Source organism: Globicephala melas, chromosome 1, assembly GCF_963455315.2.
Source record: "Globicephala melas chromosome 1, mGloMel1.2, whole genome shotgun sequence".
Lineage (NCBI taxonomy): Eukaryota > Metazoa > Chordata > Mammalia > Artiodactyla > Delphinidae > Globicephala > Globicephala melas.
Window position 1 is genome coordinate 161,775,567 of NC_083314.1, and position 70,957 is coordinate 161,846,523.

Below are 70,957 nucleotides of genomic sequence, written 5' to 3' on the forward strand. Positions count from 1 at the left end.
TTACCTATGAGAAAATCGGGCACAGAGAGGTTAATTAACTTACCCGATGTCACACGGTAACTTATAAATAAATTCACTGATGTGAGAACAAGCAGGAAATTAGAGTGGGCCAGAAGATGGAGACGAAGTCAGGAGCTAAGGTTGCCACTGGCTGGCCCTCAGTCTCCTCTGTCCGTCTCCGCTTCTCTCTGCCTCCTTTGTCCTCCGTTGTCCTGTCTGGCCCGACACAGCACCCCGTGCACCCCCCCACCCCCCCACCCCCCCACACATACAGGATTTTCCCGTTCAGGTGCCCACCATCGCCTAACTTGTTCCTAACTCACTGAATGAGGAATCTGATTGGAGAGTCAGCCAGTGGTGTTGTGGTAAACGTTTAGCAACTGACTCTGAGGAAAACGAAAGATCAACCCTAACGAGGATTTACTGGCTTACGTAACAGGACGGTGCTGGGGTCAAGACAGCTTCAGGGCTCAATGATGTGTCTCCGGCTCTCCACCGGGCTTTGTTCAGACTCAGCTTCATCCTCGGGCTCCTGCAGCAGCAGCAGCTCCAGCCTCACAGCCTCCAGCTAGTCCAGTGATCGAGGAGACCAAGAAGTCCCCTGCACACACATCTTCCCCAAGGGGGTCACTGTTTTGATTGCCTAGGACGGAGATGCAGGAACTCCCCCAGAGTTTATCAAGGCTGGCCCTGTGCTAGCCGCCTCGTGGGAGAGAAAGTGACTCAGCCATGAGCCACCACTGGGAACTCACTCCTCTGAGCCCTCATGGTCCTTGGCTGCGAGTGATGGACGCAGGAAGGGGCATTTCCCTTCTTCCCCGAGTCTTGGGGGAGGGCGGGGGAGGGGAGAGGAGCAGTGGAAAGGTGCCCCCCAGCCCCACCCTCGCACAGAGCACGCCACACACCGCCACCACCCGGCTGCAGGTACAGTTTATTCTTCACAACAGAGAAATACAAAGAGCAGAGGGTTTGGAATTCCTTTGTTTCTTGCCCCCTTTAGTGTCTTCCCCCACGTTTGACTTTTTTTGCTCCCCACCCCTTTCCTTCAATATAACGCACGCTTCGTTCCTGAAGCCCTGAGGGGCACCTGCCCTCACCTCCCTGCCACCACGATGCAGACTGAGAAGCCAACAGACTGTTTTCTCTTTTTTAATAAGGTAACTAGTTCTAAATATGGTGGCCTGGAGGTCCCATAGAAAAAAGCAAAGGGGTGTTAACAGTATGTATAACAGCGTATTTACAGGGTAGTAACATGCGGACAAAAAGCTACAATACTGAGTATCAGACGACGCCAGTCAAACAAAGGGGTGGGGGCGGGGCAGAGAACCCCGTGGGAAAAGAAACCCCAGGAGACGTTAAACTGGTAAATCAATGGCGAGTTAAGGCTTAAAAAGTGTATAAAAATAACACAGTTAATATTCAAAACGGAACTCCAGATACAGAATATATAGATGAGTTTCTGTCTAGTTTTCTTTTTTTTTTCCCCCAGGGGATGTAGGGGGGCTTCTCCGGGCTCTGTACATAGTTCCTATATACACGGACACGCATGGCTTTCAGATTGGGGTGTGTCTGTGGGAGCTGAGGGCAGGGTCTGTTCCCGGGACCCTCCTCCCCGAGGATCCCTTCCCTGCCCAGGGGCTTAGGGCCTGGGCTGGGGATTCCCCTCCATGGCAGGGAAGACAAGTAACCCCTCCTTGGGCACTGCCCCATCTGGAGGAAATTCTGGAGAGGGGGGTCCTTGCCCCAGGCCCACTCCCTCCCCCTGCCCACAGTCTGGGATGGTGGGAGAGGTAGCCAATAGGTTTCTTGGCCAGCACCGAGGTAGACTGGGGTGGTCTTCAGGGCAGCAGGGGTGCCAGGTCTTACCCAGCCCACCCCACCCCGTTTCCCTGGGCCTGCACCCAGCCCAGCCAACACTGCACCCTTTGGTCCTGTGGACCTCCCGGCCCCTCTCATTTCGTCTCCTGAAGACTGGGTAGCCCTGGTAGCTGCCACATCCCTCTGCTCAGTGATGCCCAGGGCGCAGCTCTGGAGGCTCGAGCTGGCACCCAGGGGCAAGCGGCTCACTCCAGCTGCCTCCTGCCCCTCCCACCTGGGGGCCCCCTTTGCAGTCCAGAAACCCAGGCTTGAGCCTTCCCCTCAAGACCTGAGGCCGTGGCAAGATAAGGTCCCACGCTGCCCTCTGGTTCTCTGTGTCCATCTGTCCGGTTCTTTTAATTTCTCGGTCTTAGCAGCACCAACTTCTTGGCCAATAAATATCTTTTTTGTTATTTCCAAAACAAACTTAAAAAAAAAAAAAAAAAGAACAGTGAAGCAAGTGAAGGGTGGGGAACAAAAGGAAAACCCAGCAGAGAGGTTCAAAGTGCTCTGAGATCGTCTTTGGATGCCACCAGAACAGTCCAGAATCTTGCAGTTGGCCTGGCCGCCCCCGGAGCTGGACCGGGCAGGGCTTCTGCGGCCCAGGCTTTCTGGAAGGTCAGGAAGGTCGTGAGAGAGCTCGGCTGTTCCTGGAGGGCCCCTGGAGGGAGTCGGGGCCTGGTGCTGCCTGGGTCTGTGTCTGCCAGTGGGCAGGGCGGGGCGGCGCCTTGCGTCGGCTCAGATGAGGGAAATTCGCACCGGGATGCCGGGGGACTCCGTCCTCTGGGGCGAGTGATGGCTCACCAGGTGCTCCACCACCGTGTGTTTGGACATGTGCTTCATCAGGTAGGTCTCCTGTGGGCGGGGTGAGATTCAGAACTTACAACCAACTGCTGGCAAGGGGTGCAGGGGGAGCTGCAGTTCCCACAAGCGGCCACTGGAGGGCTCCTTGGTAGGTGGGCCGGCTAGTGATGGACAGCCACAGCTTTGGGGGGTCAGACGGGCATCAGCATTGGTTCTAGGGATGCCGCATCTCTGCCAGCAGTGGGGGCTGGCTTATTTACCAGAGTCCGAGCCCACAGTGTGCTGACTAGAGAGCTGGCAGGCACCAGGCTCACCCCGCAGCAGTGCCCACCTAAAACTCCCTAGGGCCAGGCCAGCTGCTGTCTACCAACTGGCTGCAGTGGAGTCCTGTCCGATTGAGCATAGCTGCCCCCATATGGCTGGTTCTCCCAGTGGGGGCGAAGCGGTAGGCCTCAGTTGACCCTGGCTCTGCCATTTCTCAGCAGTGGAATGTTGGACAAGTCATCTTATCCCTCCAAGCCTCGGTTTCCTCCTCTGCAGGCAGGGATGGGGAAGGAACAACCTCAAAGGGTTGCTATGGTGATGTGAGTAAAGCTCTTAGCAGTTAGGGTTGAGGGGACCACTGCTTCCCTAGTCTCTACATTTCGTTCTAGGTGGTGATGGGAGCCCCGGCCTCTGCACCCCCATGCTCCATCCTCCTTTGGGAAGAAGTGGGGCCTGATCTGATTGGTGACTTTGAGAAGCTTAAACTGGGCATGCTCACCTCATCCCGTGAGCACTGCCACAGACTCTGCTAAGTCTGATCTGAAGCACCCAAGACTGGGTAGGCGAGGTGACCCAAGGCTCACCTGCAGGCCCACAGGCTTTCACACTAAGGTGGTGCTCTGGTTCCCACCTGCCACTCCTTGGCCTCATACCTCAGCTTGCTCAGAATCCAGCAGAGGAAGCCCTCAAATGTGGTGGCAAAGCGCTATCAAACAACAGCGAAGGGCAGCAATCAGCAAAATCCAAACTAGGAAACTATTCTTCAATGAGTAAATTGCAAAGAAAAAAAAAGGCAGTGGTGTTGAGGTGGGGTGGAGGACCAATAGTTTAAAGATATATTGACCCAGTGCAATGTAAGAATTTTATTTGGATCTTGATTAAAAAATAAAATTTGTAAGTAAATAAAATTATAAATTATGGCATCCATGAGACAAATGAAAATGTGAATACCGCCTGGGTACTTGACGATATTAAGGACTACGGTGAATCATTTTAAGGTATTATAAAGGTACTGTGGCTAAGTTCAAAAAAGCAGTCTTTATGTTTAAAGACACAAAGTGAAAAATTTTCAGATGGAACAATGTGATGTCAGTTTTACTTCAAAAAACAGGGATATGGATGAGGCAGGATAGACTGATGCCAGGCTCTGGGGGCTGATGGGAACACGAGGGTTCACTATTCTAAAATGTTTCTTTTATGTATTAAAGAGTTTAAAAGTCAATCCATTAATATGTTTTTTTTAAAAAAAGGTAATTATTCTTGTTCTGTGGGGCCTCAAGCCAGGTGAGATGTGACAGCCCCTTCCCCCCAGAGTTCAGATCCCCTCTAAGAACCATGGCTGTGACCGCTGGCGGCCCCTCCTCTAAGAGGGGACGCATATAGGAAGGTGCAATCCATGCGCCCCTCTCCAGCCAAAGTGAACTTTCAGAACTACCTTCCTGGACAGTCCCCTCCCCATGGGTTCCCACTCCACCAGGAAAAACATCCAGGCTCCCTAACAGGGACCGACAGCCTCGTGTGACCTAATTTTCCTTCAGTTCCTGGAACACACCGCGACTGTTCCACGTCGGGGGTGTTTGCATTCCCTGTTCCCCTGCACGGGAAGTCCTTCCCGCTCCACTCGTCCTCACCTGGCCAATTACCTTCAAGGCTTCCTCTAAATGATACTTCCTCATACACCTATCCCAACCCATCTCCCTTCCCCAACTCCATTTTGTCCTCCCTGCAGCTGCCTTTCAAAACATACGTTTCCCTTTTTTCCTTTACAGCAGTGGTTCTCAATCAGAGGCAATTCCCCCCCCCCTCCCCAGCCCAGGGACATTTGGCAAAGTCTGGAGGCATTTTCAGGGAGGGGTTGCTAGTGGGTAGAGGCCAAGGATGTTGCTAAACATCCTATAACGCACAGGACAGCACCCCCTCGGCAAAGATGTCAACACGGGCTGAGGTTGAGAAAGCCTGCTTAGAGCAGTTACCACGATTGGTCATTACATATCCACTTGTGTGGTTACTTGTTTAATGTCTGTCTCCAGCAGTGGACTCTAACCTGCCTGGGGGCAAAGAATATGTCTGTTTGATTCATCCTGATTCCCAAGTGCCTGGCACAAGTGTTCAGCAAACACTGGGTGAATAAATCATTGTGTTAGCTAAGGTCTGTCAGGCGCTGACTCTGCCAGCCAACAGCCCTAGAAGTTAAGAACTATTACCTCTTCCATTTTACAGATGAGGAAACTGAGGCTTGGTGATCAGTCTGGGTACACATGGGGGTCTGTTAACCAGAATATTTGGACACACATAGCCAGAAGGACACACAAAAGTGACTCACTTGGACTCCCTCTCTTGGGTGTGAAAGGCCCTTGTTTAGGAAAATTCCCATCCAGGGATGGAGGACTGGCACCTTTCTGGCCCTGTGTGGGCCTTTCCTGGGAGATGACGGTGGCTCTGGGCCAGGTCACTGTGCCCCCTTGTGGGCATGACGGGCGTTGCAGCTTCCCCAGTGGGGAAAGGTCCTTCTCCCTCTCTGGTTCTGGGGAGCAGGTTGCCAGCGCCTCCCCGCCCACCACCCCACACTGCCTGGAAGAAACCACGTCTCCAGAAGCCAGGCGAAAGGCTGCCTGGGGAGAGGTCGGCCTGAGGCAGCCGAAAACAGAAGTGGAAAGCAGAAGCCCTGGCTCTGCCACTCACTGTGATCTTGGGAAGTCACTGCCCTTCTCTCGGCCTCAGTTTCCTCGTCTGGAAAATGGGAGCGTCAGTACAGGTCTGAGGAGGCCGGGGAGAGGGAGAGCCTCCCGGGGGCCCCGCACTCACCGAGGTGTAGGCCCGCCCGCACATGCTGCAGCAGTAGGCCTTGGCATGCTTGATGGCATGGGCCGAGAGGTGGATCTGCAGGGAGGCGGAGTCCGAGTAGGCCCGGTAGCAGTTGGGACACTTGTAGGGCTTGTCCTTGTTGTGCTGGCGCTGGTGAGACTGCGGGGAGCACAGCAGGGGTCGGGAGCTGGCTGGACTCCCCCAGCCCCAACCCCTCCTTAGGCTCCCCTGGGGAGGAGGGGCTGTGCACCTGGCGGAGGCAGGCCGGCACTCACCTGGAGGTTGGAGAGCTGAGTGAAAGCCTTTTCGCAGCCAGGATGTGGGCACTTGTAGGGTCTGTCGCCTGTGTGGATTCTGCAACAGGCAGCCCAGTGAGGTGGCATCCCTGACAGGTCCCCCAGGCCAGCTCCAGCCCCCAAGCCCTCGGCTAGCCTGCACACCCCTCTGGCCCCCAAGTCTCCCAGGCTCGCCGCTCCACACACTCTCCCCAGAGTGAGCCCCAGGCAAGAGCTGGGTCTTCAAAGGCTACCCGCGTCCTTTCTTCTCTGGCCTCCCACAGCCATTCTGTGACCAGAGCCTCCACGCTCCCCACAGGGCCCTGCTGAACCCGGCCCTCCACCAGCACCCACTCAGCCCGCCCAGGCCCCCGGCTAATCATGGCAGTCTTGCTTTGACGGCATTCTGCCCCTCTTCTAAAAAGGCCACCTGCAGACCACCCACTGAAAAGGGCAGATTCACAGCTTTGCCAGGACCTTCGCTGCCCACCCTGCCTCTTTCTCTCAGGAGACATCACCCTCTAATTGGCCCCCTATTTCTATTTCCTGCCTCTTCCCCACATGGCTACCTGGTCACCCCAGCTACTGAGAGAATGCAGGACAGGGTGGCCCTGAAAGTCAGCCTCTGTGTCCTTCCTGTGAGCCCCTTTTTGTCCTCACACTGGCTCTACCATTTACTAGCTGGGTGACCTTGGTCAAATCACTGAGCCTCTGTTTCCTCATCTGCAAAATGGGTATAAAAATACAGTCCCTACTTCACTGGGCTTTGTGAAGATTCCATTAGATAATATGTGGAAGGGGCTTAGCCAAGTACTGGCACAGAGTCAGGGCTCCATCACCACTTGCCAGTATTACTATTATTCATTCATTTAACAATTGTTATATCAGGCACCCGTGTGCCAGGCACCACCCTGGGTGCTTGGAACATATCTGTGAACAAAACAGAAAAAACCCACTGCCTTGTGGAAACAATGAGCATGAAATAAGTAAGTAAAGTGCGTGTAGAAGGTAATAAGTGCTGTGAGAAGAAGCAGAGCAGGTGAGGGGGGTCGTGAGTGCATGGGGAGGGTACAATGTTAAATAGGGTGGTCGGGGTCCTCACTGAGAAGAGACTTGGGAGCAGTGACTTGCAGGCTGATGGCCGGGCTTTCTGCTGGCTGTTTCGGCTTGTGCTGGTCCAGCAGCCGGGTGAGGATGGAGGAGAACCGGGATGGGGTGTGGAAACGGGGCTGGGGAGCGAGGCGCACACACCGGGACGGGAGGCCCTCCCTGCTCTCCTAGGCTTGTCTTCAGTCACCTGCTCTGGCAAACCCTGTGCCAAGCAGGTAGGTAATGAAATGCAGACTGGACCTGAACCTCTTTTGCCTAAGCTGCCGATCAGCATTAGGTGGAGGGAGAATCCAGCTCTGACCACCCGGTCTGGCTCCTTCCCTAAAGCCACAGCCCGGGTTTGCTCCGCCCATCAACAGACTCGTCAGACAAACTAAGGTCCCCCAGGGCAGGCCCTGTGCTGGCCAGGCTGGAATAAAGAACACTCCCTGCCGTCAGTAAGCCCACGACCTTGACTGCCCACTGTGAACAGTGACAGTCTGAATTCCCTAGTGTGCCATTCGAAGCCCTTCACGTGTGGTTCGGCCTCACCTCCCTGCTCCTGCACCCTGCGTCCTGGTCAGAGGACCATTTCTCATCTGGCAACCACGGCTGATTGATGCTTCTGCCCGCCACCCCTGTGCCCTGGCTGCATCCTCAGCAACGAGGCCGCCCCTCCTCTGTCTCCTCTACTAGAGGGAGAACCCCAAAGGCAGAGACGGCTCATCTCAGGCTGCACAGAGACAGGCCAGGTGGAAATGGGCTGGCCCAGTTCTGAGGACCCCTATTCTACCTGCACATTTGGGGGTGTCACGTGTTTGGGGACATCATCCCAGGCTACTGCACCCCATCTCTACAACAGAAGGACCTGAAGGGTCATCTGGACCGGCTCCGCCTGCCGCCAGAATCCCTCCATTTCATCCCATCCTCATTCCCCTCCAGGGCTGTGGAACTCGGTGGCAGAGGGGACCGAGGGACCCCAGGACATGTGCTGATTTTGTTTTAAATTCCACAACGCCCACCCCAGAACCCTCGCCTCCCACTGCTGCCCAAGTCATGCCTCTTCCCTGCCCCAAGGCTCCAGGCCCACCACCTCCCTCCACGCCCCCCGCCCCAGCATTCCAAGTCCCTTCCTACCTTCCGTCTGGTATCCAGGCTGATCCTCTCCCAGGTACACTCTTCCCCCAGCTAATGCCTAGCTAAAACCCAGACTCCTGTTCTCAGTATAAAAGCCCCTTGATCGTGGCAGCCTTTCCTGACCCTCCAGACTAGACCTGGCCCCTGCAGCCCACCCCTGAGCAGAAGTCTATGTGTAGGCACGTATTTTGTCAATGTCTAGTCACTGTTTTCTAAGCTGCCTCCCTCCTTGAGAGCAAGATGCCCTTGGTCTCGTTCACCACCATCATCCCAGGGCCTGGCACAGGCTCAGCAGAGAGGACTTGGTACAAAGGAAGGTGAGTTCTTTCCTCCTGAAGTCACTTACTGACAATAGTAATATGTTCCACATAATCAACAACGCCCATTCCTCAAGGGTATTTCACAAGTGTTTGTTGACTGACCGATGGATGGTTCTACAGGGACATCAGGCCCTACCTCAGGACCTTGCTCCTCTGGCCTCCTCCCCAAGTGCCACAGCTGCCCAGCCTCCTTCTTGGACTCCCGGCCTCAGCCTCTCCCCTCCACCACAGCAGCAGCGCAGGGACCTGACCTTCTCATGGTCTCCCCTACTGTCTCCCCCTTCTCCAGGACAGAATCCAAATCCACACCCCCCAGCAAGTCTCTGAGCCTTTGCTCGTGCCGTTCCTCCTGCTGGGAACACCATTCCCATCTCTCATGAGACAGGACTATGGACCCTTCAATCCTTGACTCCGATTATCCTCCCCAACCTCCATTACATACCTCCCCCTTTCACGGAAGTTTTCACATCCACCAGCCTCCCGGTGCATGGTGGGAGTTCCTTTGGCCCAGAGCCAGCCTCTGACCACTGATCTGTCATGCATGGCAGCCAGCACTGGGCCTCAGAAGGGCTTCAGGGAGCAAAGTTTCCCCCTGATAACTGGCCCCTGAGCTCTTCACCGCTGAATTTCAAGTCAAGGCCAAGCCCTCAATCCCAACATCAGAGTCCTCTCTTTGCAGGGCATCTCCCCACTAGGCGGGCACGCAGGCCTGACTCCCACATCTGTAGTGATGGGGAGCTCCCCACCAATTCCAGGCGCAGGGAAGCTGAGCTGAAATCGGGGCTCCTGGGCTGCTCCTTCACCCCCACTGTCCCAGCCCCACCCTGGGGCCCCGAAGACTAGCCCTGCTCTCCTGCCTGGACCTCGCTCCCACCTGAGTTTCTTCTGCAGCCAACATCCCCAGCCCCCTCCCTCCTCCAAGGCGGGGCTGCTCCTCGGCGCTCTGGCTCACATCTCGCTTCTGCCTCCTCTTAGTGGTGTGGCCTTGGCCAAGCAACTGTGCCTCCCGAGCCCCAGTTTCCTCACCTCTAAAACGGGGATAATAATAAGGACTGTAAGGACTGTAACTTACTGAAAGGGCGTTCCTAAGACAGTTTCACAGTGTTAGTTTTGTTTTGGTTTGGTTTTTTTTGGCCGCAACGCACGGCTCGCGGGATCTTAATTTCCCGACCAGAGATCGAACCCGCACCCTCAGTAGTGAAAGCACGGAGTCCTAACCACTGGACCGCCAGAGAAGTCCCCCCAGTGTTAGTTTTTAATACACTCATGTCTCTTTAAGACAATTTATGAAAAACACAAAGGGGGAATTTATTCAATGTTTAAATAAAAGTATCGAGGATTCATTAGTTATCATTTATCCTTTATTTTCCAGGTAATAAGCAGCACGTTATATTGAATGGCTTCAGTCCCGCTGTGCTTTGTAACTAAAACGATACAGTGACAGTGGACCTTCCTCAAGATGCCTGCCTCTCCGTGGCACTTTTCAGATTTGTAAGGGCTTTATGGACACCTCACATGTAAATATCTTATGCAGGGCTGGGCACTTAGGAGCTCTCTGACAAGGAACAGTTGTTGCTAGGATGTTATCACCATCCCTATCATCACACTTGAGAAAACCTACCCCTGTCACAATTATCACCACACACGTACACAACATCGCACAGCCAGGAGAAGGAAAACACAGGCAAAAACCACTGAATAAACAAACAAATCCAGGGTCACTTTGTCTAACATACGTTCCCCAAACAGGTAAAACGTTGAGCCCTTTCTTATACCTTACTAACTCCTTCATAAAACAGGGTTATCCCCTGACTTCGGCCTCGTGATATCTACAGATGTGTGATCTTATCCAGATGCTAACTGCACGAGACTACTGCTGTACCTCTACCGTGAACAGACTCACTACAAATTCCTACTTTTCCCCTTAAATACATGTATTTATAATTTACAGGGCCGATCCTTCTGAAGTCTGGATTTCTGCAAGCACTTTGCAAGTCACCTGCTTTTCTTGTCTTGTTGCCTTCCGTTCACAGACAGAGGTCCCACCAAGATGCTCCAGAACTGCCAGCACCGTTCAACTACATGAACCGTCACGTGCTCCCAGGCACATCTGTCTCAACTCCCAGGCGGGATCCTGCTCAACCTGCTTCTAGCTCTATTTTTATTACTTGACCGGGGCTGGTTCTGTTTTGACATGACCTTCTTTTACCCCCTTTATTATTGGCAGAACGTTGAGAAGATGGATTTGATTATATGCCCTGTCTGGTTCTCTATCAAGGGGCAAAGAACGGGAGTCTCTGTGGAATGGGAGAAAAGCAACCTGGAATCTGGTTGCTTCTTTATGTTTGGCTTCTTTTGGTTTGTTTGTCTTAAGGATTCTGGGACTTGCGGGCACTAGGGACACCAGCTTCTTTGTCACTGGGTTAGGACACGCTGGTTTAATTATATACGCCACTGCAAAATGACTAATAATTTGTCTCTAAATGTTGAGAGGACCCTCTTATGTTGCTTGTTTGGTTTCCAACCGCTATGAACTCAAATCACTCAAAAGAAAAAAATAGAGGGAGAAAAAAATGGTGCCCTCAGGAACAGAGAGCAATCCCTGAACAAGGAACATTCTGACAAAACACTCTCCCCTTGGGCTTCCCTGGTGGCGCAGTGGTTAGGAATCCGCCTGCCAATGCAGGGGACACGGGTTCACGCCCTAGCCCGGAAAGATCCCACGTGCCTTGCAGCAACTAAGCCTGTGCACCACAACTACTGAGCACGCGTGCCACAACTACTGAAGCCTGCATGCCTAGACCCCGTGCTCCGCAACAAGAGAAGCCCCACTTGCTGCAACTAGAGAAAGCCCACGCACAGCAACGAAGATCCAACACAGCCAAAAATAATACATAAATTAAATAAATAAATTTAAAAACACTCTCCCCTCAAGGGCCTGTTAATTTTTTCTTGCTTCTTTGGTCATGGTCTTAAATAATATTTTCAAACAAATGTCTACTTTTGAAAACGCTGGGATTCTTACTTATTATTACTTGCTACTGTGTTTATTTCCTACCAGACTGACGCTCCTGTTCTGCCTACTCTACCAACTTTGTGCTATAGCCTTTCTCAAACCCAGGCCCCACCTTCAGAATAATAAAATAGCAAGGTAACTTTTACACCGAGATGTGCTTGGAGTTTCCAGCTGGCCACTGGGCAACACCAAAGATTTGCTCCCCCGCTTTATAAAAGCTCCCAGTGAGGGCATGTTTTGTATTCTCCACATCTGAATTAGCCAAACACTAGAATGAGAGCCGGCCTATGAAGCGTGTAGCAGAAGAAAGCTGGCGGATCAAAAGAAAAGAAGCTCAATCTCCCTGAGTTAATTTTATGTGTGTGTATATATGTAATTACATATAATTCACATAAATATAATATAGAGTAATATCATATATAATATATAATTGCATATAATATATATATGTGTACTTTTTACGATGGATGGAAAAAACCTAACAACTTGTTTTCATGTACAGAGACTAGTACCATTAATATCCACAGAGAAATGTCTTTAAAAAGATTTTTTTTCTAGATTTAACTATGCTTTTTAGTGCCAATCATAACACATGCTTTATGAGATCAATTAAAAGACCGTGACAATGTGTCAACACCCCTGCTGCCTATAATATGCTCTGAATCTGAACAACTGATCATACATTCTACCTTAATAGAGGCCTCTAGTCTCCATTCTGATACTGTTGGTTATATAATAAATGGCCCAGAGTCATTTAGTCTTCTCAACAGGTCTGGTTCCCTCCCTCACACTTGCCTCAAGGCCTGTGCTTCAGGTCAGAGATTGAGTCTTCTGAAAGAAACATCAAGAGCTGACGGCCTCAGTAGAGGACTGTACCAGTGCACCTGGCTCTTTACACTTTGGGAAGAGACATGGGGCACAAGCTTCCAAGATGACCCATCACCATGACCAGACACTGCGCAAGGCCAAAGCAGGAACCAAGTCTTTAGTCCAGAAGCAGACAACTTTGCAGAGCGGACTAACTTCCCCAAGACTGGGGAACAGGAATTATGACCTAGGACTGCATGAAAGTGATTTAATTGTGGTTAATGTTCTATTTTCTAACGGGCATGTGAGAAAACCTCCTTTTTTTTTTTTCTTTGATCTATCCCTAATCTTCAATTAAGGAGGCTATATTTGAACAAACTGGAATAGGATATTCCTTAAATGGTGTCTTGCTCCAGCTAACCCTTTAGAATTTGGGGGGGGGGCGGGCACGGCAGGAGGACTATACAGATTTTACATAGATATAAACTAATGAATTATCAAGGAAATTTTAAAATAATGGTCCTATTGAAAAAACACTATTGGTCTTGTCTACAAAACTACTCAGAACAATTGCTAAAAAATATTCAAAGTGCCTTTACTGAGACCTTTTCCTTTTTATGACCATTAGTTTCTGTAAATAGGTTCACTAAGAATCTGTCCTCCTTCCTAACAGGATATAATTGGGTAAATCAAATTTGTAACCATGACCATGCCAGAAATGTCACATTTAATGACAAATTTGATTTAATTAGGCATGACAAGCCTGATAGTAAGAAACAAGGCCTGTACTTTGTAAGTGGGAATGTAGCCTTCCCCAGGCTTCCAGGAAACTGAACTGAATCTACTCCATGGCTTGTGGAATCCTTACCTTTAAGGTTATGGGAAAAGTCATTCCCGCTAGCCCAGAAACACTGACAAACTTGGGATTCTCCAAAAAGACGGTACCCTTCCCGTTACAGGTTGTACAGGCACAACCTGACAAGAGGTGAATTGGATGGATCTTAGATAGTAACTTAGATAGATCTTAGATTAGATAATATGATAAGAAAAATTTTTTTCACACATACACAGATTAAAATTATGACCTGGGGGCTTTACAAAATCTCCTGACAGGAGTTAACTCTCAAACCCTGGGGTGGCATGCTCTAATTTTAGTAACCATACAACCAGGAGGACACTGTTTATTGAGCAGCACCTCATTACACACACCTATGTCCATAAAACTAGCCAAAAAATACATTCATGACAAGATCAGAAAATTTCTGAAACAAATCTACGTGGTCAAATCCACGCCTCAGGAGGCATGGGGACGAGAAAAGCAGACTGATGCCACCCTGCCCGCTATCCTGTCATTTGTTCCTTACTATCAAACCTACTGATCATGCCCCAAAGTCAGAGAAACAGACAAAACATCTTGCCCCCTGGGATAAAGCAAACAAAGACAATGGAGAGAAATGAATAAATAACACCACCACAAAACAAAACCCAAGGTCCCTGTGTCTAGCCTTAGTGCCCAATATAAAGAAAACCTTGAGCGCCTTCTGTGCGTTACAGACTCCACAGCAAAAACAATTTTATCCCTGCCAGTGCTGATACTGGCAGACACACAGCCGTGCTTATAGATACGAGAACCATCATGTGAGAAAACTGCTGTGTTTCTTCCCCTCTGAAGAGATGAACTGTAATTTGATAACCTTTACTTTATTTAAATACCTATGGTATTTTTATTTGGCGAGCCAGTCTTTCTGATGTCTGTACTCCCCTGCAAAAACCTCTTTCCTTAAAGCATGTCTATCTCTGAATCCCCCGTTCATGCTTTCGACTAGACTGTACACCCTAAGAGGGCAGGAATCTGTGTCTGTTTTGTTCAGTGCTGTATCCCCGGCACCTAGGGGCGCGTCTGGCATTCATATTTACAATTCACCTCTTGTACATACTTGTTAAATGGATGAATCATATGCCCTGTAAAAGCCAGTTCTATTTATTCCACAAATATTAAACATATGCCTCAATGTTTATTATGTGCCACACACTAGGGATGTGGACACGGAGGAGACCAAGCCCTCGCCTTCAAGAACCCTCAATATATTGGGGGTGGTGGGCAAATAACCAGGCAAGAAGAAGACACTCTATCCCTGCTGGGATGGGGAAGCCCAGGGCCTGTGGAACCAGCTCAGGGGGGCCAGGAAGGACTTCCTGGAGGAAGCTTTACTGAGACATAGATAGGAGAGGGCCAGAAAAACAGGATAAAGGAGGGGGAGGGTGTTTCAGGTAAAGGACACAGCACGTGCAAAGACCTTACAGGTGAGCAACAGTGGGAAGTGATGTCCACAAAGGCCATATCATAAAAGGCCTCGAATGACAAGCAAAACAGTTTGGTCTTGACCCTGAGGGCAACGGACACCTAGAGAAGGTCCTTGTCCCTCCTTGCACCAGGTCCATGCACCAGGTGCAGGTGCTGAGCTAAAACTGGCTGCATCGGGGCAGCACGAGGCTGGCCACTCACCTGGTATGCTGTTGGAGGTGGGAGAGCTGTCGGAAGGACTTATCACAGTAGGAGCAGTGGTAGGGCTTGACGCCCAGGTGGATGCGCAGGTGCTGGGCCAGGTAGGAGGCGTTGGCAAAGGATTTGGAGCAGTGCGGGCACTTGTGGGGCTTGGCCTCTGTGTGCGACTTGGAGTGGATCTGCATCTCAGACTTGGTGAAAAAGGTCAGCGGGCATACCTTACACCTGTGGGCAAGAGGCAGGTTCATACCAGGAAGATTCCCGCCCCCACCCCCAGCCCAGTGCCTGGACATCTCAGGGGAGACCTTCTACGTCAGAGAGACCTTGCACCAGGGACAGAACTCTCCTGGGAGGGTCCAGGGGGCACGGGCAGGCCCCCAGCCTGGGCACCCTCCAACCTGGAGGCCAAAGGTCCTCCCCCTGGAGACAGATTTACAGCAGGCTGGGGAGCAGGCTTACACCTCACAGGGAAGAGAGGCCAGTGACTCATGGTTCTGGGGGAGGGGCTCCAGCACTCCTGGTGAGAGGTTCTCCACCCTGGCTGTACTTCAGAATCTTCTGGGGAGCTTTCAAGAAAGCCTGACCTGGGGGCCTCCGCATGTCTCCCCCCAGCAAGTTAAATCGGAACTTCTGGGGGTGCGCCCCAGCACTGGCATTTTTGGAAAGTTCTCCAGATGATTCTAAACGTTGAGCGTTCAGAACACTGCTTGAAGAGTGTAGGAAACAGACTCTCTCGACATCCCAGGCTGTGGTGAGGGCGGCCCCAGACAGAGACCACCTCTGAAGGGTTGTGGGCGGGGTAAGCCAGGAGACCCCGCCCCTCTGGACCGTAGCCCTCACCCTCCGCCTCCGGGGCCCCTCTTTGCAGTGCCCCACTGATGGGCCCCTGCTGCAGCCCGAGGCACTGGCCTCTAACCCAAGCCCACCTGGATGCCCTCCCACCGAGACCCCCACCTGTACGTCTTGCCCTCCTTGGCAGTCTCGCCCGAGGCCAGGATGGGGTAGGGGACTACGAGGACAGGCGGCCCCCCTGGATTCTCCGCTTTGATCTTTTTTCGGCCGCGCTCGGACTTGGGGGGGCCAAGCAGGCCGTGGCCCTGGATTGTCTTGATGGAGTCCAGGAGGGGGGGGCTGGTGATCCCTGAGATGAGGGTGGGGGACGAGGCGATGAGGCGGCTCTGGCTGGTGGTGGTGGGTGTGGATGGGGTGCTGGTACCCGTGCCCGCACTCGACTCAGATGTGCTCACAGCCGGGGTCCGGGAGGAGAGCCCCAGACCTGCGAAGACACGGGGGTGGAGGCAGCTGCAGAGGCCGGCTCAGTCCCCACCACCCAGCTGTGTGACTCTGGCAGGTCACCAGCCTTTCTGAGCCTCCCCTTCCCTTTGTAAATTATTACTCAGGGGTACAAATGAGAACTGTGTATGTGTAAGATTCCTTAGATACCTAAGGACTAAACTGAGTCCTATTATCTGTAACGGGGGCACTTTGGAAATCACCCCCCCCAAAAAAACAAAAACAAAACTGAGGCGCAAAGATGTCCACTACTGTGTTATTTATAATAGCGAAAATTAGAGACAACTGAAGTATGCAATATTAGGGAAGGGCTTAATAAATTGTGATCAATCTCCTCTACTGAACATTAACTGCCCATTAAAAAGGAGATTATGTTTGTAAAAAAAGGAAAATCTTAAGCCACAGAAAAAGTTAAGTAGGAGATGGAGATGCACCAACATGTGATATGGATGGTAGAATTAGGAGTAATTTTAAAACAATTTTTTTGGCTTAACTGTACTTTCTAATTCTTTGACAACGAACTTTTTCCTTTTTTTAAAATTTCTGTAATAAAAGTTATTCTTTTAAAAACGAGGGGACTAGAAACATTTACAACATCAGGTAAAGTACACAAAAAGATGAAAATGATATCTATCACATGATTAAGACTATGCTTTTTAAAAAAAAGAAACCCAAAATTTGTGCATTGAAAAAGATAATATCCAGAGTTGGCAACAGTGTGTGTGTCATACATGCTGGGAGTGTACATTTATCCACCTTAATGGAGGGTGGTTTGGCAAGAGTTTATTAAAATTTCAAAGGTACAAAACTTTTGACGAAGCAATTCTCATTCTAGAAATCACCCATAGATATTTATTTGCACATGAGCACACAGATCTGCGTACTTGGACCTTCCATACAAAACTGTGATCAGACAAAACTGGACACAACCTGCTATTCTCAGCAGGGGCTATGTAAAGAGATGTGGTCCATCCTCAATACGGAGAACAGGGAAGCCATGAAAACAAGATAGATGTGCAGTGACGTAGAGAGAATGCCAAAACATGCTGCCAGGTGAAAAAGTAATCAACCACACACACAGTATGAACCCACCTATTTAAAAAAGCACGCATCCAAACTACACATGTATATACAGGTAATGTAGCTGTGTGTGAAAGCACAGGAATAGATCAGAGAAGAGACACACCAAAGTAAACTGTGTATAAATTGTGGTTCCCTGTGGGGAGGGAGAAGAATTTGTTGGTAAAAGGAGATATTCATACTTTATCTGCTTCCATATTATTTGAATTTTTTACCTGGTGAATTCATCCATTTTTTACATCTGTGATTAAAGGATAAAATAAAATAAATTATAGAGAAAACATATGAAAATGCTAACAACAGTAGGACGAGGGTTAATTTTTTTTTCTCCTTTTAGCTTGTCTGCAATTTCTAAATTTTCTATGATGACTACGAGTTACCTTTATAATAAAAAATGCACTAAATATGTTTACGATAGAATGGTGAGTAGGAAAAGAGAGTTCAAGTCATGGGTACAGCCCTACCACAAGCTCATCAGAACACGCCCAAATATTAAAAAACAAAACAAAAAAGATGGAAAAGGAAGGAAATGGACTAAAAGGCTCTCTAAGCTGCTGGGTTATGAGCTGGGGATTATGAGTGATTTTCTTTTTTCTTAGTTTCTCTTTTTTCCAAATTTCCCTTAATATGCTTATATTACTTTTTTAATATTACTTTTATAATGAAAAAATAAATTTAATAACATCATAATAAGGAGGGAATGTGCAGAGGGTGGCTGCGGCCTGGGGGGAGGCTCACGGGGCCCCATGGCTCTTGGGCATCTCCGAGAGGCAGGAGGGAGAGGGGGAGAGAGGCACAGGCATCTGGCTGGCGGTGGGGCCAGCCAGAGGAGGAACAACAGCCCAGATACAGTTGCCACTGGAGAAAGCCTGTCCACCAGGCTCTGAGGTGGGCACCAGGCAGCCCAGCCTCGTGACACATGTCCCCCCAGCCCCCAGCCTCAATCTATCCAAGACTGGGCTCACATCGTTCCCCCACCCCGCTCCCCCTCCTATGACTCCATCTCACTGGCAGTGACTGGGCGTCTCCCTTGCCCCCTCCCACTCTTCACCCCTACACCCAGCCCAGCACCAAGCCCTGTCCACTCTCCCTCCTCAACATACCTCACATCTGTCCCCTTCTCTCCATCCCTCTGCGGCTGCCTTGTCCAGGCCACCACCCTCTCCTGCAGCTCTCCCTGCCACCGAGCCAGTCTCCACCTTATAGCCAGCCCCAGCTTTCTCACCCAAATCTGAGCATTTCCCTTGCCTACTTAAAACCTTCCACGCTCCCACTGCCCGAGGGTGAAATCCAAGCTGCACAAGTGGCCCCCAGGGCCCTTCCCAGTCTGGTGCCTGCTTCTTTTCCAGCCTCAGCAGAACCAGTAGAGCAAAAGGGTTCACACATGGGCTCTGGAACCACACTGCCTGCCTCTGCCTCTTACTGGCTGTGAAACTGGGCCTCAGTTTGCTCATCTGTTCAATGGAAACGTTAGGGTGAACCACATGCAACTGTTTCTTTAAGTCAACCTAACAGTAGCCACCTCACAGAACGGCTGGGAGTAATAACACGGATACTGGTGAACATATACAGGTGCTCACCTGGAGTTAACTGCCGTATTATGACTGTTATCATCATCTTTTGATCTTCCCTACCCGGACACTGTCCTACTCTTGCTTTCTACTCGCTCTGCACATGTTATTTCCTCCTCCTGCTCCATGTCCCTAGTCAACCACCAACCCTTCCTTGCATAGGGACTCCTCCAAGGAAGTCTTCCCTCACCCCTCACCCCCCAAGTCTGGTTAGGGCTCTCCTGGATTCCTGAAATAGCTACGTGGATTTGGCTTCCTTGGTGATCCCCCGACGGGCAGTGACCCAACCTCCTCCCATCCAGGTGGCTTAGCTGGGCGCTACGTCAGGGTACAGGACGGAAGGAAGTCTGGAAGCTCCACCCCCGCCCCAGGCCCCGCCGGCCCGCCCCGCCCCGCCCAGCCGCAGGGTATCCTGGCCACGCCCCTCCCAGGTAGTCTCCGCCCAGTCCTCACCAGTACCCCCGACCCGGCCCCGCGGTACCTGTGACCGTGCTGGTGGCCGGCCGCGCGTGCAGCGCCACGTCAGGCTGCGGCACAGCCTGCGGGTGCAGCCCCGGCACCTGCTGCAGCTTGGGCAGCGACATGACGGCCTGGCTGCTGTCGGCCGGCGCCGGCGGCACGAGGAGCGGCTGCTGCGACGAGGCCGACGTGGGCGGCAGGTGAGGCGGCCGGATCTTCTCCGCCATCAGCTGCTCCTTGATCTTGTTAATCAGGACCAGGTTGTCCAGCTGCGGGCGGGAGAGGAGAGGTACTGAAGGGGCTTGGGCCGCCGGGCCACCCGCGAACCCCTCACCCCGCAGCCAAAGCCCGGGGCAAATCAAAGCAGCTCCGAGACGGGGAGGGTGGCGGGAGGGGCGACGCTCCGTCTTACCTGGCTGGGCATGGTTGGAGGAGGGGGCCAGAAGTAGGGGTTGTTAAATCGAGGCTCGGCCATCCTGCGGGGAGAGAGCGACTGTCACAGGGAAGAGGGCCCTCCCCACCTGCCAGGGGCGAGCCCCCATCAGCTACACCCACTCAATCTGGGCCAGTGTCTGGGATCCCTGCCCCCGTGGGACCCTCACCTCGCAGCGGAGCAGGCCTCCTACCAGGCCCAGAGAACCACATCTCCAGGCTGAAAAGTCTGGAATTCAGGTGTCCCACGGTGGGCCCCAGAGAGCAAAGGTCATATCCAAAACAGAGTACTCCCAGCTCCTCCCCCCCGCCCCCCCCATCCCACCCAGCTCCCATCACCGTGATGCCCGCAAACCAATCCCTATTCCCCCGCCCAAGGGCCCTGGGCTGCAGAGCCAACCCTATGGATTCCACACAGAAACCTGCTGTTCAGAGACAAACTGAGAGGTCCTAGGGCAACTTTGTAAATCGCCACAGAGCAGAGGCAACTGCCCCTCCCTGATCCCTGCCCTCTGACCCCTGGCCCCATTAAAACACAGAGGGCAACTTGGGTCATCAGATACAGCCTTTCTGAAGGGCAATTTGGCAGGATGATTTACGGGAACCCAGATGATTACAGTATTGCCTTTTGACCAAAGAAACCGTACCTCTGGAAAGTTATCCTCAAGAAACAAGCATGGTCAGAAACAAACATTTTCCCTACAAGGATGTGTCGGAACACTGTGCTTAAGGAGGGCGTTGAGGAGGCCTGAGGCTAGGGCAGTTTGGGGCTCTTCAGTAGAAGTATGTGAAAATCCATCTGGTGGCCCTCACCTCTGGCAAGTTCCTGTGCAGTTAAAAGGGCTTTTCAACCAGGGCAGTAAGAAGGGTGGGCCTTCAAAGCTATCTTTGTCTTCCATAGGGTTCAAGTCTTCCTGTGACCCTAGAGTAAGTCAAGAAGTGACTTATAGGGACCATGCTGGACAGAGGCATTCCATTAAGTCTTGCTCCCTATCAGATTTCTCTTTATTTATCTCTCTCTTACAGAAATTACTATAACTAAATACCTACTGGTATTGGTTGCTTAAATGCAACTGTTTCTTATGATAGGCAAGGCTGAAATGAAGTGCCTTTAACCTTTTTTCCTGGCCCTACAAGTGGGAGAAGCCCCTACTGGAATCGCAGGCAGAGGGTTTCAGGAAAAAGCCCTCAATAAGGATACAACCTAATCAGAACACTCAAGAGTATCCTCCTCTGGGTGGCTGGGGCAGCTCTAAAAGCCCTCCTTCTCCCGCCACCCACAGAGACCAAGCTGCCCTTCTCTCCACCCGTCCAACCCTGCCCATCCTTCACAACCCAATACCAGAAGCACTTCCTGCCTGGAGTTCTCCCTGACTGCTCCAGATCCCTGGAACTTCTCCTTTCAAAGAAGGACCTCAACACAATAAAAATAGTGAGAAGCCTGCCATTTACTAAGTACCCACCTTGTGCCAGGCATACTGACACCAAGAGGCAGGTACTCTTATCATCCCCTTTTTACTACTAAGGAAACTGCAGTTCAGAGAGGTGGAGTGACTTGGTCAAGGTCACACAGCAAGTAAGCAGAGAGCTGAGATTCCCATTCTCATCTGCCTGACTCCAAAGTCCAGCTCACCAGTCCCTTAGCTGTTCAGGGGGAACGACAAAGCATGCTGACTGTAGGATTGTGAATATGTCCTGTCTTAGGATGGCACAGCACCCACTGCCCATCCACCCAGCAGCCTCAGACCTGTCCCTCCCTTGCTGTTGTCCACTGGGGAAAACGTGAAGGGGTCTGAGCTCTAATGCCAGGGTGAGGAGGCTCCAGGGCTGAGGGGAAGACGAGCTGGGGAGCTGCCTCAGAGAGGCCTGGGAATTGAATACATCTGTCTCGTCCAGCTTGGCATCCCCGGCACCCAGGCCCAGAAGGTGATCAACAACATGAGTTGTGTGACAGAATGAATAAATGAAGAAATAAATAATCAGAATTATTTTAAAGACAGTCCCACACAGTTATCTAGCACTGCTGACAGTGTACAAAGCCCTCACTATCCAGCAGCATTCTCACCAGGGCCCCAGGAAGCAGGGAAAATCTTCACCCCCATTTCACAGAGGAAGAAGGTAGGGCACCAGGAGGGAAGCACTTGCTCCTGGCCACATGGATGGGGAAACAGGAGGGAGCGCTGTGCTGCAGTGTTGGGCATCGGCTCTCTGAGCCTCCGTTTTCCTCATCTGTAAAATGGGATTGAAACAGGCCACTCTGCTTCATTCCTGCCCTGGCCCAGGATTCTGCCCACTGTACCCGACTGTTCCTCAGACAGTTCTGGGGGAGCTGTCCTCTCCTCCCCTTCAGTTCAATGCCAAGTCAAGGCTTCCCCAAACTCCACCCTGGTCAGGGAGGTATGGGGTTCCATAGCCGGGATAGAGCATCCTCTCTGCCACTTATCAGGCCCCTGGTCAGCCAGGGACCACCCCTAACCCTGGTTGGGGAAGCAGGCACACAGAGGGGAAGGGTCTGCCCTGGGTCACGTAATCTAATCCACACAGCCTCTGCTTCATCTCTCTGTGGCCTTCTCTGGCTGGGCTTAAGTTACTTAATGATTTGCTCAGTGACCCAGGTACTGGTGTACATCTACCCTGTGTCAGTGCAGGGAAGGCGGGGGGGGGGGGGCAGGGGGGAGCGTCTGCTGAGCCCTTACTGAGTGTCAGGCACATTGCCAGGTGTGCATCAAGAGCATCTCACGTGAGCCCCCCAACAAGCCTTCTAGGTAGGTGTGCACCTGTGCAGCCCTGGGACTCGCGTGACAGGGTGGCCGGGGCCGGGCTAAGCCATGCAGACCTTGTGTTGAGGGAGAGATTTTAAGCAGGAGAGAGACTGGTCAGTGTCTGTTTAGGACAGATGGACAAGGCAGAAGGGCATCCAGGCAGAGGCAACAGTTTGAGCAGACATGGAGGTATGAAAGTACAAGGCAGGTTTGGGACAGTGGGCAGCCACCCACTGACACCAAAGAGAGCTGGAGAGTGGTGAGGGACAGGCCAGCCAGCAGGGCCTTGAATGCTGCTGGTGAGGAGGCCTCAGGCAGTGTGCAAGCCAGGGGGCCTGAAGCTTGGAGGACCGCGGTTGGAGGGAGGAGCCTGAGGACAGCGCCTGGGGCAGAGGAGCCAGGCTGGCTGGGCTGAGTGTCCCACCTACCCCATCCCCTGGAGGCTGGGGAGGCCATGCAGACTGGGCTTCATGCCCCAGACAGAAGCCAAGACTGTGCTTTGAGCCTCGAGACTCACAGCCCTGATCCTTGCAGTAGGGCGAGCAAGGTGTCATTTTGTTTTTCTTGCTCTAAAAGGTGAAAAAGGTTGGATGGGTCAATGAATGAAACACCTCCTAGAGCCGCCCACCCACCCATCTGCCCATCCATTCTTTCTGGATACATCCTCTGGGCCAAACGGGGGACCGGTGCTGGGGAACCGAAGGCAAAGAGAAGAGCCCTGCCCTCTGGGAGCCCTGAGCTAAGGAAGGAAGCAGACACGTGACCCGCAAGCTTCTGCAAAAAAAGAACTTTTGCCTGTGAGGCCTGCCACATGCCACCAGGGACCTCCATGCAGTCAAAGCCGAAGGGCTACCTTCCAGTCCCATCCTTCAGGGCCTCCCGGCCACCTGGGCCCTTTGAGAAGACCTGGGTGCCGTGAGCCCTGGGTTCCTCATCTTCTCAGTCTCTTTCCCAGCTCCCACCCCACACAGCCTGGGCTCCTCAGGGTGGGCGGGAGCTCCTCTCTTCCACTAGCCTCAGTCCTTGGGTGGCCCATCCACTCTAGGACTTTAAATACCAGCCAACCCCCCGGTCTCCACCCCCAGACCAGGCTGCCCCCTGGAGCTCCAGGCCCACCTTCCAGTTACCTCCCTGACCACTCACGGGCTGCTCAGACTCAGCAGGTCTGAGCTGGGCTTGGTCTTCCCCTAGGATATGTACTTCTCTAGCGATCCCCTCTGAGCGGGGCATCGCCATCTGCCCAGACGCTCCTGCCACGGACACTCATCCACAGCACGTCCCCTCCCTCCCCTCCCAGCTCAGATACACCAGCAGCCACGTCTTCGGGATTCCATTTCCAAACTCTCTCTCTAATCCATTCCATCATCTTCACAAGTCCTAGCTACTATCCGCTCACCTGGACCACGGAACAACCTGCTTTATTTGGAGCCCAGTGCACCCAGGTTCAAATCTTGGCTCCAAAACACCAGCTGTGTGATCTTGGGCAAGTCACTTGCTCTTGCCCCCCAAGTCAGGGATGAGCAGCCCAGAGCACAGGATGGAAAGAAAGGATCAGGGAGGACTTCCCAGCGGAGGTGATACGTGCTTTAGGTCTTAAAGGATGAGTGGGAGTTAGCCGGGCAAAGGAGGAGTGGGGAGCATTCCTGGCAAAAGCAGCAGCCTGCGTAAAGGCCCAGGGGTGAGAAGCAACACAGTGCATGAGGCGAGCTAAAGCGATCAGTGTAGACCGGGAGACAGGACATGAGGCTCGAGCCAACGGCCAGGGTCAGACCTAGAAAGGCGGTTCCAGAATCTGAGGCCTGGAGTCTGGACTTGAAGCAGTAGGTGACGGGACAGAATCTGTGGTTTAGAAAGGCCCCTCTGACTGCTGAGTGTAGGCAGGCCTGGAGAAGCCAGGAGAGGAGGCAGTGAGAGGGAACTGGTCGAAGGCCCCCAGGGAATGGAACGGAGCTGAGAGGCGGGGGCTACCCTGGGCCAGGGAAAAGGGTGACCAAGGAGGCCTGGCTATTTGGTTAGAGCTGGAGGCCAAGGAAGCATGCAGGTTGCCCTCCAAGGTGTGGCCCAGGAGGTCCTCTGGACACCGACGCAGACAGACAGAGTCACAGGAACATGCAGACAGACAGCACCAAACTCCGACAGGCCAGATCTGTGGTCCCAAACATGGACAGATGGGGACATGGCAACTCCCATGGGCAGGACCCCACAGCCACCAGGACAGAGTCACAGGTGGATGCTATTACAGGAGGGTGAGCGCACACAGCCCCCAGGCAGACCCGGAAGGAGGCAGTGAGGGGCACTCGGGGAAGTTGGGATGAACACAATTGCCTTATTCCCCCAAAGAACAAACCCCTCATTGACAGATTTCAACCTGGAATCACAGGCTCCTTACCTAGAGTGTCCTTTCCCACTTGGTGAACTTCTACTCATCCTTCAAGACCCAGCTCAAGTGTTCCCTCTTCTACGGAGCTTTCCCTGAACCCCCAGTCAGTCACTTCCTCTGTGTTCCCAACAGCACCTTGTATATGGGAATAACAATAACAATAACAATAATAAATGGCAGCTACCACTGGTTTCAGCACCTACTACTTGCCAGGCACTATGCTGAGTATGTTACACGCATCATGTCACTGAATTTTCCCAATGGCCCTGTGAGATGTACATTTAACAGAAGAGGAAACTGCAGCTCAGAGAGGTTGACCAACTTGCCCAAAGTCACACAGCTAGCAAGTGATGGAGTTAGGATGCCACCCAGATCTGGTGAAGCACTACAGGGCTGATCACACCCTGGTGCAGTCATGTTTCCCTGGGTGACTTGCCCACCAGACTGTGAGGTCTTCACAGGTAGAAGTGGTGCTCATTCACCTCTGCCATTCCAGCATCTAGTCCGAGGGGGTTTCAGAAACTCTTTGTAGAATGAAAAAGCACAATAATACCGACTACCTTTTCCCGAACACCTAAAATAGGCCAGGAATGGTGGTAGCAGGGCATTTTACAGCCATTATTTTATTGTTGCAATAGACCCATTATACATATGAGGAAACTGAGGTCCAGAAAGGTTAAGTAACTTGCCTGAGGTCACAGAACTGAGTCTGGATTGGAAACCAGGTCTATCCATCACCCTTTCCCAGGACGGTGGCCTCTGAGGCCAAGCTAGCAAGCTCCACCAAGGGGCAGAAGGGGCAGGGGCACTGAGGAAGGGGCACACCAGGTGCCAGGCCCTGCCACCTGGGGAGGTTCAGGCCTAGAAAAACAGACACAAAAGAAAATGGACAGCCCAAGGGGGAATGTGATTAACCTTGCCCGCTGCAGGACAGCAACTTTTGTCCCACCTACCCCATCCCCAGGCCAGCCCAGAGACATTAAAAAATGAGATCTGCCCAGACCCCATGGCCACAGGGGAACTAGCTCCCAACAAAGCAAATGGGAGAGAGCAGGACCCAAAACTGTCCGGATACTATGATTACAAGGAGGCAAAAATAAAAACCTGCGTCAGAAAAAGCTGCAGGGAACCACGCCCAGAGGGAGGCTGGGAGCGCTAGGGGAGGCGGCGGGGGCTGATCTGGTTTTTTGTCTTCGTTTCTCTAATTTCCAGCTACTCTGCAATGTTGTTGTTGCTTTTATAATGAAAACAATAAATTTATTCTTAAAAAAAGAGAAAGTCGTTGGTAGCCAGGGGGGCGGGGGTAACAGATGGAGGGTCTGGAGGCAGGGAGGAGCAGGGGGGATCAGGGTCAGGGATGGTGGGCACTCAACTGACCGTCGCATGCCACCCATCCTCCAGGCACACATGACCTGGTGGGTCATGGCAGATGTCCGCAAGGGCTGTCTGGCTGAGGTGAAATTCCATTGGCACTTTGAAGCCGGTCAGGGTTCCACAGGGATTATCTCCACACCTTCCCTGCCCTGGTCCAGGCCCCTTTCTGCTCTGGCCTCAGCTATTCCAAGAGCCTCCTCCCAGGGTCCCTCACCTCTACCCACACGACCCTCCTACTGCAGTCACTGTGATATTTCTAAAATACAAATCAGATCAAAACATTCCCCTACTGAAAACCTTTGATGGCTCCCTCCCTCCCTCCAGACAAGGTCTGGATTCCTTAGGCCTTCCATGCCTGGCCCTTGCCGACCTCTTTGTCCTCAGTGTTTATTTCTGCCTTCCACTCTGCCCAGCCAGACCGAGCACTCCCCCACTGCTCCACTTCCCTTCTCACTTCCTCACCTCTCCCTGGAACCCTCTGCCCTCCCCATTTCACTGGTTAACTACAACTTATTCCTCAGGCCCCAGTTTACAGGCCACTTCCTCCTGGAAGCCTTCCAGGACTGCTATGCTATGTTGGGTACCTCTCCTCTCTGCTCCCTTTGTGCCCTGCATGTTCATCATCAGACCCTTGGCAGTCCATTTTCTGCCTGTTTTCTCGTCCATGCTGTCTGTCAGGGCACAATCAAGGCTGAGTCATTTACCTTTAAGCCAAAAAGTACCTGATAAATGTTTGAATGAATGAATAGTCTAGGTAGAAGGAACTGAAAGTGTCATGGCCTAGATAGAGGAAAGTCCCCTCCCCCTCCTCTGAGTCCCCTCCTGCCACTCTGGCACTATGTTGTCCCCTGTGTTATATTCTTCCCTATTTTCTGTATCTAAGCCCTATCTTCTTAATTGATCTGAGAAGAGGCTGTGTGCTGTAGAGACTAGCAGACCAAAAAAGTTGTTAACAGCTAATAAACACAGAAAATGGTTCTGCTTCCCATTTTCTTCCCAATAAGAAAATGATAATACTCAATGCTGGTGAGGGTATGGTGAAATGGCACTCCCATGCATTATTTCTGGGAGTGTAAACTGGAACAAACATTTCCGAAAACAATCTGGCAATAACGTTGCATGAGCTCTGTAAAAATTTTCAGACTTCCTGGCCTAGCGATCCTATTCTTGGTCATCTGTCCCTAGGAAATACCCCAAATATAGACAAAGTTTTATGCACAAAGCTGTTTGCTTCAGTGGTTTTTTTACAGTAGCAAAAACCTGGAACAGCCAAAATTTTAAACAACAGGGAGATGGCTCTGTAAATCATGTTACACAGTGATAGTCTACAGTCGTTGATAATAGCCAATGTTTGCTGGCATTGCAATGACTCATTTAACATTCATATCAACCTTACACGGAACTGAGGCACAGAGAAATTAGGTAACTTGCCCAAAGTCAAGCAGTGTGTATACGATTTGAACTCAGAAAGTCGGGCTCCGGAGCCCATGTTTTCCACCCTGACACCACATCCATTAAAACGAGGGATTAAAACCACCCTGCAGTCATTTAGGAAACACTCATGATACAACATTAGTTGGGGGGGGGGTGGGGAAGGGAAGAGTTTTAAATTATTTGTATAGATAGAGCAATGACATCTATCTAAAAACCGGGTGCTGAGGGAAAAGACAGGAAGGAAACACCAAAATGCTAGCAGTGGTGTGTTTCGGGCTCGGGGTGGGGACAGAAATGGGGGTGGGTTTTGGTTTATTTCATTTCCCTATTCTCCGACTTTTCTGAAGCGTGGCTACATGACTTTTTAAGGAATATTTTTAATAAAACTAAAGGTTCGGCCAGCTTTGGCCAAGAAAGACACCCCAGCCTCTGCCTATGGCCCCACTAGGATCCTGGCCTCAGGCCCTGCAGGTTTACCCAGGAGGAGACAGGGGCTCAGAGAGAGTCAGGGGCTTGCTCAAAGTCCCACAGCGAGCCTCGAGCCCTACCCCAGACCCCAGCCAGGAGTGCAGTCAGAGGGGGACTCCCCTGCCTATCTGGGGACTTGGGGAGCCAAAGCCAAACAAAGGAAAGCCTGCCCACTCACTCACTCTCCTGCTTAAAATCCCTATTGGGTTGCCATAACTTTTGGGGTGTAGTTCAAACTCCCCAGGGTGGCCCAGGGCCTTTGCTAAGGAGGCCTTGCTGGCCACATGCATCTCTCCCTCCAGCCTCACTAAACGACCTGCAGGTTCCCAAAACAAGTTGCTCTCATGCCACCTTGCCTTTCTTTGCACAGGCTATGCCCTTCCACGTGGGGGACCATCATCCAGTTGGAACCTTGTCAGATGCCCATCGGCCATCAGAAGTCAGCTGAGGTGTCATTGCCTAGAGGAAACCTTCCTGATCGCCAGCCCCATCCTTGGCTATATTTGCAGCCTCTCCCCTGAGCTCCCACAGCCTCCTGGGCTCCCCTTAACCTAAGCACGCATCCCCCTACCCTAGAATAGCCTGATAACTTATCTGTCCAATCCCCCAGGTGTCAGTGAGGTCAGGGCTTGGTTACAACCCTATATCCAGACTCAGTGGCACAGCTCACCCAGCTCTTCCTTCAGGTCTCAGCTCTGACCCTGTGGCCCCCTGCATTCCCCCTACCCCACCTCTGTATCACGCCTCTAAACACTGCCTCCAGCCATGACCCTCAAGGACAGGGCCGCTGCTGCAGCCCCAGAGCCTAGTACCCTAGCTGCTTGATAAAGTTCACTGAGGGAACCCATGGGAGGAGGGGGTCTGTCCATGCGGGTCTTGAAGATGGGGAAGTCTGCCAGGAGAGCAAGAGGGGAGAGAGAGAGCAGAGGGGCATGTGTGCAAAGACATGGAAAGCTGCTAGCTTCCTAGGACAGAAAAGCTTTCTCACAAATGGCCCCTGCCCCAGGGAGGGGCAACAAGGTACTGCTGGGGTACGGCTGAGCTAGAGGCGGGGGCGCTCCTGGGAAGACGAGCTCATCCCACTGAGGGATGAACACAGACTGCATGAAGCTGGGACTTACTGATGGCAGGAAGGGGAGATGTCAAGAGAGAGATGCCAGGGAAGGGCAGGCCGGGTGGGAAAAAACGCACATGCAAAGGCCCCGAGGCAGGAAAGCATGTGGACTCGTGTTTGGTCTGGTGTGGGCCCAGTGCAGGAATTCACAGGGGAAGGAGGGAAAAGTTGCCGGGGCAGTTCATAAGGGGCCAGAGTTCCAGGAGAAGGTACTCGGATGAAAGGCCACGCGGGGCCACGTTCAGGGGTCCCTGAACCAGGAAAGGCCATGGTCAAGGTTTTCAACAGACAGGTCATCAGGGGCCCAGAAGGATGGCCTGGAAGGGACAAGCAGGAGATGGTCTAGGAGAGGGAAGCTGAGGTTTCCCACCTTCCCAGCGCTTTGAGACCCCATGTGCTCAGTTTTCCTCCCATGACCCCTCTGCCCTCCATGTGGCCCCAACTCCACACAGCCAGAGCCCTGAGTCCCAGCTGCTGCCCCCCACCCCACCCCCAGGACCCAGGCCAGCCTCGGAAACTTGTTCCTGGGAACTTCCTGTGAGGAACTAGGCTCCTGAGGGTCCTGGATCCAATTAGGCTGGCTTGCCACAGCCCTGCAGGGCTGCGAAGGGCCATTTTCATTGTGATGACGGGGCTGATCAGAGCAGGAGGGGGCTCCTGTGTGCACCGTGGTCAGTGGGAGCTGGGATGCTGTCCCTTCCCCTCCTTGCCCCTCCCCTCTCCTACCACCAGCTACTCGGAGACACCCAGGGAGGTGACCCTCTCTGGGAGCCCCAGTGCCCTCACCAGGGAACGGGCCATGACCGCCTTCTCAGGGCTGAGAGGACATTCTGCAGGCTTTGAACACATGCCTTTCTCTGCTTCCATTTCCCCTTGGGTCCCCCAGCTCCCATCCCCACAGGGAACTCCTGCCAGGGTGAAATGACAATGATAATACATCACTGAGCACTTCCTCCATATCAGGCACTATTAGGGGCCTTACAAGTATTTCTCACTCAGGCTCCTAACGACGACCCTGTGAGGTGGATGCTGTGAACAGTTCGAAATATTACACACATTCAGAAAGATGCCTGGAACAAAAATGAGCAGCTCAATGACTTATTACCAAGCACACGTCCAGGGGGCCCAAAAGCCCCCACCCGTGTCCCTTCTCGACTGCGGTCCTCGCATCCCCCAAAGGTCCCACCCTCCTGGCTTCCAGGGCAATCTCTCCCTTGCTTGGGGTCAGGAATGAGGCTCAGAGAAGATGTAACCTGCCCAAGGTCGTGCGGCTGGTGAGGGCAGAAGGAGTAAGGAGTTGGATGCCTCTGCCATCTGCTCGCTGTGCGACCTTTCGCAAGTCCATTTCCTCTCTGGGCCTTTGTTCCTTCCTCTATAAAACAAAGAGATTCAACTAAATCACAGCCTGGATTCTTGGACCCTCTGAGGGGCGATGTGGCCACTGACGGGTTAAAAGTAAAGATTCTGGAACAAGACAACCTGGGTCAAAGCCCCAGAGACTGTTACCAAACTGGGATGATAAAGGTATGGCCTCAGGGTCTTTGTGAGGATTTGATAAGTGAATACATAACAAGTCTTTAGAACAGTGCCTGGTACACAGTAAGGATTCAGTGTTGGTCGTTGCTGTTTTGTCATTAGGTTCTCCGAGGCACTCGGGAGACTTTCCCAACATTTCAAAGACCCACATGGAAATGTGACCAACCAGAGACATCACCTGGGCTGGGGGGCAGTGGATGCAGCAGCTCGGGGAGCCCTTCAGACCCCACAGGGGCTGCTTGGCAGACCCCTGGAGAGCCAAGTCTGGGATTACGCAAAGCAAGAGAGCCAGCTGCTGAACCCCAGCTGTGGCCTGGCTCCCAGGAGCTTTCTAGACAGGTCCTAGGGGTCCCAGGCCGGGAACCCCCAGCAGGTGGTCAGAGCCTGTCCTCACGCTGTATCTCAGGACCCCTGGGGTGGGCAGCCTGTGGGGCAGGGCAGACAGGGCTCAGGCCCGGGGTGGAGGCCAGCAGGTAGAGTGGGCCCTGAGCAGGACAAGGCAGCAAAGGGAAGGTTGGGCTGGTCAGAGAGAGGGATGGAGAGGGCCTGAGGTGGACATGTGGGTCGGGGTCGAGGCCAGGGAAGACCTACTACAGGCTCTGGCAGGCCAGGCCCACCTCCCCCAGGTCGCAGGGCTACCGCCTTCTCCATGTTCCTTGGTTTCCCACCTCGGGGCCTTTGCTCCAGCTGTTCCCTCTGCCTGGAATGCCCTCACCTGGAAAACTTCAAGCCAGTTCAGCTATCACTTCCTCCCAGGAGCCCCTCTCCCCCACACACACGATTATCGTCACTGGTTACAGTAAATCTAAAAGTACCACTTTCCTCATCATAGGAAAGTGGTTCCTTTCCAGCAGTTACCAGAGTCTGTAATCATATCATCATTTGTGTTTGTCTAATGTCTCCCCGACCAGGGCAGGAACGGTATGAGTTTTCCCCACCTCTGTCCCCAGCATGGAGCATGGGCCCTGGTATATGGTAAATGCTCAAGAAGTCCTGCCGGGTGAAGGTGGGAGGTCCAGGCAGGCTGCAGGCAGGTCCGGGCAGGGTGTGGGCACACACAGCTGCACGGGTGTGCAGGAGACACTGTGTGCAAGGCCAGAAAGTGAGGCTGGTGTAAGAGGCACCTCCGTGTAAAACACACACGTGCATGAGTATGCCTGTGTGCAGGTGATAAATATGGCATGTACAAGAGTGTGGAAGTACACGAGGGGCAAGCAGGCAGCTGTGTGTTGTTTCCTGGCAGGTGCACACAGGTATATGAACATATGTGTAAGCTGTGGGTGGCAGGAGTGCATAAACGTGCTTCTGTGTGACGTGTGTGTATCACGTGTGTGGACTTGTCTCCTGAACTCCTGGCTCCTATAGGCCCAGTTTGGGGCACCTCTGGTGGTGTTTCTGAAATAGCAGGGGAGCACCTCGAATTGGCAAAAGTGGGGCGAGGGGAGCAGGGTCAAAGGTGGAAGCGGAATGGCTGATAGTATGAATATGTGCAAGTGTGTATATTTGAGTGTGTCGGGGGGGGTGCCCGTCTCAGCCAGGTGTCCTCCCATTGAACCCCAGAACCTGAAATGGCTAAACTGTCCCCTCAAGGAACATGAAGCCTTTGCCCAAAGCTCAGAGAAGGACCCAAACGGTAGGGACCGCCCCCCAAGGATATCCTGCCACACAGATGATGCAGGGACAAGGGAGGACGCTTTGGGCCCCAGAGCCAAATCCCTTGGCCTTCCCCACACACCTTATCCATTCAACACACCACTCCGCCCCGTCCCCGAATCCTACCAGCCTCCAAAGCCCAGCGCCAGCCCTGGTTCCACGAAGCCAAACCCACAGCCCCCAACCCACTTCCACTCCACCCACCTCTCAATCCCACCCAAGTCCAGGTGGGGCGCTGGGCCCTCTGCAGCCCTGCACCTCGAGGAGTGTTACCCCCACTGTGAAGACGAGGAGGCCGATGCCAACAGAGGGAGCAGCTCCCCAACCAGGGCTGTCGTTGCCTTTGAATCCCAAGGCACATATTGTGGCAGCCTGTTGGCACCTGAGGAGAGGAAAGCCCATCAGGCAAAGCGTCGGGATGTGTGGACAAGGCCTACTCCTCTCCTTTCCCGCTGTAGTTTCCCCAATGGACAGAATGAGGTTTGGCTGGATGATCTGTGAGGTCCATCTCTCCTCAATTAGTGTGTGACTTTAGATCTCAAATGGTTCCCCACGAATTGGGTATACATGCGGCTGCATGGAAAGATAACTGTCCTCTTTCCCCTAGTACACCAAGCCTTTCCAATACCCTGGACAAGGGCCTAGCACGGTGCTACAGAGACAGGAGGAGCTCGGGATGCATGTACGCTCGGTGCCCGGTCACACATTCAACACCGAGCACCAAGGAGGCCTGCCCTCAGGGAGCTCACAACCCAGTGGGGAGAGAGAAGCTACTGAAGTCATCAAACTATAAGGTCCAAAGCACTGGGAAACCGTAACACTAACATCACTTCCCAAGTGTTATTCACAGGGGGAGGTGCAGCACTTCACACTATGTAAAGTAGACCTTTCCAGCAATGACAACTGTCTGACAAAGGGAGGCTAGGGGGCCTGTGAGGAGGGAACTCCCTGCCACTCTAGCGGAGATCAGAGGCCCTCTTGTCAAGGATGTGGGAAGGGAGTTCCCGCTCTGTGCAGGGATCAGGTGAGGCTGGGCTTCCCCTCACCAGCTGTGGGATTCTAAGGCAGAGTCCCAGGGTGCTGGGTTCAAATCGCACGATGTGCCTGTTGAGCTCTGTGAACTTGGGCAAGTTCCCTGATCTGTGCCTCCATTTCCTTGGCTGTAAAATGGGGGTAGTAACAATGAGGATTAAATATGTCAACATTTATAAAGCCTCTTGGAACACGGCCTGGCGCAGTGTAAGCGCTCTGGGCCACTAAATAAGTCAGGCAGTGAGAGCTCTTTGTAAAGGGTCTAAGTCCCAGATTGGATCAAGCACAGACTCCAGTGTCAAAGGTTCTGAGGCAGAAATCTTCTTAGATGCTAAGGTTCTGAGATTGAAAGAGACTAGGATTCTTAGATCCCATGATTTAACCATCTCATTACTTCCTGACAACAGCCCGGAGCCTCCCAGGGGAGGAGAGGGCAGAGCCTGGTGTCACTTCATCTCCCAGGGGCTGCCCCGCAGCCGGGGCGGCATCTCCTCACGTCCACCAAAGCCACAGCCACCCCGTCCTGGACCCACCTGCCCACTCGCCTGCGTGGGGTTTAAGCATGTGACAGCTGTGCGGACAGGCAAGGCTTAGTGCAAATAAACAAATACACGAGGAAGTTTCGGATACTGATGAGAGCTGCAAGGGCTGATGTGACCGAGAGTGACAGTGGGAAGCTATCACAGAGCAGGTGGCCAGGGAAGCCCCAGCTGAGCCGAAACCTGTAAAACAAAAAGGCGCCAGCCGTGCAAGCATTCCAGGTCGGGGGTGGATGTGCAAAGGCCCTGCCAACAGGCTTTGTAAATTCGAGGTGCAGAAAGAAGCTGGTGTGGCTGGAAGTGGTGAGACTGGGGGGTAGAGGGGAAGCTGAGGTGGAGGGGTGGGCAGGCCCAGACCATAAAGGGCCTTGTAGGCCCCTAAAGGACTTTGGATTCTTGTTCTTCAAAATGCCTAGGAAATATTAAAAGAGTTTCAGCAGGGGAATGACAAGGCTAAACAAGGCTTTCGGGGTCCCCAGGTCATGATCATTGGGCTCATTCTGAAACCAGCACGATGGTTTTCAAAATCAAGGCAGGGCCTGAGGTGGTAATCAACAATCCTTCTAATTCAGTTGGTGTACACTGAGCTCCTACTACATGCCTGGCCACGGCGGGGAGACATCACAGACACTCTTGTGTTCGTTCCCAACAAGCCATGAGAGAGTCATAGAGATTACCACATTTTAAAGATCAAGAAATCGAGGCTCAGAGAGGGGAAGAATGTGCCCAGAGTCACATGAGCCATACACCACACTGTACAAACCGTAAAGACAAATGGATCTTGGTCCCAGGACCCAGATTCACCATCATGGTAGTGGTATTTTCAAGCCCCTGCTTCTCCAAGAGACCTTCCCTGAGGACTCATGTAGGCACCCATGGATACTGCCCTAGCTAGTGCTTTCTGCAGCCTGTTAGCTTTGGAGCCCTGAAGGACTGTCCTTGTATTTCACATGGCTGTCCAACCTGGGCAGGTAAGCTAGGGACTGGCTGGCTGGACAGATGAACGTATGGATGGATGGATGGATGGGAGGGCAGATGGATGACTACTGAAATGACTAACCAATAAACTAATGAATGTACAATGAAAGAATAAAAGCATAATCTAGCAAACTAATGAATGAACTAATGGATGAAGGAAGGAAGGAAGGAAGGAAGGACTCTCACTTTACAGAGGCAGGGAAGTGTCTGCCCAGGGAAGGGCTGGGGCCAGGCTAGCTTCAGACCCAGTCCACACCTCACCAGCGGCCATCTTGCCCCCATCCCCCAGACCACAAACAGCCTATTCCTTAGCCCCCGGGACAAAGCCATGCCTCTGCCAGGTGCTGGCCATTATAGTGCCCGTGGCCCCATCACCATAACCACCAGCAAGCAGTGGAATCTGGTGGGAGGTAGAGTGCTTCACTCCCCCTCTGAGTGTCTCACAGACAAAAGGAGACAGGAGACAGGCTCCGCTCCTAGCTGGGACCCAAACTGCTGGGTGACTTCAAGCACGTGGCTGCCCCTCTCTGAGCCGAGATGACCTCTCAGGGCCTTTTCAGCTCTGACATTCTTTAAGGGGTGGGCTTCTAGATTTTTTACACAGTCACTGGGGTAAGCAGAAGAATTTGAAAGATCAAAAACTAGAAGTTGGGAAAGACACCTGTCCACAAGTACCAAAGTCCACCCAGGAAAACGCTCCCTGGACAAGGAGTCCGGAAGCTTGAGTTTAAGCCCTCCTCTATCACTGCTTAACCTCTCCAAGCCTCAGTTTCCTAAATTTTAAAATGGGGTTAAGTATCCCCCACCTTGACAATTTCACCTGAGTTTCTGGGAGAACCTGATGTGGTAACACTACACTGTGCAAACTGTAAAGTTCCCTTCACTCAGGCAGGATTATGATGGCGGTGGGCAGGGGTAGGAGTGAAGGTGGACATGCTGTCCCATTCCAGTCCAGTTCTGTCCAAAATGACTCTTCCAGGGGTCAGACCCCCAACAGAGAACAGTGGAGAGAGCCCAGATGTAAAAACCTGAAATCTGAGTCCCTGTCTCAGCTCTCCATCTAACTGGCAATGTGACTTTGGGACAATCACTTCCCCTCTCTAGACTTCAGTTTCTCCATCAGAAAAATGCCTGGCTTAGTACCCTCTGGCTCAGACATGCCAAGTTCTGCAGCCCTGAATCCCTAAGCCCCAGGCTTCAACCCCTGGCTCTGCCCGAAGTGAGCTCACCCTGCCCTGTGGAGTCACAGACCAGGAGTGACTGGAGGGGTCTCCCCTCCAGGAGACCTTGGGGAAGGGGTTAGACAGGCTCAGGGTCCTCCCAGGACAGACAAACTCTCCCAGAAGGGAAAGACCACACCCAACCAAGGCTGCCCAGGTGACTTGGACAGCGCCAGCCACCCCAGACCTCGTGGGCCTGGCCTTCAGAACACTTCTGTAGCCTCAAAGCCAGCAAGCCCTGACCTGTCCAGAGAAATACTTCAGGAACTTCACCCAAGTCCAAACTGCCTCCAACAGGGAGCCTCCAGGGCAGGGCAGGGGCGGCAGAGTGGGTAAGAGCACACCGCAGGGAAGAGGCTCAGACGACCACCACCGGACAACCTCTCCCGGCCCCTCCCCTCAGACAGGTCCCCCTGGGGCTGCCGGCCTGCACCCAGCCAAGAGCCAACCACCTGGGGGCATTTACCACCAGAAGCCACCTACCAGGGCCAGGAGGCCCACCAGGTCGGGGAAGGGGCTCTCCAACTGCCGAGCACACTTGCCCAAGGGCTCAGGGAGCTACCGCAGCACCCAGGGCAGGATTTCCGCCTACAATGGGGCCCCGGCCACCCATGAAGGAGACAGGCCCACCCCACCCCCAGCTCAGAGATCTGAGGGTTCCACACTGCTCCAGGGCTGGGTGGGGGAGAGCAGGATTACTTCCTCATGCCGAGGGTCTTAGTTGGAAAACCAGGGCCCACTCAGAGCCCCTATTGCCAACCCTCTCCTCCAAATCTGAGAATATAGTTCCTTACAATGCCGTTTTACGCGGCCTCTTCCAAAAGACATTTCCTAGTCCCCCGAAACCCCCGTCCCCAATCCTCCACATCCCCCCCGCAGCTCTGGGGAAATCGGCAGTTAACTTTTTCCCAAAAATCCCGCAGAGGCAGCTGGCTGGGGGGAGAAATGAGCCCCGAAATCCTTTCGCGGCATTTCACCGCCTTCCAAAAGAAAAAAAAAAAAAAAAAAAACTAAAAAAAGAGAGAAAACTTTCGGAGTTAACTTTAAATTCCCAACCCTCCCCCCAAAATCGCCCAGCGGCTTCCTTTTTTTTTTTTTTCTCTTTAAAGTGCAATTGCATTGTGTCTCACCTCCCCGAAAGGCTCGCGGCTCTCGCCAAAGAAAAGGAAAAAAGCCAACCCTTCGGGTGCCCCCTCTGCTTCCAGCCGCCTCTCCCACATTCTCAGACAGTTTTATTAAAATTTTCAGACAAAAGAAAAACAAAAATGGCAGCCTGGCTTATTTTTAAAACAGGACAGGGACGCCATATTCTGCAGATCTGCAAAAAAAGGGAGAAATCCGGCACTGGCCGCTCCACCCGGCCGGCTGCAAAGTGCGCGAACCGCGTCGTTTGCAATCCGTTTATTTGCATTAAGCCCCATGAATCATTGTTTACCGGAGAATTGCAGCAGGTTTGAATAGCCCGGCTTAAGAAAACACACACACGCGCGCGCACACACACACACACACACACGCACACGCACACTCGGAGAGCAGACCAGACACACCGCCGGAGACACTTCCTACCCCGCGCGCCGCTACCGCCGCCGCTCCGGGCCGGGCCCGAGGTGCAGGCGGCCCCGGGCCCTCTGAGCGCCCCGGCCCGCGCGGCCGGCCCCCCGCCCGCAACTCGGCGCAACTTTCCCGCGGGCGGGCGCCCGCCGCCGCCGAGCCCGCTCCCCGCGCTCCGGGCCCGCACGGACCTGGCTGTGCTGGCGGCGGCTCCGGGACGCGGCCGCAGCCCCGCGCCCGGCGGCCCGAGTAGGGCCGGGCTGGGGCTCCGGCTCCGGGCTCCGGCTCCGGCTCGGTGCGGAGCCGCGCGCAAACCTTCCGGGTCGCCTGCTGTTCACTTCTGGGTTCTGCAAGCGCCGAGGCGGCGGCGGCGGCGGCGGCGGCGGCGGGAGGCTGGGTCTGCAGCGCCGCGCGGCCCCCCGTGCGCTCGGCGAGCCCCCGCGCCAGGCGCCCGGCTCCGGGGGGGGCCGCGTCGGGCCCCCGCCTCTCCGGCTGCGCAGCCCGTCCGGCCCCGGGGGCTCCCGCGAGTGGGCAGCGCCGGGCGCGGGCGACGGCGCGGGAGAGGAGGGGGCCGGGCGGGGGGCGGGCCGCGCGCTGGGGGCCCCGCTTGGGCCCCGGGGCCTCGTCTCGCGCTCGCCGCCGCCGCCACCGCTGCCGCCTCTCAAAGTTGCGCGGCGCCCCCTGCCCGCGCCGCGCCGGAGGCAGAGCCACAAAGGAACTCCTCGCCCCCCTCCGCCCGCCCGAGCCGCGCGGGGAGGGCACCGGCGCCCGGCCCTAGGCCAGCCCCTTCCCCAGCACGGGGGCTCCCGGGGCCCCGGCTGCCGCGGCCATTGTCCCGCCCAGGCCCCCTCCCCGGCGACGGCGGACTGGGGACCTGGGCCTGGCGGGCCGCGGCCCCGACCAGGCCGAGCCCGCGCGGGGCCAGGCCGTGCCTGGGGGTCTCCCTCGCAGACGGCAGGCAGGAGGGGACCCCCAGGATGGGCTCCCACACCTGATAACCAACGATCGTGCTCAAAATCCAGGCTGAGATTTTTGTTTTTAAGTCGAGGACACGGGGATGGGGGGAGGGGGAGAAGTTTGTACAGGCCAGGCCACCCCCTCCCTCAGTAAGCTCCGGCGCTCCCTGGCCCTAGGCCCGAGCCCCCAAAGGGTGGGGCCGCCGGAGGTTGTCAGTGGCTGTCCTCGCCGAGTCTCTCAGAGGTGGCACCGGCTGTCCCCCAGCTCCAGACCTCAGAGCCATCTGTGTGTGACTCCTCCTCCCGCTTCACCCTCCCCAGCCAATCAGTCACCAAGTCCTCCGGATTCGGCCTCCCGGGCTGTGTCAGCTTCCAAACTTCACTTCTACCTGAGGAGGCGGCCAGTCCCTGGGTCCTTTCACCGGGCTCAGACCTCCTGTGACACTCACTCACTGCCAGCTGGCCTCTAGGCCACGATGAATCAAGGCTGGCCCTGCCCTCAGGAAGCACCCAGTCCCCCGGGGAAGGACACACACATAAGCAATCACCTGCCAGTGTTTGCCTTCCTCTGGGAAGCATTTCCCAATTCGTTAAGTAGTGATTTAAGGACCTCCTATCAGACGCTGTGCTGGTTGGCTGGAAACACAGCCATGAGCAAGTTGGACAAAATCCCTGCCCTCCTGGAGATTCCAGTCTAGCACAGGATGTCAGGGCTGAGCAACTGGAGGACAGCGCCCACGTGTACCATTTGTGTTCGAGCCCTAAGCACAGTGCCTGGCACCGAGCAGAGCACAATACATATGTGTAGTGGGAATTAGGTGGAATTATAAAGGGGAAGAGGATGTAGATGACACAGAGGAGGCCATTTTTTTTTCCCTCAGGAAGGTGGAGAAGCTCTTCAGAAATTAGTTCTGGGGTGAGCCGGGTTGGGAAGAAGGGAGGGGTTTCCAGTTTCCAGGAAAATGGGGGTGGTAAATAGCAACCCATTGTTGAGAAGTTCAGTGAAATGATAAATTAATAAATGGGAGAGGAGACAAATGTCTCATGCAGAAGAATTTGAAATAATTTCTGCAGATAGCCAAGGAGGTGGAGCATAACTGTCCGCTCTTTGGGGGTGGGCTGCATAGAGTGACTTCCTTCCAAAGTGTGCAGTATGAAAAAGGAGGGAAAGAGGAGTAACTTCACAGCAGAGAAACCTGACACCAGCTACCTCAGCCGGGTGACCAACGCCAACATCAACAGTCACAAGTCACATTGACAGTACGTACATTTGACAGTATGTGATGAAAATGACACTTTACCTCTCTGGTCTTCCTCCCAATAACCTATAATTTCAGTCTTGACATGAGAAAAACATCAGGCCAAATAGAACAGTAGGGCGTCCGAAAAAAATACCTAACTAGTACTCCTCAAAACTGTCATGGTCATCAAAAACTAGGAAAGTCTGAGAAACTGTCACAGCCCAGAGAAGCCTAAAGAGACATAACAACTAAATGTAATGTGGTATCCCAGACAGGATCCCAGAACAGAAAAAAGATGTTAGGCTAAAAACTAAGGAAATCTTAATAAACAATGGACTTTAGTTAACAGTAATAAATCAATAAAAGTTTTCATCAATAATTGCAACAAATTAAAAAAATATAACATACTAACATGTTACTAATAGGGAAAACTGAATGGGAGGGTGGGGGAACATATGGGAACTCTGTAATATCTTCTCAATTTTTTTATAAACCTAAAACTGTTCTAAAAAATAAAGTCTAGGGACTTCCCTAGTGGTCCAGTGGTTAAAAATCCATCTTGCAATGCAGGGGACGCCAGTTCGATCCCTGGTTGGGGAAATAAGATCCCACAGGCCACGAGGCAACTAAGCCCGCACCACAACTAGAGAGAAGCCCGCGCTGCAACGAGAGATCCCTCGTGCTGCAACTAAGACCTGATGCAGCCAATAAATAAATACTTTTAAAAAGATAAATATTAAAAAATAAATAAATAAATAAAAAATAAAGTCTAGGGGCTTCCCTGGTGGTGCAGTGGTTGAGAGTCTGCCTGCCGATGCAGGGGACACGGGTTAGTGCCCCGGTCTGGGAAGATCCCACATGCCGCAGAGTGGCTAGGCCCATGAGCCATGGCCGCTGAGCCTGCGCGTCCGGAGCCTGTGCTCCACAATGGGAGAGGCCACAACGGTGAGAGGCCCGCGTACAGCAAAAATAATAATAATAATAATAAAGTCTAATAGGAAAAAAAATACTTAAAAAATTCACCAACCCATATGATCGTTGATATCATTGTTGTTCAATGAAATAGAGCTTGACATAGCACCTAACACATTTTAATGGCCCAACGAGTGTTATTATGTTATTATTATCATCATCATTGCAATTCTAAGTACTTAGAATAGTACATGCAAAGGCACTGGAGTTTAGGGTGGAGAGGGAGATGGGAGACAGAATCCTGAAGGCTTTGACTGCTGCTGAGCTGGAATCTTTATAAGGGATTTATGGGGGAGGGTAACATGATCTGTCCCTGCCTCACCAGCCACCTGTCTAAGCACCTGGAAAGCTATGCTTCTGTCAGACTAAGTGAGCTGCTGTCTCAGGCCTGGCTCTTTACCTTCCAAGGCACATGCTGTTCCCTCTGCCTGGAATACCCTTCCTTGTCCTTTCATCCCACCTTTCCTGGTCACTTTTAACTCATCCTTCAGGTCTTAACTGTTCTCTAAAAAGTCTTTTGGGAGCATCTAAGAGGCTTTTAATATGGTCTGAATGGAATTGGTGTGGGCTGAGATGCAAGAAGCCAGAGGTGAAGAAATTGAACTCATCTCTTTGCCACTGCCATCCAGACCCCTCTACCCCAAATCCAAGCACGCTGGACATTGCCCCTTCCCTGAACACGCTGTGCACCTTCATGCCTCCAGGCCTCTGCTCACGCTGTTCCCTCTGCCTGGGATCCTCAGTTCTTTTCCACCCGTCTTTTATCTCTCTAGTGAACACCTACTTATCAAAGTTCAGCTCAAACATCACCTCCTCTGTGAGGCTATTCAAGGTCCTCTGTGTGGGGAGAGGCACTTTCCTCTGGTTTCCAAGAGCACCACAGTCCTCTGGCCACACTGCTGGCAAAGTACTTATCATGTTGCATTAGAATAAATGTTTGCTGAATGGATGGACAAATGATCGGGTGAACAGCAACCCACTCTTACCCTCTCCAGTTCTTCAAATCCTCCTTATTCTCCTCCAGGAAGCCCTCCATGACCACTCCAACCCATTAACTGCTGTTAATGCAGTTAACTGCCCTCCTTCTTCTTTAATTTTTACAATTTAGCCCCGGATTATATTCTAACTGTTGTGTATATGAGTATCTGTCTCTTGAGTTAGAGTAAATGCTTTGAGGAAGAAACCATGTCTTACATGTTCTACATTTTCACTCATTCAATAAGTATTTACAAAGCACCTACTTCTATGTTGCCACTAGGGTCCAGACTCTGGAGAGGCAGTGAACAAGACCCAGGCCCTGCTCTGTTAGAGCATTAGAGCATTAAACCAGGCTATGCTGCAGTAACAAAGAACTCCAGTGACATATCACAAAACCTCAGTGACATAACACGAGTTGTTTATTTCTCCTGTGTGCCACATGCTTATCCTGGGTCCTCTGCTCTAGTCACTTGGAGACCTAGGCTGAGGAGTCCCTACCATCTTGAAGCTGCACCCACTGGAACATGTGGCTTTCTCAGTTACCATGGCAGGAGAAGAGAGGCTAGAGGCTCTCCATCCATTGGCCAACACTAGTCACATGGTCCTGCCCAACTGCAAGGGAGGCTGGGAAGCAGTGTTCCTCTGGAAGGCAAAGAGAAGTGGACCTTAGTGAGCTCTCCCACCATCTGTTCCAGGAGACAGAATTTAACATATAACCAAGCGAATAAGTAATTCATCTCATAAGAGCTTCAAAGGGGAGGTTGGAGGTGTTTGGGGAGGGGGTAAGAGAAAATCAAGGAGAACTTCCCAGAGGAAGGGCCACGTAAGCCGAGACCAGAGAAGAGAGAGAAGAGCATTTCTGGCAGAGAGAACAGTACGTGAGGTTCTGAGGCAAAGAGGAGCTTGCTGTATTGCAAGGCCAAAACGACAGTGGAGCTCAAATGGAATGAGGGGGGTTGCAAAGTGACGCTGAGGGCCAGAAGTCCCAGGCAGGCTCTGGCAGGGATTTAGGATTTTAGCTTAAGAGCAAGAGGGAGTCATGGAGAGGCAGACATTAAGCAGAGAAGTGGTCAGATTCCTTTTCAAAAGGTCCCTGTGACTTCTGGGGAGAGAATGGACTGGAATGGGGCAAAGTAGGAAAGCAGGGAGGACAGGAGGAAGATTTTCAAAGTCTGCCAAGTGAACAATGGTGATGGATTGGACCAGGGTGGCACTAGCAGAAGTGGAAAGAACTGGACAAATGTGTGACATATTAAGGACTCCGTGTCACCAGAACGTGGTGACAAATAGATGTGGGGAGTGAAGAAACAAGAGGTGTCCAGGCAGTTCCCAGGTGCCGCCCCCCCATCATGGCAAGCACAAGGCTGGCTTCATAGCCTTGCATCCCCAGCCTGTTCACAGTGGGATCTTGATGCCAAGAGATTTCCATCTTCTCTCCTTGCCCTCAGCTGAAGCTAGCTGCCTCTTCATCCCACAGACTGGGGTGTACCTCCTATCAGAAGTAAAAACAACCTCGAGCATCAACACATGTACTTTCTAATTGCACCCCGACAGGATTCCTGGGAGGACGGATGGCAGGGATGTTATACCCTACTTCACAGGTGGGAAAACTGAAGCCCAAAGAAGGAAAATGGTTGGCTAAGTTTGGAGCCAGGTTTTCAGCTGAGGTCCTCCAACTCCTGGTCCAGAGCTCTGTTTGCTGCAGGGCCTGGTGGGTGCTATGTGGTGTTAGCTGAGTGAATGAATGAATGAATGAGCATGTGAGTTCTCTGCCCATTCACTCTGTTTACCTTTGCCTATTTTATTTCTCTCAAGATGGCTGTAGAGTTTAGAGTTAACAGATTAGGTTTAAGAGTTCAACAGAGCTAGGTTTGAACCTCAACTTTGTATCTGATAGGCTGGTGGTTTTAGGCAAGTTTTTTTGTTTGTTTTTTATTTAATTAATTTATTTTTGGCCGCACGTTGGGTCTTTGTTGCTGCACACGGGCTTTCTTGTAAAAACAGTGATAGCTATTGTTCAACTTTCTGCTCTTTGCATCTCTATGATACAATCCCCATTCTGTTTCTTTAAGCCTTTAGTAAGATGAGATGCATACTGAATGGTAGGTTGGCTCTGGGTTACCTGGACTGGCACAGAGCAGAGAGGAAAGACAGGCAGAGGAGAGAGCTTGAAGGTGCACTGGGAGGAGAAAGTCGGAGCTGGAAATGACCAGGACTCTAAGTCACTGGAATGCAAAGAAACCTTGGGGACATCATTGGATTTCCACCAAATGTGAGGTAGGAAATTCCAGTCGATTTTTATTTAAATCTCAAAGGATCAGGAATCTGGCCCCTAAACAGGAAGAGTGTTGTGACTCATTAGTAACGACTGTCATAGGCAGGGCCAGCCTTATTCAGGAGTTTCCAGGTCCGCAATTGAGTTTAGTGCTTGCTTAGCCAGAGGTCAAGACTGTGACTTAGTCGTCTATGTGTCTCTACCATCAGTAGTGAGCTGGGGGTTGTGGGATAGAGGGAAGTGGCAGAAGGAAAAGTAGGGGTGGTGGGGGCGGGGAGAGCAGAGCCAGAAGCAAGTCAGAGCCCCAACCAGGCAGGGCAGGACATGTGGATCCTCGTCCTGACTCTGTTACTAACCTCAGTGAGCTTGGGTAAGCCACATGGCAGCTCTGGGCCTCAATTTCTTCAACTGTGAAATGGGTCAACAGTGCCTGGGGCAAGTTGTAAGTGAAAAGCATGAGTGCTTTGAGATCAGACACACAAGGTTCAAATACTGGCTCCCAGGAGCTTTAGGACCTGAGGGCATCTCAGCCTGCTCCTTTATCAAAGGAGGATACTAATCCTTATTTCACAGGGCTGTGTGTCAGGATTGGAAATTGTATACACCACCATTTACCGAGCATTACTATAAGTGAGGCATCTTGCTGGGTTTTTTTTATAGGCATGATCTCACATGGAGAAGGTAGGGCATGCAGCACAGTGTCCAGGACCTGGCAGGGGCTCAGGGAGTGTTAATGCCCCCATCCCTACAGGACCTAAGGAGTTCATGGATATGGAAGGGCCTTATCGTTCACAGATCACCTTCAGAAAGTGACGGCAGCTTCTACTTTCAGCCCTTCCTCCCAGCTGGTCTCCACAAACCTCCAGAGGTGGGCTGTCACAGCAGATCTGGACACAGCTCTTTTTTATGACTGACCCAGGGGCTGCCAGGGGGAAAGGGCAGAAGTGTCATAATGAAAGGGCAGACAATTACCTTCCCTTATAATTAGCATTTGTAGTAAATTAAATAATAATAGTCTTTTGCAGGCCCTGAGAACACAAAGCAGCCCACATGGATAACATCTGATTCCCTTCTCCTCTGCCAGGAATTGTGTGCCCACAGGGATGGGATGGGGAAATTGAGGCAAAGAAAGGAATAAGGCCAGCCACTCTAAGCCACACACAAATCAGGGTGCCAGAGTCATGGAAAAGTCCTTAAAGAAGGGACTCAGAGTGGCAGACAACTGGGGGCTTGTATTTGAGATCCTGGCTCCACTGCTCACATGCTTTGTTGCTGTGGGTAGCTAACTTCCCTCTCTGGGCTTCAGTTGTTCCATAGGTAAAATGAGACAGAGTCAACACGTGACCTGATGTGAGTCTATTGTTCTAGGCTTTATTCTGTTCATATATAATATTGAGCACTTATTTTTGCACACTTCGGCTGGCAAGAAAGAGAACTCCACCTCAGGCTAGCAAATAAGCAGGAAAAGGGGGTTACTGGCTCACAGAATCCAAGGCAAGTTTGAACAGCCAAGCTGTACAAGAAGCAGAGGTCCCAGGAACAATCAAACCAGGGGCTAGAATACCTCAGGCCTCCCTCCTTTCTGCTTCCCTCAAATAAGCGTTAATCTTTCTCCAGAGTGCAAGGGCACCAGCAGCTACCCCAACCTGCAGATCAGAGCTTCATCCTCCTAAGGGAGTCTGCTGTCATTGGCCCTACTTGAGTCAGGTGGCCACCTTTGGACCAATCAACTGCAGCCAGTAAGTCGGCATCTATAGCATCCCAGGGGAGCGTTAGAGAGCCAGTAAGAGAAGGGGCAAGTTGCCCTGGGGAGAAGTAGGGGGCACTAGGCAGGCAAAATCATGGTCATTCAATAAAAACAAAAATCCCTGCACATGGTCTGTAGAAGACTGAAAGGGGAGGAATGTCATTAAACCAAAGCAGTGGTATAAATCCCCAGGAATGCAGAAATACTAGAGGCGGGGCGGGGTGGGGAGACCTTACAGGCTTGATTTCAGACCCCAGCCCGCTGAGCTGGGTACCCAGTCCTATCTGGACACTTGACCCACCAGGGGAGAAGCAGCTTCCAGGCTTCTCAATGGCCTGGATGAAATACCTGTGCGTGGACATCAGTTCATGCTTCCTGCTAGGCCTTTACCTTCTACAGGCGACAACAGCTTCCTTCTTTGGGGGAATTGCTGTGCCTCTTATTCCAACCAGGTGGTTCCAGTGGGGACGGGAGGGTCACACAACCCGAACCAGGCCAATCAGAAGCCTTCTCCTGGGCTATCCTTGGGCACCTAAAGCCGTGGCCCCAGAAGAAGCCATCTGAGAGAATAGAAATCCCATGCTGAGAGGGGCAGAGTGCAGAGAAGAAGGTGCTGGCAGCGCCCTCCTGCCTCCACCAAGCCATCCCAAAGTGTGGCCTAACTGCAAGCCCCTCCCTTGGTTTGGCTACAATGAGCCAAGTTCCCCTTGGGCAGGTGTATTCGTTTTGCAGAGCTGGTGTAAAAAATGATCACCAACTTGGTGGCTTAAACAGGAATTCATCCTGTCACTGTTCTGGAGGTCAGAAGTCTCAAATCAAGATGTGGGCAGGGCCACACCCCCTCCTCAGCTTCTAGGGAAGAACTCTTCCTGGCCTCTTCCACCTTCCGATGGCTCCAGGCATCCCTTGGCTTGTGGCTACAGGTGTCCAGTCTTTGTCTTGGTCTTCACATGACCTTCTTTCCCTTTTGTCTCTCATAGGGACACTTGTCATTGGATATAGGGCCCTTCCAGGTACTCCAGAATGATCTTATCTCAAATTCTTAAATTTATTACATCTGCAATGACCCTTTTTCCAAATGATGGCATTCACAGGTTCTGGGGATTCAGACAGGGACCTATCTTTTGGGCATGCTACCATTTCACCCATTACAGCAGGCCTATGTCCTTGTAACCAAAAGAACCCTCACTCATACGTGCCTCAGGTGAGCCATGGATCAGTCCTCCTCCCTTTGCTCTGGTCCTGAACTCTGAACAACACTTTAAAAACTGATTCCAAGGCCTTGGAGGAGTGTGATCCCTCTCAGAGCCTCAGTGTTTGTTTTCTGCTTGTAAACCTGGGACCATCTGTCTGTCCACAGGGAGGCTGAGCGGATTGAAGTGACACAGGCAAGACCCGGCCCCACAGTTAACACTCCACATGAGCTTGTCTCCTCAGGCCTGTTGGTGGACAGGGTATGCAGGTCACCACAAAGGAGGAGGCACTTGACACCTGGTTATTTTATTTATTTATATATTTATTTGGGGCTGTGTTGGGTCTTCGTTGCTGTGTGCGGGCTTTCTCTAGTTGCGGTGAGCAGGGGCTACTCTTCGTTGCAGTGCACGGGCTTCTCATTGCAGTGGCTTCTCTTGTTGCAGAGCACGGGCTCTAGGTGTGCGGGCTCAGTAGTTGTGGCACGTGGGCTCAGTAGTTGTGGCGCAGGGGTTTAGCTGCTCTGCGGCATGTGGGATCTTCCCAGACGAGGGCTCAAACCTGTATCCCCTGCACTGGCAGGCGGATTCTTAACCGCTGCGCCACCAGGGAAGCCCAACACCTGGTTTATCCATCGGGGTCCCAAGAGTATGACCCCCAGGACCTGACAAAATCCAATCTCTGCTCCTGCAGAGCTGAGGGCTAGAGCCTCTTGCCAAGCCCATCAGCCTTGTAGAAGGACAGGAATCCGAAGGCCGATTAAATGAGATTTGCAGCCACAGGGGGAAATCCCAGAGATAAGGAAAACACAACATTGGTAGCTGTTCTCTACTGAGTGCCTCCTCCGAGCCAGGCTCCACACTCAGGCCATTGACCCACCCCCCCACCCCTTTTAATCCTCACCATAATCCCACGAGGCAGCTTTGGTGATCCCCATTTTACGAACAAAGTTGCTGAGGCTCAGAGAGATGAAGTCAGTGGCCAAGGCCACACGGCAAGTGAATGGTGGGGCCTGGTCTGACTCCATTAGCTCTGCCTATCTCTTCCCACCACACACAGTGGCATGGGGTGCTTAGAAGCAGGGTGGGATAGCATTCTTTTTTTTTTTTTTAATTTATTTATTTTTATTTTGGGCTGCCTTAGGTCTTTGTTGCTGCACGCGGGCTTTCTCTAGTTGTGGCGAGTGGGGGCTACTCTTCGTTGCAGTTCGCAGGCTTCTCATTGGGTGGCTTCTCTTGTTGCAGAGCACGGGCTTTAGGCACGTGGGCTTCAGTAGTTGTGGCACACGGGCTCAGTAGTTGTGGCTCGCAGGCTCTAGAGCTCAGGCTCCGTAGCAGTGGCGCACGGGCTTAGTTGCTCCACGGCGTGTGGGATCTTCCCGGACCAGGGCTCGAACCCGTGTCCCCTGCACTGGCAGGCAGATTCTTAACCACTGCACCACCACGGAGGTCCTGGGATAGCATTATGAAGCATTAACTGAAGGTTTTTCCCCCACCAAAATGCCCTTGTGCCCTCTGTCCTTCCTCCATCAGATTTTGATCCACAGTTGTATGCCTGGTGCCTAAAACAGTGCCTGACACATAGCTGGCACTAGATAAATATTTGTTGCGCTTAATAATTCAGTTAGCTAGGGCACTCCTGTGGTTCGTGCCTCCGGGAGGGGATGACATGATAACAGGGATAACAAGGACTTAAGTTCTGGACTTTTATGTCAAAACCCTAGGTCCAGACCTAAGACCAAAGATTTAAGAGAATGTGTGATAATCCCTGCTGCACCCACCACCCCGGGAAGGAGGGGAGGGAGAGGAGACAGAGAGGGGCAGCAAAAACAAAGCTTAGAAAGCGAAGGGCCCCCGAGAAGGGAACCCCAGAGAGCTCCTGGGATCTGAGAACTGAGGCACGTGTGCAACCCCAGTGTTCCTGGTGCCCTGCGTGGTGCAGGTGGGGACGAAATAGAGCCTCAGGGCTACCACTGCACAACCCGGGAATAGAGCAGGGCTGGGAGGGTCTGGGAGGATGGGGAGGTTGGGAAGGTGCTGGGATGCAGGCCTTACTGAGGCTTAGAGCATCCATGGAGTGCAGAGGAGCTATGGAGCCACACTCTCTGAGCCCAAATCCTTGTTCTGTGTGACATTGGGCGAGTTCCCTAACCTCTCTGTGCCACGCTTTCCTCATCCATAATGTGAAGATGACTTAATAATATGTCCCACTTCATAGGACTTGTGTGAGGATGAGCTGAGTACTAGGCACTTCTGCCACTTTAGTGGTTATCGTTATCAATACGTGAGCTGGGCCAGACCCACTGCAGCACCCACTGCAGACCCCAAGGGAGGTCTCCCATGTGCGGTAGTGATGGAGTTGACCCGGGGCGCAGCCAGCCAGCACAGTCTACAAAATGAGATAATGTTTGTAAAAACACTTTGCAAAACAGAAAGTGCTCTAGAAATGTCAGCGATTATTCATAGGAACTACACTTCTGCTTCCCCCATCCTATCCCTTGACTAACAATTCTTTCACCAATCTCCAAATTCATAGACACTTTTAAACTTCCTTCTCCTTTTAAAAATTTATGCTTATTTCATTCCATTATAAAAGCAATGCATGCTTATGATAGAAACATTTGAATCTACATAAAAGTCGAAGGAAGAGGGGAAAAATCTCCTTTGATAACTAATATTTTGATGTATGTTCCTCCAATCTTTTTTTGCCCAGGCATTTTCACAAAGGCGTTTTACCAAACTTATGTATAATTATTTTTAATATCTCTCTTTTCTTATTATAATACATGACTAAAATTAGCACATAAAGAAAAAGAGAAAGAAAAAAGTATTAACCAGAATCCCCCAATTCAAGATACAATGCACTCCCAGGTCCCTCCCTCCACTTCCTACTTGGTCATTTTCTAGGACTTGCAGTTTTTGTATGGATTTGTTTTAAAGAACTGATTTGGAGGAGGGGAGAAGCACTCCGGCTCCCCCAAAAGCAGCATTCATGCCTTAGAAACACAGCTGCCCCTTTTTTCTTGTTGCGACATACCTTAAGTGTCTGACCCAGGGACAGAGAGGGAAGGATTTTTTTTTTTTTTTTTTGCAGTACGCGGACCTCTCACTGTGTGGTCTCTCCCGTTGCGGAGCACAGACTCTGGACGCTCAGGCTCAGCGGCCATGGCTCACGGGCCCAGCCGCTCCAGGGCATGTGGGATCTTCCCGGACCGGGGCACGAACCCGTGTCCCCTGCATCGGCAGGCGGACTCTCAACCACTGCGCCACCAGGGAAGCCCGAGGGAAGGATATTTACAGTTTACCTTTTCCTATCAAATATCACTTGTGGCTTGCGAATCCCACTTCTTAATCCATCTCCGTCACTTTCTTTTTTTTTTTTTAATTTATTTTTATTTATTTATTTTTTGAACTTATTTATTTTATGTATGTATTTTTTTGGCTGCACTGGGTCTTCATTGCTGTGCACGGGCTTTCTCTAGTTGCGGCTAGCGGGGGCCACTCTTGGTCACAGTGCGCGGGCCTCTCACTGCGGCGGCCCCTCCTGCTGCAGAGCATGGGCTGTAGGCACGTGGGCTTCAGTAGTGTGGCTCACGGGCTCCAGAATGCAGGCTCCGTAGTTGTGGCACATGGGCTCAGTTGCTCCACGGCATGTGGGATCCTCCCAGACCAGGGCTCGAACCCGCATCCCCTGCATCGGCAGGCGGACTCCCAACCACTGCGCCACCAGGGAAGCCCACTTTCTTTTTTTTTAAAATAAATTTATTTATTTTATTTACTTATTGTTGGCTGCGTTGGGTCTTTGTTGCTGCGTGTGGGCTTTCTCTAGTTGCAGCAAGCCGTGGCTACTCTTCGTTGCAGTGTGCGGGCTTCTCATTGCGGTGGCTTTTCTTATTGCGGAGCATGGGCTCTAGGCGTGCAGGCTTCAGTAGTTGTGGCTCGCGGGCTCTAGAGCACAGACTCAGTAGTTGTGGCCCACAGGCTTAGTTGCTCCGCAGCACGTGGGATCTTCCCAGACCAGGGATCGAAACCCTGTCCGCTGCATTGGCAGGCAGATTCTTAACCACTGCTCCACCAGGGAAGTCCACCTCCATCACTTTCTAATAAGTAGGAAGTCTTGATTCCAATCATGGCTTGATTTCCAATCCTGGTTTTTGATGTCTTAATGAATTTTTGTCCTTTCCTGAGTTTTCATAGGTATGCTCGTGAGTGTATCTGTAACTGCTTGTTGGAATCCGCTGTAAAAGTCTGTCCTTATCCTGTTTGACTTTTCATGACATTTGTCCCCAGTGACCACTTTCTCCTGCTTGACATTCTCACCTCCCTTGACTTCTGTGACACCTCTGCCATTTAACTCTCCCTTTACCTCTCTGATCACTCCTTTCCTTTGCTGACCTCTCTTCCTCTGCCAGCTCTTAAATCTTGGTCTCCTTAGGGTTCGTCCCCAGTTCTCTCTTCTCTGTGTAATTTTTTCCATCTTCCCAGGACTTGCACAAGGTTACTTCTTCCACCCTGATAGGTCCCTCCAGCACCAGGACCACATATCCAGCAGCTTGCTCTATTCTTCCCTGATTATCCTTCAGGAGTCTGAGCTTCCACCGGTCCAACAGCCTCCTTATCACCTTCCCCCAATTCTTCTTGCTGAATTGATATATTCCACCCCCTGTCTTTCTCTCTCTCTCTCTTTTTCTATTCCCCCATAATAGGTGGCTCAGTGTCATTGGCTTTTCTTTACGCCACGTACCACTGAGTCCAGCTCAACCTGTTTAGGTTTTATTGGTTTGATGTGGGGGGTAAATTTTAATTTTGAAATAATTTCAAATTTATACAAAAGTTACAACAATAGTACAAGAAACTCCCAAATATCCTTTAGCCAGGTTCGCCAGTTGTCTACACTTTGCCTCATTCACTCTGTTTTTCTATCTCTTTCTATATCGATCTCTCTGTACATATATCTACACACACACACACACACACATCACTCATATAGTGACATCCTGCCCCCTTTCCACTAAATATTTCAGAGTATATTTCCGAAGAACAAAAACAGTCTCTTAAAGAACAATAATACAGTCATCAAAACCAGGAAATTGAGTACTGATACAACGCTGTTGCCTAGCCCATGGTCCAGGAAATTGAGTACTGATACAGCGCTGTTGCCTACCCCACGGTCCAGGAAATTGAGTACTGATACAACGCTGTTGTCTAGTCCACGGTCCAGGAAATTGAGTACTGACACAACGCTGTTGTCTAGTCCACGGGCCAGGAAATTGAGTACTGATACAACGCTGTTGTCTAGTCCACGGTCCAGGAAATTGAGTACTTATACAACGCTGTTGTCTAGTCCACGGTCCAGGAAATTGAGTACTGATACAACGCTGTTGTCTAGTCCACGGGCCAGGAAATTGAGTACTGATACAACGCTGTTGTCTAGTCCACGGTCCAGGAAATTGAGTACTGATACAACGCTGTTGTCTAGTCCACGGTCCAGGAAATTGAGTACTGATACAACGCTGTTGTCTAGTCCACGGTCCAGGAAATTGAGTACTGATACAGCGCTGTTGCCTACCCCACGGTCCAGGAAATTGAGTACTGATACAACGCTGTTGTCTAGTCCACGGTCCAGGAAATTGAGTACTGATACAACGCTGTTGTCTAGTCCACGGTCCAGGAAATTCAGTATTGACACAACACTGTTGTCTAGTCCACGGTCCAGGAAATTGAGTACTGACACAACGCTGTTGTCTAGTCCACGGTCCAGGAAATTGAGTACTGATACAACGCTGTTGTCTAGCCCACGGTCCAGGAAATTGAGTACTGATACAACGCTGTTGTCTAGCCCACGGTCCAGGAAATTGAGTACTGACACAACGCTGTTGTCTAGTCCACGGTCCAGGAAATTGAGTACTGATACAACGCTGTTGTCTAGCCCACGGTCCAGGAAATTGAGTACTGATACAATGCTGTTGTCTAGTCCACGGTCCATGTTCAAATTTTGTCAACTATTCCATTAATGTCCTTTATAACTATTCTTTCCTAGTCCAAGATCCAGTCCACAGTGGCACATTGCATTTAACTGTCATATCTCTTAAGTCTCTTTCACTCTGAAATAATTCCTGAGCCTTTCTTTGTTTTTCGTGAGCCTGACATTTTTATAGATTCCATGGACCAGTTATTTTGTAAAATGGCTTCAATTTCTGTTTGTCTGATGTTTCCTCATGATCAGAATCAGATTATACATTTTGGGCAGGAATACTACTGAAGGTTGTATCCTTCTCAGTGTCCTACTTAGGGCATCCAAGACCCAGAACAGACTCTCCTCCTGTATATGATACCATTCTTTTCAGAAATACTCATGAAATGGTCTGAATGATAATAATGGCCCAGAAAAGAAACATAGAAATGCCAGTGAAAATATGAGGAAATAAAAATATTCTAGGACAAAAGAAAAAATTAATGGATTAATGATTTTTAATTACACTGGTATAGTTTTTAGAAGAAAGGAGTAAAACATATACCTACATATTGGTCTGTCGCTGAAACGCATAATAACTTTATGTTTTTGTGTCTCTGTAAATTTCTCATGTCTTCATCAGAATTGATCTTATTCATATTTTCATGCTTAATGGAAAGCATAACTAGATTTATAAATCTGTCCTTATAGTTGATCCAAGAATCGTTTTTATTAACTTTAATTTAGAAAATTTTCTTTCATACAAATCAACAAATAAACAGAAAAACGGGGGTGCGAGGCGGGGGGTGGGGGTGGGACTTCCCTGGCGGTCCAGTGGTAGAGGATCCGCCTTCCAGTGCAAGGGACTCAGGCTTGATCCCTGGTGGGGGAACTAAGATCCCACATGCCGCGGGGCAACTAAGCCCGCACACCACAACTATTGAGCTCGCGTGCCTCAACAAGAGAGCCCGCGTGCCGCAAATTACAGAGCCCAGCACCCAGGAGCCCGCACGCCACAACTAGATAGAAGCCGGAGCGCTACAACAAAGAGACCGTACGCCTCAAGGAAGATCCTATGTGCTGCAACTAAGACCCGACGCAGCCAAAAAAGAAGGTAAATAAACAAACAAATAAATAAATAGAAAAACGGCGAAGTTTTGAAGACACTCATAAAAATCCCCTTTCACAATAAATCCAAGAAATGTCACTGCTGCTCGTGGCTTTGTTTCTTTCAGATTGTTACTGATTCTAAAAGTTCCACAGTCAAAAAAATTTCCACTGAAATACATTCACCAGAAAATTCATCAAATATTTCTATTATACTTGATTAAAAAAAAAAAAAGCTTCCAAAGTTTTTCTTCTTTCGCAAAAACAAAGCGGCTGAAAATTGACATTATATGATCCATTGTTTTTCAAAACTATGCAGTTCTTGGTGAAAACAATTGCAGCATTCAAACATTTCCCTTTTATAACTTCTGGTAGGGTAAGAAGATCTTCTGTTTTTCCTCCCGCTCTCTTTTTAGAAATCTGATGATAATTTCTATGTAAATGTTCACTTCCTTACATTTGTTGTTACATTGTTAATGAGTTTCTCCACAATTTCTGTCCACCAACCTTCAAGACGCAATTTTAAAGCTTGGTGTTTTACTATACAGGGATGAAAGCTGATTCCAGCTGATTAAAGTATTTTTGTGTCTGATGGACCTCATCGAAAACTTCACATTGATCAAAGATAACTCAGGGGAAAATTGTCACACATAGCAGAGAGCAAAATCAGAACTGGTTCTCCTTCGGATCGCGCAGTTCTTCAAAGGTTGAGGTTAACTTTTCCATCGTTGTTTCTACTGCATGCATAGCTTCATGTGGAGCAATCGTTTTTGTTTGGGAAAACCTTTTCACTGTTCCTCATTCTGCAGCGTTTTCCATCAGTGAAGTGAGCTTGAAAAGGATGACTACATTTTTTTCTAAAGTTCAAAAAAAATGTCACACATTTTTCTTTGCCATCACTCTGTTATTGCTTATTCTGAGTCTACTATTTAAAAACAGGGAAATATAGAGGTTGGAGGCACAAACTGCTCCAAAGTTAGCTTGAATGGTTAAGAACTGATATTGACTTACGCTAAAAAAAGAAAAGTGGAAAAAACCCCACATTTTTCAGAGGCCACATATGCCAGGGTCAACTGTATAACCGGAAATTCTCCAAATACGCTTCTGCTTTGAACCCAACATTTATTAAAAGATTAGTAATTAAAATATGCTCACATGAAACCCGTGTGTGTGTGTGTGTGTGTGTGTGTGTGTGTGTGTGTGCTAAATATATAATTAAAACTCAAAAGTAATGGCAGCAATAGCTTAGGTATTTTCAGGTGTTTCATCACCAAATTGCTGGCACGTGGTCATCACAAAGAGCGAATCAATTTTAATCAGTTTTCCTATTTTTAAATTCTTTAGAAATACAGTTCATTCCTTTATTGCCTGCACCCAGGGCAGTTGACTCTCCACCACACAGCCCCACCCTTGGTACACCACTGATCCAGGGCATCATATCAGAAAATATACTATGTCATCTTATCCCAATATTGGTGAAGTTTACCTCAATCACTAGGTGAAGACAGAGGCCACTGTAAAGTTACCATGTTTCCTTTTGTAACTAATAAATAACATGGGGGAAATACTCCGAGACCCCATTAGTTTAGTTTCCTGTTCCTCATCAGGCTTTCACCCGCTAGTTCTACCATCCCTTGATGATTTTCTAACTCTCATTCTTTCTATATTTAGTAGTTGACATTCTGGACAAGAAAAAATTTTTCCTTCCCATTCATTCATTCATCCATTCATTCATTTATATCAATAGAGACTCATAGATTGCTATTTTAGTCAATGGTGTATAATCCATTACTACCATTTATTATTTTGATTTTCAGATTGTCCCTGATTTGGCCAGTGGGAACCTCTTCAAGTTAGCTCCTGTGTCCTTTTTGATATGTCTCCTCATTCTTTGTAGCACTTCCTTACTTTCTGTGTAACAATATGTATAATGCATGTCAATATGTGTATGTATACCATTAGGTGTCTATGTACCAATATGTGTATGAGTGTTAGGAAAATGACCTAAGGGGCTCCGGAGAGAATGTTGGGGACCCCCACTTGGGTCCTGCCAAGGATATTGGAGGAGGAGAGAGCAAATCTGAGATCTCCTTTCGATTTTTTTCTGCAAGTCCCCACCAGAATGAGTTTGCTGCCATTGTTCTGTCCAGTGGTATAATTATCCACCATTTATAATACTCTATTGTTAATAGTATTTGATAATAATGCAACAGATACAGACTGGGGGATGGCGTGGGTGTTACTTGGCTCACAATGGTTCTCCCAGTGCTAATTCACCATGTTTGTGTTCCCAAGCCCCCAACCAACACACACCATTTGGAAAACCACTCCTTCTGTATTTGTCTACTCAGACTACCACAGCAAAACAACAAAAAAGACTGGGTGGCTTACACAGCAGAAATTTATTTTCTCCTGCTTCAGGAGGCTAGATGGAAGTCCAAGATCAAGGTGCCAGAAGGGTTGCCTTCTGGTGAGACCTCTCTCCTCAGTTTGCAGATAGCACCTTCTCACTGTGACTTCATATGGAAAGAGAGTGAGTTGTATTATCTCTTCCTCTTGTAAGGATCAGTTCTATGGGATTAGGGCCCCACCCATATGTCCTTACTTAACCTTAATTACCTCTTTAAAGGCCCTATCTCCAAAAGCAGTCACACAGGGGGTTAGAATTTCAACATGTGAATTTTAGGGGGACACATTTCAGTCCATAACACCTCCTTGTGCTCTGGCTATATAACTTTTGATACAACCCTGCCTTCCTGGCTGCATCAATGGGCTGAGGGGCAAGCACCTGATCCAAGCTCGGCCAATCACAGTGCCTTGTTCTCCTCAGCTATGATGACTGGTCCATCCATAGGCACATGACTCAAACTGGCTCTCCACGGGAATTTATTTTACAATTTGGATCTGGGATCCCGATTTTTAAATAAAAGACTAGATAGTAAATATTTTCAGCTTTGGGGGAAAGGGAGATATGGTCGCTTTCAGAACTATTAAATCTATGCTAAACCCTGTCCTTGCAGCTGAAAGCAGCCAAAGACAATACGTAGAGGAACAGTCCTGGCTGGATTTGGCCCATGGTTGGCTGGAGTTTGCTGACTTCTGACCTACGGCATAGAATGATGGATAAAATGTGGGCTCGTGATGTGGTTTCTCCGTTCAAATCCTGACTTCATCATCTGCTATCTTTGCAAAAATATGTATATGATTTATCATCTTGGTGTATCCGTTTCCTCATCTGTAAAATATGGAACAAAAAAACACAATTTTGTATTAATCAGACTGGGCAATGCCAGCTACTGTAATAAACAACCCCAGGATCTCAGTGGTTTAGCACAACAAAGGAGTTATTTCTTAAGCTGTTCATAGTCCACTGCTGATGGTCAGAGACGGGTGGCACAGTGAGTATCAGCTCTGCTCTGTGAAGTCATTCGGAGACCCACACTCATTCAACCATGTGGTCCCACTGTCTTTAACATGGCGTCAACGCTGCCCTGTCTTCAGTCAGCTGGCCGATTAAAGGAAGAGAGAGCACAGAAGAGTGTTCACTCTTAACTGCCTTGGACCACAGGTCACTTCTACTAATATTCCATTGGCAAGAACTAGTCATGTGGCCCCACCTAGATGCAGGGGTTCTGGGAAATGTAGTTCACTTGTGGGTCAAGGAAGAGAAACTGGATCTGATGAGCATCCAGCCAATCTCTGCTCTGGACTCCAGGTTATGATAAGGATTGAGTTAGAGAAAACCTTAAAGACTTAGAACAGTGTCTGACGCTCAAAAGCACTCAATAAATGTCAGCTATGATTACTTGTAGTAAAGCCACACTGATGGCATCTTAGAGCAGCTGCAGCCACGGCTCCTACCGAATGGGAAAGCCAGAGTGAGGAAGAGAGGCCGACACACAGGAAGAGGAGCCAAGGTGAGAGACAGAGGCCAGAGAGAGAACCCTGATGGTACTAACGTGCGGCTGCAGTCAAACCTGTCCTTCTCCAGTCTTGCTCGTCTGCAATGAATAACAACAACAATAGGAAGCTAACATTTATTGAGGCCTTATTATGTGCCAGATGTTTTGCTAAGTTCTTAATAGATGTTAATAATTTTCAAACTCAAACCCCAACCCATGGCAAGGGGAGGAGTCATGAAATCATTTTAAGGAGTTGGTACCAATATTTTTTCAATAAACAAAATAGACTAGACTAAACTAGAGCTGGAGCTAGACTAAACTACAACAGAAAATATTGTTTTACAGACTTGTTTCATAGTATGTGTGTACTGGGTCATGATATAAAATATCTTTCTTACTGTGGGTTGCAGTCTAACTACTCCTCTAATTCATTGACCCTTCACAACAACCCATTGAAGGAGGTATTATTATAAGCTCCATCCTATAGATGGGGAAACTGGAGCGCCAAGAAGTGACCTCAGTTGCTGTAGGCTGCATTGTTAGGAAGTGGCAGAGTCAATATTTGTACCCACTTAGTTTGGCTCCTGGTCTCACTCTAAAATGTACCTTCATATCCTTCTTTCTTTTTAAATTTTTATTTTATTATTTGCCCGCACCACACGGCATGCGGGATCCTAGTTCCCCAACCAGGGATCGAGCCCATGCCCCCTGCAGTAGAAGCGTGGGTCCCTAACTACTGGACGGCCAGGGAATTCCCCTAATATCCTTCTGATAAGTTGATGACTTCCCTTTTGGCTTAAGCTTCTTCAAGTTGGATTTCGGTGCTATGCAAAGCCAAGAGCCCTGACCAATGGAAGCAGATAGGAGAAAGCATGGACACAGCACTGGAGGTGGAGAAAGGAGGTGGGGTCCTAGACTGAGCTCAGCCTGGAGCTGCCCAGAGACCTTCAGCAGGGCATTTCACCTTCCTGAGTCTCTGTTGCGTCCTACTGGAAAACAAAGATGGCAATAATGTCTCCCTCAGAGGTTTTTGCCGGGAAGAAATGAGGTGACCTAGGAAAGCACCAATCCTGTGTTTAGCTGTGAGTACCTGGGGAGGGAGGTATGGGGTGGGGCAGGACAGGGACAGCATCTGTAAAGGTACAGAGGTGACACTGAGCAGAGTAAGGTGAAATCAACCATCAGGAACCAGAGGACGGGAGGCCAGGCACGGCAGGTGTCACGGGCCTCAAAGGCCAGATGAGGGGTGTGGATAGGATCCATTACCCATGCAGAGTCTTGGGAGGTTCTGAAAGGGTGAAGTGGGAAGTTGTCCTAAGGAACAGACAGACGTTTCCTGTGAGTTATACTTGAAGAGTACACAGCATGATGCCTCCATCACAGGCGGCTAACAGAGGAAAATGGAGTCAAGCATCTCAAACCCATGACTCAAGACTGGAGGGGGGAGGGGGGGAGGAAGCCCGATGTTCGGGCAGAGGCCTCCGCAGTTCCCAGGGCTGCACTGCAGGCTCCGTGCAGAGCAGGAAGCCAGGAGCTGCTCCAGAGGGCAGGCAGCTGGGAGACCTCCTCTGGAGAGCCACCCTTTGATCTCCCTGGCAGTCGAGGGGTCCCACTTCCTGCGTCCCAGAATGCCTGATCTGGAAGGGACCTCAGAGGTCACGGAGCCCAACCCCATTGGACAGATGGGTCTAGTGGAGCCCTGAGAGGTGCAGGCCCTGGTCAAGGTCACACAGTGCTCACCCAGGGCGGCCTCAGCCCGTCAAAGCTCCTCCTGCTTCCTCTAGCTCAGCGGGAAGCAGGCAGGGAGGGCCTGCTCTTTCCAGTCTCTTTGCTGTGGGCGTCCATTTCCCGTCAAAGCTGAGTAAGTTCAAAGGCTCCTGGAGTGGTGCTGGGGGGGCCTGGACAGCACAGGGTGGGGAGTGGGTCTTTAAGTCACAAAGACTACTGTATCCTCTGAGATTTTGAGTGGCCCGGAGCCAACTTCCTAACATCCTTTCTTCTGATGTGGCCCTTGGCAAAAGTTATGACATGGGGTGGAGGCAAGGAAACTTCAGGTATTTGAGCCACCACTATATTCTGGGCTCTGTGCCAGGCAAATCTTTCATAGACATAACAGTCTTTCAAGGTAAGGATTGGTTTCCTCATTTTACAGATGAGGACATGGAGCCCAGAGAGGTGAAGTAACTTGCTTGAGGTCACACAGCTAGGATTGGAGCCCAAGTGCATCTGATGTAAGAGCCTTAGCAGTGTTTAATTTCAGGCCACATCAGTGCCCAAAGGGTTGTGTTCTGGGTATCCTGAGTTTCACCTCTGTATTAGGGTTCTCTAGAGGAACAGAACTGGTAGATAGATAGATAGATAGATAGTAGACAGACGATATTTATTATAAGGAGTTGGCTCATTATGGGATTATGGAGGCTGAGAAGTTCCGCAGTAGGCTGAAGACCCAGGAAAGCTGATAGTGCATTTCCAGTCCAAGCCCAAAGGCCCAAGATCCAGGAGGGCCAATCACATCAGTCCTAGCCTGAGTGCAGGAGAAGACCGCAGCTCCAGCTCAAGCATTCAGGCTGAGAGCAAATTTGCTTCTTCCTCTGCCTTTTTTGTTTTTTTTTTTTCAGGTCCTCCTCAGATTGGGTGATGCCCACCAACACTGGGGAGGGTAATCTGCTTTACTCAGTCTACTGATTCAAATGCTAATCTCTTCTGGAAACACCGTAACAAGCACACTCAGAAATATTGTCTAAATATATACCTGGGCATCCCTAGTCAAGCTGACACAAAACACCATCACAACTGCTCCATTCGTTCATCTAACAAATACTTGCTGAATGTCTGATAGGTGCCAAGTGCTTTGAGTACAGAGGTAATGAAAATAGACAAGATTTATTGGGAACTTGCTATGTGCCAGGCACTGTTCTAAGTATTTTACGTGAATGAACTCATTTAATCCTCACAATTGTGCAAGGTAGAATCTATTAAATATCTCCATCTTATGGGGAATGAAATTAAAGCACAGAGAGTTGAAGGGATGTACCAGAGTCCCATAACTAGGAAGTGATGGAGCTGGCAGTCAAACTCGGGTGCCAAAGTCAGTGCTCATGACAATTGCACGGCACTGCCCTGTTAATCCTCTAGAAGCTCACAGTCGCATGGGAAGACAAACATGACTCCAGGCAATTCTATAAAGTGTGAAGAGAGGGCAGAGAAAGGGCAGGCCAAAGCCAGTTCAGGTGGTCAAGAGGGGCTTCTGACAGCAAAACTAATGCCCAGAGAGTAAAGAATCATGCAGAAAGGAAATAGGTTATCCTGGGCAGATGGAGCAAAATGGGCAAAGGGCACAGCAGGGAAACTAAAGGATGTCCGGCTTGCTAGAGTTTGGAGGGAGGTGGGGAGTGTGGAATAGTGAGACTTGAAGCTGAAGAGGGTGGAGGGACCAAGGATCCTGACGGGCACTGAATGCCAGGGTAAGAAGTTTGTGTTTTATCCCATGGGCAGTAGGGAGCCTGGCTGTGTGGTCCTGGACAAGTCATTTTACCAGACAGCTGTTCAGTTTCCTTATCAGTAAGTTAGAAGTAAAAGAATCTACTTTGCAATGGAATAAATGAGACAATGCATTTGTCGTAGGAACCTCAAAAATGTTAGTTTCCACCCCCTAAATGAGGACTCAATGTGCAGACATGCAGCTGAACAACTAGGCAAATGCCACAGGATCCAGAGGCTCCCTGAGTGCCAATCAGGAGGCTTTGAACAGCAAGGAACAGAATCTCCAACTAAATATGATTTAAGCCACAGGAGTTCATTTTCTTACATAACAAGGGAGAGACATTCTAGAGTTTGGAAATTCAGTGGCTCAGTGATGCCTTCAAAGGTGCATCAGCCTCCTTCCCCTGTTGGCAATGGCTTGCCTCATGGTTGCAAAATGGATGCAGCAGTGCCTGTCATCATCTGCAGACATGACAGTGTTAGATGAACAAGATGTTTCCTCCTATGCATTTTTAAAAGAAGAAAACCTTTATTTGAAGCCCCCCATTAGACTTCCCCTCAGTTCCCATTGACCAGGGTTAGATCACATAATTTTCATTAAGCCAATACTGGCAAAGGGAATATAATCACCACGACTGGCTTAGGCCAATCATGATTCATGCCCCAGGGCTGAGGAGGGGCCTGTCTCCTGAGTGCTTGGCCTCAAGAGAGTAGCACCCAAACAAAACAGGCCTTTCCAGCAAGAAAGAAGTAGGGATGGTTTTGGCTAGGCCATGAGCGTTAACATGACTCCAAGGACCTGGGTCCAAGCTCTGGGCCAAAAAGTAATTCCAGGCCACACGTGCTGGTGGGCTCAGATGCCGAGATCATTTTATGACTCCTGAAGTCAGGACACGCTGAGTCCAATGCCCTGAGTCTTAGAAACAGCCTCAGTGGGTCTGTGCCTCCTGCATCCAGCTCAGTGCCTCTTCCAGAATCCATCACTCATTCATTCAATACACCAATATTAATTGGGCACCTGCTTTGTGGTGGGACAAATAATGAACAAAACTCAATACAGACCCTGCCCTTGCAGAGGGTCTAGATGGGGAGACAATCAAATAACCGCACAGGTGTGTGTAAAATGACAACCATGATCCAGTGTGAGCTGTTTCAGGCACATGATGCTAGAGAGGAAAGAGCAGGAGGACCTGACCCAGGCAGGGAGGTCAAGGGCTTTGGATTCAGCTGGTGTCATTTTGAGCCCAGGCTCAGCCACTTACTGGCAGTGTGACTTTCAAAGGCAATTTGCTTAACATCCCTAGGCCTTGGTCCTCATTGGGAAACAGCAGAAATAATGGTAACCATCCCCTGGGATGGGTAGGAAAACTAAATGGGATGCTGTGGGCTTTTTCGACCATCAAGCAATAATGCAGAAACCTCATGCTCTCAACTAGCCGGCAGTACAGCAGTGCTTGAGTCTTCCAGCTCAGTTCAGACCGCACGTGTTTGAACACGGCTCTGCCTCCTTCTTCTAGTCGTGTGACATTGAGCAACTGCCACATCTCTCTGTGCCTCAGTTTCCCCATCTGGAAAATAGCAATAACAAATAGAGTTGTTGTAAAGATTAAATAGATCATGTATAGAAAACTCTTAGCACAGGGCCTGGCACATAGTAAGCTCAAGAAATATTGATGAAGGTTATTATTATCATTATTATTATTGTGCTGTTGTTTTGAAATTACTCATAAAAACGAATGTGAAAGCATGGACGGATTAGAGATTTTCAGTCTAGCAATGCAAAGTCATTTTTCTTACTGATATTTTAATGATGAAGGTGTTTGTCCTAGCAGTATGTGTACGGCTGTGAATGTTAAACATCCCTGAGCATCTGTGGGTTTGATTACATCTCGATATTCCTCCTGAGTACTGGCCTTCCTATTTCTATCACCTCCAGCACCATCAGTAACACACCTTGAGAAGCAACCATTGTTAGGATAAACAAAGCAAGACCCAGCCGGCAGCCAGATGCAGCTGCAGCTTCCGGGCTGCTTCCAGCTTGCAGTGGTGTGTAACCAATCGCAAGCCGCGGGATGCAAATTGTGTTCCCTAATTGATCCACCAAGCTACGCGCAGCTCAGGTTATGAAAACCAGCGCTGTGGAGGAATGCTTGCTCGTGCAAACACTTAGCACTGGGCCCAATGGATGTTAACTGTTCAGGGAACGCCAGCTATTGTTTTTGATATTACACACCCTCCAGATGGTGGGAGCATCAGACTTTCCTGTAAGCTGGAGAGAGCCCTCACCATCTTTGTTTTCCCTTCCCTTTGTGAAGCCACTGAAGCCTCTTTAGTTAATTGTGTTATGTTATAACCACACCTACTTCATAGGGTGAGAGTAAGGATTATATGAGTTTGTGCCTGCAGCATGTTTGGAAAGGTGCCTAGTCCAGCATAAGCACTCAGAAACAACAACAATAATAAGAGCTAATGCTTACTGAGCACTTACCAGTTTCACTTTCCAGCTTTAATCCTCACAACCCACCAAGAAGGTAGGGATTAATATCATTCCCATTTTACAGGTGAGGAAACTGAGACATAGAAAGGTGAAATAACATGCTTAAAGTTACACAATAAATTTAAATTAGCTGCCATGATGATAGGTTTTTTCAAAGTAGAGCATTAATCTGAAGAATCAGCAGAAGCACAGCTATTATGTCCAAAATGTAATCACTTGTGCCCACCAAAAAAGACTGGCAGGAAAACACTTCAAAATGTAAATAGTGCTTATCTCTAAATGGTAGGGATATGGGTGGGGTTTTTGCCCTCTTTTTTCGTTGATCTGTGTCTTCTAAGTTTTCCATTGGCAACATGTATTATTTTTATACTGGGGGGAAATAATCAAAATTAATGTTTTAAGCGGCTGCGGCAAGAGCCTAAATGGATGGGGAGCAGAGGGAAGGACACTGGTTAGTAGACAGTTACAATAGTTGACGGGGGAGAACCAGGGCATTGACTCAGGGGTGTGAAGGAAACGGTGGGTCCAGGGGGATAGAAACGACTTTGTGGCTGACTGGACATGGGTGAGGGAGCTGGTGGGATCATTCCTTCATCCCACAGATGACTATTAAGGCGCCTACTAGTGATCTACGTGCTATTCTAGGAACCAGCTTGCACAGGACAGATAAAACCCTAAGCTCACGGAGCTTCCGTTCAACTGTGAGAAGGAAGATAATAAACAAGCAGGGCCTGAGAAGTCAGGTGTTAAGTGTTACCGAGAAAAGCAAAGCCAGGCGAGGGGGACAGAGAGTGCCAAGGTGGGGTGTGGGGCAGCTAGGGAAGGATTCTCTTTTAGAAACAGTTGAGCAGAAATGAAAGAAAAATGAGAGAAGAAGCCTTACATGTATCTTGAGGAAACCCATTCTTGCACAGGGAGCAGCAGTCACAAAGACTTGGTGACAAGAGCGTCTTGGGTGTCATGGAAAAGCAAGGAGGCCAGGGTGGCTGGAAAGAGGGAGGAAAACAGTAGTAGGCGATGGGAGGGAGAGCTAAGGGACCCAAATGATGTCAGCGACCCTCAGGACTTGGACTCTTATTCTGAGTGAGACGGGAAGCCTGTGGAGGTTTCCAGGAGAGGAGTGACAGACTTGGCCTTCATCAGGAGGATCAGGAGGCGGCTATGTGGGAAATGGATGTCGGCAAAGTTGGAAGCAGGGGACCTGGTTAGGACGCCTTTGCAATAATCCAGAGGAGAGATGACCTTGGCTTCTAGGGTGGTAGAGCCACACTGAGCAGCGTTGGATTCCGAATATACTTTGATTAGAGCCAACAGAATTTCCTGACTTACTGGATGTGCGGTGCAGAAGAGGAGCCAAGGTTAAGTCCAAATTTGTGGCCCATGCAATTGAGAGAATAGAGTTGACATTGCCAGAGAACCCGATTTGTGGAAGGCAAACCAGGAGCAGCTGTTGGACACATTAAGTTTGTGATACCTTTCAGACATCCATGTGGAGATGTCAAGGAGACAGGTGAACATGCTGGAAAGAAGTTCAGAGGAGAGGTCAGGGCTGGAGGCAGAAATTTAGGAGTTGTCAATGTGCAGGTGACGTTTAAAGCCCAAGTACTGGATGAGAAGGTCCAAGAGTGAGTATAGAGAAGGTGATTACTGGGTTTCAGGCTTGGGTTGCTGGATGGATGGTTTTCCTTTTTCAGAGATGGAGAACACGGGAGGAGGAACAGATTTTGAAGGGAAGACGATGTGTTCTCTATGGACACACTGAGTCTGAGTGGCTCTAGGACATCACGAGGAGCAGGGAGTGGCCGGGCAGGTAGTCGGGTCTTGAGGTCATGAGCTCAGGAGAGAGGTCTGGGCCAGAGACAGAGCGGAACTGAAGCCCAGCAAATTTACATTAAAATAATGCAAATCTATACAAACCTGAGCCCTTTCCCCAATTCCCAGAGCCAGGGCAAACAGGTGTCAATGCAGGTGTTCCGGGGATCAAAACAGGAATTTGAACCCACAGGTGAAGCCGTCAACCATACATAATGTGAGGGAAACGCTCTCAGGAAAGAACTGGGTGTGGGGAAGAGAAGGACCCTTGCCCTCCCCAGTTCTGAGCACCATCTGCTTCTCCAGGACACCTGAATGAGGGACTCTTGAGGGACCTAGAAGGAATCAGATGGGACAGAGATGGGGCTTGTAGAGTTGGGCGGAGGAAGGTGTCTCTCTGGTTTTCTATTGCTGCATAATAAACCACCCCAACTCTGTAGGATAAAACCACATGTTTATTACGCTAATGGATTCCGGGGGCAGGAATTTGGACAGAGCAAGTGGGAAGGGTTTGTCCCTGCTCCAGGATGTCTGAGGCCTCAACTGGGGAGACTCAGTGGCTGGGGACTGGAATCATTTGGAGGCTCCTCCACTCACATGTCTGGCTCCTGGCCTTGGATGGCTGAAGGCTGGGCTTAACTGGGAATGCCACCTGGAGGGCTTATATGTGACTTGGGCTTCTCACAGCATGACAGTTGGGTTCTGAGAGGGAACATCTCAAGAACCAGTGTCTCAAGAGAGCCAGGTGGAAACTGCTGCAAGGTGGAGCCTCAGAAGTCACGTGTTGTCATTTCCCTCGTACTTTATCGGTCAAAGCAGTCACAAGGGTAGGTGACATAGACCCCACCTTTCCATAGGAAGATTTTTCAAACAATTTGCAGCCAATTTCTTTAGTAATAGTTTGAGATAAAATTCACATGTCATACAATTCACTCATTTAAAGTATAAAATTCATTGGCTTTGAGTATATGTTCAACCCATCACCACAACCAATTTTAGAACATTTTCATCACTGCAAAAATAAACCCTATATCCTTCAGTTTTCACTTTACCCAATATTCCCACCCCTCTACCCAGCCCCTGGCAACCACTAATCTACTTCCTGTCTCAGTGGATTTGCTTTTTCTGGACATTTCACATAAGTGGAATCACATATGTTCTGTTTTGTGGCTTACATCTTTTACTTAGCATAATGTTTTCAAGGTTCATCTGTGTTGCAGTATGTATCAGAACTTCATTTCTTTTTATGACCAAATGATATTTCATTATATGTATATACCATATTTTGTTTATCCTTTTATCAGCTGATGGACTTTTAGTTCGTTTCTACCTTTGACTCTTATGCATAATACTGCCATGAACATTCAGTTATGAGTTTTGTGGCCAATTTTTTAAACCATCACAGACCCACAGACAGGACATCCACGGGTGGACCCCAAACAGGATCTTGACATGTCTTAGCTTTATGACCTTCAGCAAGTCACCCAACATCTGTGACCTTCACCTGAAAAATACAACGATAAAATACCCCTGGACCGGTGAGGATGAGTGAGCACAAGTATGTAAAGTGACTATTAAAATGACAATCTGAGGGATGCTATGTAAGGAATCCTATGGGTTGCCCATCCAACTGCACTCCCTTCCTTGGTGACAGAACCTTGATTTTCATCAGGTATCAAAGCAGCTATCTGCCTCATGAGTCTGGACCCCTCCTACCATAGCAGACAAATCATGATCAGTCTAAGCCAATCACAATAATTCATTGTCCTTCCCTGTAAATGGTTTTGGAATGGCCTTGTGATGCAGTCCTGGTCAATGAAACAGGAAAGAGGCCTGCTGGGAGTCCTGCAGATGAGTTTCTTAGCCCTTAAGAAGAGATGGAGAAGAAGAAACTATCCCTCTTTAGCAAGATATTTTCATGTCTTCTTGTGAAACTGTAGCAACCAGCCTGCTGAGTGTGATCAAATGTGAAAATGGAAAGCAAATTGATGTCAGTCTTGAACTGACACAGGAGAAGGCTGGCCTCTGGATGACTTCTTGTGTAAGATAATAAATATCCTTTTTCTTTAAGGTCACTTTAGCTAGGTTTCCTGTAACATGCAACTGAAAAAATCCATACTTAAACACCTATCAGTTTCAATCCATCTGTCTATCTATCTCTCCCATCTACTTCCAGAGAGGATTAGTCTTATCTTATAATAAAAGACACATGGAAAAATCAGAACAAGGGTAAACAAGCAATGAAGGGAGACTTCTGTTTCTGACATCATGGCATACTAAATATCCTTAACGACCCTCCTGATTTTAAAAAAACTGGAGCTATTTTAAATATATTTTTAAACCAATCAGTTACATTTGTCAGCTTATATTTAAGTCAAGGGAGACAAAAAATCATAAATAAAGTATATAATCTATCAGAAGGTAATAATATATAGAGAAAATAGTTCAGGGAAGAAAGATCAGGAATAAGTGGATTACAGTTTTAAATAGGATGTTCAAGGTAGGCCTCATTGAAATGGTGATATTTGAGAAAAGACTTGAAAGTGATAAGGGCAATAGCCATATGAATATCTAATGGAAGAATGACTCAAGTAGAGGAAACAGCCAACGCAAAGAACCTGTGGTGTGAACATGTCTGGAATATACAAGGTATAACAAAGAAGCCAGTATGACTGGAACTAAATAAGTACAAGGGAGAGTAGAAGATGAGGTCATAGTAGTAATGGATATAGAATTCTAGATTGGCAGTTTTTTCCTTCAACAATTTGAGATTCTCATTCATTTCACTGTCTTCCAGCTTCCATAGTTTCTGTGTAGAAGTCTGCTAGAAGTCTTATTGCATATTCTTTGAAGATAAAATATTTTTTTCCTCTGGCTGTTTTTAACATTCTCTCTTTGTCTTTAGTTTTCAGAAGTTTTGCTGTTATGTGTCTGAATTCAGCTTTCTTTGTATTAATTCTGTCTAGAGTTCATAGTGCTTCATGCATCCTACGACTTGATGTCTTTCTTTGGTTTTGGGAATTCTCAACCATCATGTCTTTGAATATTGCATCTGACCTATTTTCTCTTTCCTTTCATGAGATTTTTATTACACATAACTTAGACATTTTCACTGTGTTTCATATGTCTCTTACATTCTTTTCTGTATTTTTTCATCCTTTAGCCTCTCCTTACTTTAGTCTGGATGTTTTCTTTTTGCCTATTTCTAGCCCACTAATTCTCACTTCAGTTGCATCTAATCTGCTGTCAAACCCATCTGTTGAGTTCTCAATTTCAATTTTTATATTTTTAAGTTATAGAATTTATTTTTAATAATTTTCCATTTCTCTGCTGAATATACCTTTTCATTTAATTTGTTGATCATATTAATCACTGTTATTGAAAAGTCTGATAATGCTAATAACTGGGTCTCCTGTGGGTCTCTTTCTAATATACTTTTTTTCTCTTGATTTTGTTGGTCAATTCATATCTCTTTGTATGTTTGGAAACTTTTTATTAAAATTGGCATCATGTATAAAAAATGTAGAGATAATTTGAAGCTCTGGCTCATGTTGCCTTTCTCAAGAAAGAATATACTTTCAATTTTGACAAGTAGTAGAGACAGATCACCTTATTGCAATCAGAGATTGAGCTTACCCAAAGCTGGTCTACAGTGCTTATGATGGCTAGTCTATTTCTGATTCACTCAAAATTACATGAAAAATGCCATGAAGGAGGTAAACTGAATGATAGAGAGCAATTTGGGATTGGAGTGAGAGGTAGATGTTTCCTTAGCTAGGGTGCTCAAGGAAGGCCTCTGTGAGAGCTGATACTGAGGCCCAACCTGAATGATGAGAAGGAAACAGCCACGCAAAGATGTAGGTCCTTCCAGATGGAGTGAGAAGCAAATGCAAGTTCCCTGAGATAGAAATGAATTTGGCAGCTTTGTGAAATAGGAAGAAGACAGGATGATATTACAAGGTAGATAAGTGTCAGATATTAACAGCCCTGGCAAAGAGCGTGGATTTCATTCCAAGTGCAATGGGAAATGATTGAAGAGTTTTACACAAGGGAGTGACATGATCATTCATGCTTTTGAAAGATCACCCTGGCTGCTGTTTATGAGGGAACAAGAACTGAAGCAGAGAGACCATTGTTAAGACTATTTGCAGTGATCCAAGTGACAGATGATGGTGGCCTGGACTAGGATGGCAGTGCAAGTAAAGAGAAATAGATGGACTTGAGATATATGTTGGAGGTAGGATTGACAGGGCTTGTTGCTGGGTTAGGTATGGGGTGGGAGGACAAGGGCTAGGGTGGATGGTGGTACCATATACCAAGATGGGGAAGTACAGGGAAGGCATAGGTTTGGGGGATAAAAGTCAAGAGTTCCATTTTGAAGCCATTTACATGCTATACAAGTGGCATTAAGTTGATGTCTTTTGGTTGCAAGTATCAAACTGGTTTAAGCAAAAATAGGAAATCGTTGGCTGACCCTCTTGGGAAATATACCCTCATGAACAGCTGGATCCAGACAGTGTCATCACCACACACACACACTTTCTATCTTTCTATTCCTTCCTCCTCCTCCTTCTCTCCCTTTTCCTCCCCCTCCTTTTGAGGGATGATTTAAGCTTTGAGTGACTGCAGCCATGCCCCTCTCACTGAGGAAACTGTCCACAGCAGGAGAAAATGCAGCCATCCCACCGCCTGTGCTCCTACCGCTGTATTCTACTGTCTGATCACTCACACGGTGTGAGATCACTTACCTATCTGTTCATCCCTCTAGGAACAAACGAGACACCCCTCAAGGGTAAGCACCACCTTCTATTCCCCCTGAACCCCTAGGTTAGTAAAATTAAAAGTGAATCGGCTTTGGAGTCAGACACCTGGACGCCACAAGGCTCTGACATTTAGTAGCTGTATGGCCTTGGACAAGTCACTTCACCTCTCTGAGGCTTGTTTTTCCTCATCTAATGATTAAAAACGTATAATCCGATGGGTTATGAGGATTAAATAAGATCTTGAAGAGAAACGTCTGGTACAGTTCAGGTACTCTGTGGTTTGATGAATGAGGACGTAGCAAAGGCTGTAGCGCCCACCCTGGGT

The 70,957-nt window shown here is 49.9% G+C and overlaps 1 protein-coding gene and 1 pseudogene across 8 annotated transcripts; both read right to left on the reverse strand.

Moving 5' to 3' along the window:
• Positions 1 to 914: 914 nt before the first annotated feature.
• On the reverse strand, positions 915 to 1,956 carry LOC115860475 (uncharacterized; annotated as a pseudogene).
• Positions 1,957 to 1,959: 3 nt separating this feature from the next.
• On the reverse strand, positions 1,960 to 38,186 carry ZNF362 (zinc finger protein 362). 8 transcript variants are annotated; one of them, XM_060308213.2, is made up of 10 exons: positions 26,235 to 27,794; positions 24,867 to 24,992; positions 20,529 to 20,637; positions 19,696 to 19,759; positions 19,306 to 19,552; positions 15,835 to 16,156; positions 14,881 to 15,105; positions 6,006 to 6,084; positions 5,731 to 5,889; positions 1,961 to 2,712 (listed from the first exon to the last, which is right to left on the reverse strand). In XM_060308213.2, the coding sequence occupies exons 3-10, from the start codon at positions 20,612 to 20,614 to the stop codon at positions 2,596 to 2,598; spliced, it is 1,299 nt and encodes a 432-aa protein (XP_060164196.1). In that variant the 5' UTR covers positions 20,615 to 20,637; positions 24,867 to 24,992; positions 26,235 to 27,794; the 3' UTR covers positions 1,961 to 2,595. The 8 variants fall into 8 exon arrangements, with proteins under 8 accessions (XP_060164191.1, XP_060164196.1, XP_060164195.1 ...); XM_060308208.2 differs by lacking the exons at positions 24,867 to 24,992; positions 26,235 to 27,794 and adding an exon at positions 21,781 to 22,294 and having other exon boundaries at positions 1,960 to 2,712; XM_060308212.2 differs by having other exon boundaries at positions 24,867 to 27,794.
• Between the last annotated feature and the right edge of the window lie 32,771 nt (positions 38,187 to 70,957).

Bases quoted from the DNA above. Each gene is read 5' to 3' on its own strand.
- ZNF362 (XM_060308208.2), bottom strand. From the start codon at position 21,916: ATGCCCAACACTGCAGCACAGCGCTCCCTCCTGTTTCCCCATCCATGT. The intron at 20,638-21,780 runs GTGAGAATGCTG...GACTTACTCTAG, and splicing joins CCCTGCTTCCTGGGGCCCTG to GGTCACAGGAAGACTTGAAC. The intron at 2,713-5,730 runs GTGAGTGCGGGG...CCCCGCCCACAG, and splicing joins GCGGGCGGGCCTACACCTCG to GAGACCTACCTGATGAAGCA.